This window comes from Micropterus dolomieu, linkage group LG06, assembly GCF_021292245.1.
Source record: "Micropterus dolomieu isolate WLL.071019.BEF.003 ecotype Adirondacks linkage group LG06, ASM2129224v1, whole genome shotgun sequence".
NCBI classification, from domain to species: Eukaryota; Metazoa; Chordata; class Actinopteri; order Centrarchiformes; family Centrarchidae; genus Micropterus; species Micropterus dolomieu.
The window spans coordinates 22,720,962-22,791,635 of NC_060155.1; the positions used below are offsets into that span (position 1 = coordinate 22,720,962).

Genomic DNA, 70,674 nt, shown 5'->3' on the forward strand with positions numbered 1-70,674 from the left:
TCCACACCCATTGAAATAATAGTGAAACAAAACAGTTAAGCTTTGTTTTCCTCAAATCTGACTTGATTTAAAAAATTTTTTTTTTACATAACTGCTTTTATGACTAGATAACTTTTCAGTGTCCGACATTGTCATGGAATTTTAGATCTGCTTAAAGCTGCAATAATCAATGTTTTTATATTAATGAATCACATGACTGCTTGCATATGAAAGTGTGATTTGTAGTTATGAACACAGAATTATCGGCCAACTCTGATTTATCCCTCTACAGAACTTTATGGCATCTTTTTAGTCATTGTTTGCTTGTACCTAAGCTACTGAACTGCTTTTTGTAGATGTTTATAATGAAAAAGCTTTGATAAACCCACTGTACACGACCTACCCAGGATCAAAAGTGAACAAATGGCGCCAGGTACTGTTTGTCTTTCTTTAGACTGTTTCATAGGATCGCTTATAAACTGCTGCCTGCTCTCATCATAAGACGTCATAACTGGTTCCATGATGTCAGCAGAATGCAGTCAAAGGTCAGGCTGCTGACATGAAACAGGAAGCTTAATCGTGTTATCCAACATCATAAACACGCACTTAGTCAGTTGAGCAGACCTAAGTTTGGAAGATCACCCAGTAGCATGTGTGCAAGTGTTGTTTACAAGTGTTTATTTTCATCTTTAGCTACCATTCAGGCAATTCTTTATCAGAGCCGGACAAACAGACGCCAGCAAACAACCAGCAGTGACTCCCATCTCTGCCAAGAGTACTTTTATGACTTCAAACCCACACAACCAGAGGAGTTTCATTGCAATTTAGTGCAGATAACTCATATATGCACACATTATTGGAGGGAGGCTTCCCTTAAGATTTGAAGTTCAACTTCTAATCTGACAAAGAAGATAACCGGCAGTGAAATTTGCAGTTCATAGAATTTCATTACTGACAGTGGAGGACCACAACCACAGAATCCCTACAGTGTATTACTCTGAATATTACTTAAATGATAACCACCAGCCAGAAAATTAAGTATATCGTGAGAGAAATGTGGTCCTCCTTCAATTCAAAAGATAGTTAATCTCATATTTACATCTTTATTGCAGTCATAGTCCATGAGATGCCCAGCAGTGTCTCCTCTGATCTACACAATCAGGGTCCAAAGGCTGCACATAAATTTGTTACAACACTCAGTGTATGACTGTTTAATGTCATTAAATGAATATGCTGTTATTGCTCTAAAATAATCTCAGAAATGTATTTGAACATGACTGACATTGATTATTCATATTAAAAAAAAGAAATGGGATCAACGTGGCCGGGAAGACACCCACTTGATGACGAGACAGATACTCTCTTCTGCCTAAGCGATTGGTTTCCTTTCCTCTTCCTTTCTGTCCAAACAGTTCAAAGTCAAAGTGCCATAAAATCAATCCGTCAGTCGTAGAAGAGACGGATTCAAGAGGGCGTCAAGGCAACCAGCAGCTCTACGACAGGCTGAGAGAGTGTGAATTAATGAAGATCACTGATCAAAGGATTGTTAGGTAGACCTCTTAATTGTTATGTGCATGTAACATTAAATGCTTTGTTATTCTGTTAGCTTTGTACAATGTAACCGTGTCATTGAGCACAACAGTGGGCTTCGTTATGAATAATGTTTAACACAGCCGAGAGAAAAGCTTCTGGTTTAAGTTTTTAACAATGATGAAAGCGTAGCTGATTTGATGCAGTCAATCATTTTCTTTTGAAACTGCAACTCCTCACATGGATTTCTTTGTTCAGGGAGTAGGAAAGCCGCAAACTGGCGATGCTGAGAAAGGTAAGGATGAAGAAATTCAGTCAATACTGACTGTTGAATTATGAGTATGGATTTTATTGTTAAGAATAGAAAGCACTATATAATTCAGTTGTTCCTGGATGTTGTGTCACAATTCCCTGCAGTTATTCATTGCAGGGAAAACTATAAAGTATGGTGCCCCATCATAAATTCTGTATTCTGAAGGACATTTAAACATGTTAGTGTAGTAGTTTATTAACATTCACTGTGCTCTGTTTTCAGGGGGAGTGGGTTTGGGTGGACTCGGCTGGAGGGGTACCCATTGGAGCGAGGGTCAAAGTAACACCATCTGGCCAGCGGTTACTGGTGGACGATGAGGGAAAGGTAAATGCCCTTTGGTGGCTTATATATTGAGCAAGATGAAAATGTTGTGTTGTTCGCATCAAGCAACATAAAACCATACACCTTCAAAGAGTAGTTACATTTCTTACCTTGACCTCTGCCAGGAGCAGAGTCTGTCCCTGGAGCAGGAGGCCTCTCTCAGGATCATGCACCCTACATCAGTGGAGGGTGTGGACGACATGATCAAACTTGGAGACATGAACGAGGCGGGCCTCCTCAGGAACCTGCTGCTCCGACACAAACAAGGCATCATCTATGTAAGGCACATGTGTAACAAAAGCTGTGGTCTGCCTTTTGAAAGTGAACAACCTGCCACTGGGGTGAAGGAATTAGACTTTTGCAAGAGTGACAGGATGCATCATCTCATGCTATTTGTTACACTTGTTCTTCAAGGGCTACATCACACACTTCACAAAAATACATGTTTTTGAACTTGCCTTTGGTGGTAGGTTAGTTTCTTTTGGGTGGGGTGGAGGTCCTGAGGATTTGACTTTGAGATGGCCTCAAAGATTTCTGCAGCCACCCGCAGTACAATAGAAGTGAATGGAATTTTTTTAGGTCAAAATATTAAAAGTTTCTTTGAAAAACTTGATAGTAATGCCCTTCATAGCTCCTCAGGCTAAATCACAATCCTTACTATTACCACAAAATCCTGCACACATCCTGGACTCCTGGAATTTATTTACATGGTTTCTGTCATCAGACTTTAAGTAAAATGTTTAAACTCATAAACACAGCCCAGGGATAAAATAACTAATCAGTGGGTGTGGATTATCCTGTGCACCTGGGATAATTTCTGGAAAGACATGTTGCATATGAATGTGTCACATTTGATATTTTTCAATGCTTTGAGCATCTCTAACAAAATCCCCATCATCATTTACCATTGTATTGGAGTGGCAGCAGAAATCTCAGCAGCTGTTACCTCAAAACCTGGGTAAATAAAAACAAAATGAACTGCATAGAGAAATATGTTTTTTGTGTTATTTGGTTGACCTGACCCTTTTTAAAACCAATACAATTGCTCCACACCAGTAAATGACTTAAATCATTATTTTAACCTGACCATCCTTCTTCTGATTGTAGACCTACACAGGCTCTGTGCTGGTGGCTGTGAATCCGTACCAGGATTTTCCGATATATTCGGGTGACAAGGTGAGACTGGTAGTAACATTCAACATAGTACTACAGTTGCAAATCATTTTCACTTTCCTCTTCATCAAAGGTTACAGTGATGTGTTTCATGTGCGCATCCCGTTGTCCTTCAGGTAAGGTTGTACCATGGACGAAAGCTGGGTGAACTCCCTCCCCACATCTTTGCCATTGCTGAATCCTGCTACAGTAACATGATACGCAACAGCAAGAACCAGTGCTGCATCATCAGGTCAGAATAAATCACACACCCAAAAAGTCATGATGGCTTGTTAATTGTTGCTGACAGGCAGTAGTGGAATAAAAGAAATGATGATCAGTCTTTTTATTTATTCTATTTTGCTCTCAGTGGGGAATCAGGAGCAGGCAAAACAGAGAGCACTAAGCTGATTCTTCAGTACTTGGCAGCAGTCAGTGGTGAGCTCTCTAAACAGCAGATTGAAAAGCAGATCCTGGAGTCTAACCCAATACTAGAAGGTACCACATCGCACATCTATGCATAATTCACATGCAGTCATACTTGACAGACAAGCAACAACTGCCTTTAATAACACACACACAAAGAGAATAGGAAAAATTCATGCTAAGTGTTCAAACGTTACTGTTCTGTCCCGTACAGCATTTGGAAATGCTAAAACAATCCGCAATGACAACTCCAGTCGCTTTGGGAAATATTTGGAGATCTTCTTCAATAAGGATGGAATGATTGAAGGTGCACGTGTGGAGCAGTATCTTCTGGAGAAGTCTCGTGTCTGTCATCAGGTGAGGTGGCTCCGTCCAAACAGACCCTGTTCTTCTTATCTCTCCAGAGGGCAGATCCATACTGCAAACTATAAAATCAAAGTGCAATCTGCATCTGCTGCAGCGCTGGTTAAATAAACATGCTGTTATCATTACAATGGGCAATAAGCTCGCAGCGGCCTGTAGAGGAAACAGACCATTCCATTTTGCCTGCTATCTCCATAGGCCACTGTGCTGAGGAGTAAAACTATCTCATTTGTCTGTGTTCATTTACAGCCCACATGACAGAAAAGTTTATTGGATCTTTTCGTAGCAATAATAGATCATTTTTGCCTCTTCAACCTCAGGCCCTCGAGGAGAGAAACTACCACATATTTTACTGCATGCTGGCTGGGGTCACAGCAGAGGAGAAGAAGACTTTGAATCTTGGAGATGCTAAGGAATACAGATTCCTTGCCAAGGTATTACAATAGCTTTCTGTCGCTCATTCTCTCACTTTAACCAAAAAAAGTACATATCGCCTACCCATAGTAAATAATCTCCCCTCTCATTGGCTGTAGGGTGACTGTATCGTGTGTGAAGGCCGAGATGATGCTAAAGACTACAAGCGCATTTGTTCTGCGATGAAAATACTGACCTTCTCAGAAAGCCAGTGTCAGGAAATCCTCAAGCTCCTGGCAGCCATATTACACCTGGGCAATGTCTGCTTCGAGGGTGAGTGGAGGCAGTTAAAAAACTATCTGAACAGACTTTGAATTTAATAATTATATTTGATGTCATGAATATCTCAACAAAAATGTTGATAAAACAGAGGGGGAGCATACGAGCAACAGGACAACTCAACTATAATCCGAAACTTAATGTATGCTACATTATGGTTCAGTACTGAGCAAATAAACACACAATAAAGAGCTGGCACACATTGTAATTAGCAATAGCAAATTACAATGTAAAAATACTCCAATGCAAGTAAATGTCTTGCAATCAGTACAATGTAAGCATTTATAATGTTAACTGTCAGTGTTATATTACCATCTACATCTTATATTATTGAATCGTCATTAGTGTAGCATTAATATAAATTAACAGCATTTTATGTTGCAGCTTATTGAGGTGAAGCTAATTTAAATTTATATACTGTTGGAAAGATTAACCTAAAGTAATGGACTGTATTTTACAAGCTCACCATAGGTTTTGTATAACATAAGTTAAGCTAATATATGCAGTGCAGTGTACATCTGATATGTAGAGTGGAGTAAAGGTATAAAGTAGCATAAAAACTTACTTAAGTACTGTACCTCAAAATTGTACTTAAGTACTCTACTGAAGTAAATGTACTGAGTTACTTCCACCACTGTCTTTGCAACACAATGAACTACTGTTTCTGTTGTTATATTTGATCTTGTGTTCCCACCAGCCAACACACAAAATAACTTGGAAACCAGTGATGTCAGCAAGTCAAAACACTTCAGCATCGCAGCGTCACTACTGGAGGTGAGCACTTTATGTTCACTTTTTTTGAGACACAATGACAGATCATTATTCTGCAGCATGATATGATGACTGTTTTTGTCTGTTTTCTGCAGGTCCAGAAGACTTCCCTGGCAACGAGTTTGACCCATCGTTCCTTCATGACCAACAGAGAACGGGTGACCAAACCCCTCAGCTCAGAACAGGCCTCTGACTGCAGAGATGCCTTTGTCAAGGTAATAAAGCTGACCCAGTGATGGTAAATCAGAATGGTGTGCATTTCCTTATTGGTTCCAGACCCAGGGAATTTACAAGGAAGTGTCCTCACTCAACAGCATAAAGTGGTGTGTGTGTGTGTGTGTGTGTGTGTGTGTGTGTGTGTGTGTGTGTGTGTGTGTGTGTGTTTCTGCTGGGTGGGAGGGCGGCGGTTTCAAGGGATTTCAACATCAAGTCACAAAAACACTTGCTTAATATTCCTCAATTTATTCAGACTGATTACTCATGATCATAAGATCAAATTTAACTATAATTTGTGTCTGATCTTTCAGGCAATCTATAATAAGCTGTTTATATGGATTGTTGTGAAAATCAACACCGTTATCTATAAGAGGTTGACCAAAAGCCTCAAATCCTCTCACCTGTCTATTGGCCTACTTGATATCTTCGGTTTTGAGAACTTCAACACAAACAGGTCAGGACATTTTTTCACACGTCCTTCAGGCTGAGTGTATCACAACTTTAAGGTTACTAACAAACTGAACAAATGTCACCCTGTTGTTTTGCAGCTTTGAGCAGCTATGCATTAATTTCGCCAATGAGAAGCTGCAACAGTTCTTCGTGGGCCACATCTTCAAGCTGGAGCAGGAGGAGTACCTGAAAGAGGACATTGTCTGGAATAACATCAAATTTAGTGACAATCAGATGATCCTGGACCTGCTGGCTGGGAAACCCTGTAACCTGCTGGCTCTGATTGATGAAGAGAGCCATTTTCCAAAGGTGGCTGCGCTATACTGTGTTGCTTTTTTTAATCCAGTCACAAACATTGTTTAAGAAATGTTGCTTTTACTGTAAAAATGCCACTTCAGTCAAGTATTTTTGCTTGGTTTTAATCTAAAGTATTGTTTGGTGTGTCACAGGGCTCAGACGTCACCCTGCTGAACAAGATGAACCAGCAACACCATGGGAACAAGACCTACATCACCTCCAAAAGCGAATATGACACAGAATTTGGGATTCGCCACTTTGCTGGAACGGTTTGCTACAACTCCAAAGGTACAAAAGCAAAATCACAAGCAGTCCTACTAAAGACTAAATGCCAGCTGTGAGGTGCTCAGTAATGTTCTTTTTTCCCTTAAGGGTTCCTGGAAAAGAACAGAGATGCTGTCAGTTTTGACGTAATAAAGATGATTGACACATCGACCAATAAGCTACTTCGTCAGATATTTGAGTCTGAGCTTTCAACCAATGGAGTGAAGATTGGTAACAACAAGAAGGTCATCATGACACCTAAGAGCTCTGTACGGGTATGTAAGAATAACCTCATCAGCATGTCATGTAGTTTCACATTGCCACATCTGTCTTTCCTTTTCTCTAGTGAAATATCATGCAAATGGGGAGAATTCCTCAAAATGATCTCAGCTCATTTGCAGATATTTCACTTTTATACAGAAAACAATATTTTAGATTATAAGACACTCGTTTTGAAGGACATTTGTTGGTGGTCTACACTGGGACACAGTCGACACTGTGACACCGGTGTGACAGTTGTTACTGAATTGCTGACTTGGCATCATGATTTTAGTCTCTTCTCTGTCATCCGTGCAGGCCCAGACTGACAACCGTAAACAAGTGCCGACGCTGAGCGGCCAGTTCCGTCAGTCTTTGGACTCCCTCATGAAGACTCTGTCGGCCTGCCAGCCTTTCTTCATCCGCTGCTTCAAACCAAACAATGACAAGCAGTCTGAGGTGAATGACACAAGAGCAGCGACCGCAGTATAGATAGCCTCATATAGCACACAATGGTTTCTATGTGTAGTCTTTTTAAACATAACTGTGTCATTGAGCAATTATGTGTGATTAACAAATAAGGTGGGGGAGGAGATGAAGAGAAACTCTATTTTGTGCAAAAGTGGTAGTAGTGTTTGTGCAAGTGTGTACCAACATATAAGATATTTCCCTTAAATCCTGTTGTTTCATGAAATAATGAAGATGTCTACCTCCCCTGTCTGCATTTGTTTCTTTCCTCTTTGGCTTAACTGAAGAGGATAAAATTAAATTTCCCATCTGCCTCTCAGCCCCTCTACCATCTGCCCTTGCACTGGATAAACAACAATCTCTTCCTGCTTTGTGCCATAAAGCAATTGAGCAAATTTCCTGGAAAATATAACCTGCTAACACACATTGCTTTTAACTGGGAAGCCTACCTTTCTCTTGGATGGAATCACCATTTTGTACCAAGATTCATGATCCCCAATGGATGACCCGCCCTTTCACCATCACTTTGGCAATTCTCTTAGTTTTCTTATTGAGCCACTAGCAGGCAAGTTTTCCCTATTCCTGCGAAATATCTCAACATTTGCTTGATGGATTGGCAAAACCTTTTAGACAGACATTCATGGTTCCCAGATGATGAATCCTAATTAATTTGATGATCCACTGACTTTTCCCCATGAGGTTGACATTTGTCTTTTTGAGTGAAATTTTGCAATTATAGGTTGGATTCCTATGAAATGGAACACATTAATGTTCCCCTCAAGAGTTTTAATAACGTGTGAGCTGTTAACTTTTAGTCTTAATCAGAAATACTTTATTGATCCCCGAGGGGAAATTCTTTTGTCACAATTCCACACTTGTCAAAGGTAGATAGATAAAGAGTATATAAATATAAAAGTATAAATATAAAATATAAAGACAAATATAAAGGATTGTGGGTATGTACAATATTTACATTATTAGAGTTATTATGGTGAACCAAAAAGGATTAGTGAATAAATAGCAGCAGAATATTGCACATTAATTATTATTACACAGATAATATTGCAAAAAAATGGATAATACGGTCCAGTTTCTAAGTATCCGTGTGTCAGACACTTAGAGGGAGGAGTTATAAAGTTTGATGGCCACAGGCAGGAATGACTTCCTGTGGCGCTCTGTGGTGCATTTTGGGAGAATGAGTCTTGCACTGAAAGTGCTCCTGTGTTTGAGCAGCATGTCATGGAGTGGGTGGGAGATATTATCCAAGATGACACGTCGTTTGGACAGCATTCTCCTCTCTGACACCACCGACATAGAGTCAAGCTCAACCCCCACAACGTCACTAGCCTTGCAGATAAGTTTGTTGAGTCTGTTAGCGTCCGCTACCCTCAGCCTACTTCCCCAGCATGCAACGGCAAACAGGATAGCACTGGCCACCACAGACTCATAAAACATCCTCAGCATCGTCCTGCAGATGTTGAAGGACCTCAGCCTCCTCAGAAAATAGAGACGACTTTGGCCCTTCCTGTAGAGGCCTTGAGTGTTCTTGGCCCAGTCTAGTTTATTGTCCATGTGCACTCCAAGGTATTTGTAATCCTCCACAATGTCCACAGCGACCCCCTGGATGGAAACAGGGGTCACTGGTGCCTTTGCTCTCCTTAGATACATAACCAGCTCCTTAGGGTTTGTTACGTTGAGCTGCAGATGGTTCTGCTCACACCATGTCACAAAATCCCCCACCACAGCTCTGTAATCAGCCTCGTCACCCTTGCTGATCCATCCAACCACAGCAGAGTCATCAGAAAACTTCTGAAGATGGTAGAACTCTGTGTGGTAGTTGAAGTCCGTGGTGTAGATGGTAAAGAGGAAGGGAGAGAGGACTGTCCCCTGCGGGGCCCCGGTGTTGCTGACCACGCTGTCTGACACAGTGTTGCTGGCGCACATACTGTGGTCTGCCAGTCAGGTAGTCAACAATCCAGGACACAAGGGGGGCATCCACCTGCATCGCTGTCAGCTTCTCACCCAGTAGGGCCGGCCTAATTTGGTCAGTTCTCTGGTTATGACTAAATAACTGCAAAACTAATGACATTTCCATCAGCCCCAGCTGTACTTTGTGTATAGTGCCAATTAGGAAATGTTAGCATGCTAAACTAAGACGGTGAACATGGCAAACATTTTAGAGTTGTCACGATGAACGTGTTAGCATGAAGTAATTTTGCTGTTGCTGTGACATACACAGAATATTCACAACCGCTTTAATCTGCTCTCCTCTAGTTTTTTGACAGAGAGCTGTGTATGCGTCAGCTGAGATACTCTGGCATGATGGACACCATCCGCATCCGGAAGCTGGGATACCCAATTCGCCACACCTTTGAGGAGTTCCTGAAGCGCTACAGGGTGCTCCTGAAGACAACCATCTGTGACCCCAAAAAGGTTAGTCAAAATGTTGCCCTGTTGATGATTACAATGTTGACAGTCGATTTCATAAATTGCTGCTAAATATTACTCATGATAAAACTGTAAGTGCCATTATGATGGCCACAAAGATGGTTTACTTCTTTATTGCCTTTCCCCCTAGAGGAACTTGGGCTGTCATTAGCGTCTCTTCAGCATCAAATCAATTCTTTATTGTCTCTCCAGGAGACAGCTGCTGCCTGTTGTGAAGCCATCTGCAAGACAGTGATTGAAGGAGCAGACGAGTGGAAAATAGGCCGGACCAAGATTTTCCTGAAGGTGAAAAACTTATAATTCAAAACAACTGTTTTTGAGACAGCAGAGTATCACTGCAGATTAACAGTAAACAGTATTAATTTCCACTGGCTAAGTAGTATCAGTATTATGAGCTAGACCAGCATCTAACATCAACTGTGGACATTACATTCTCTCTTAGATGATTTGTGCACTGTTTAATTATTGCAGTAAGCAGTTTGACTTCTGATTGCTAGGATTTTCTGGACAAATGAAAAAGTAGTCTGTGTCTTTATTCACTTTATTTTAGGACGCCCATGACGCTGTCCTGGAACGAATGAGGGAACAGGAACTCAGCAGGATCGCTCTGGTGATCCAGAGGGTCATGATGGGACACAAAGACAGGTGCAGTTTCCAAGAAGAAGAATAAAGTCACATAGAGATTATGAACTCAGAAGTGAATGATGTCATTGGTACCATACATTGTGTTTGTTTACATTATCTGAACAGGTCTGTGTATAAATATGCTACAGATGTAATTTTATTGATATACGTGCTGCCAGATCAAGTAGGGTGTTGTAGAAAAAGACATAAAGAGTGTCAATGATTAATTAAGGAGTATGCTTTACTTTTCTTCTTTTTGTAGAAAGTCTTTTCTGAGGAAGCGGAAGGCAGCTGTACTGTTGCAAAGGAACTGGAGAGCTTACAGACAGGAGAAAATACAAAGAAAGGTCTGATGCTTAATAAACTTTTACAGAACACAGAGTGTGCAGCTGACATAATGCTCTGTCCTTGATGTTATGCTATACAAGGGAAACTTTTCTCATTTCCAGTGACCATGTCCTTTGTGTGCACTCTTGCACCAACCAGGTCCAGAAAGGCTTTGAACGGCTTGCATCAAAGATCCGTGGCAGGAAGCTCCGGTTACATTACCTAAGACAGCAAGCAGCAGCACTCACCATACAAAGCCAGGCATGTACTGTAGATACTGTAAATTAGCTTACAGTGTTGCTTTATTCATATTTCACTGTCACAGGTTGAAAGGTAAGTTAGTTAACTATATGTTTACTATACATACAGATGCATCTCAAAACAATTTAATGTCATGGAAAAATTCATTTTCTTCTGTAATTTATTTCACAAAGTGAAACTTTCATATATTTAAGATTCATTACACTTAAAGTGAAATATTTCTAGCATTTCTATAGCTTATAGCTTATAGCTCATGGAAATCAACACTTCAGTTATGAAGAATTTATGATACAGAAATGTCGACCTGTGAAGAACTCAAATCAGCTTATTAACTCAATGAACTTTTTCACGATATTCAAAGAAGGCATGTAAAAGGCATGTGTTAAGTTTAATAAAAACATTTGCAGGGTTTTTTTTTAGAAATGGAAATCAATTTCAATAGTATTTTTACGTGTTGAAAGTATTCTAAATTGCACAGTATGTATTAAGTATATTCATGTGATTTAATAAAATGATTAATAATCTATGATTAACTGTAGGTACGAGGGTACCGGGCGAGGAAGGACTGGACACAGAAGAGAGAGGCAGTCATTCTGCTACAGGCTCACACCAGGGGACTGCTGGCCAGAAGAATAGCTGAAAAGATGAGGGATGATGTAAGATCTCAAAGTCTTAGAAGTGGTAATAAAAAAATAAATGTATTGTATCGTATTGTATTCTGACACCTTTTCACCCCCTCTTTCCTATCCTCTCTCCACCCAACCCCATAACAGGCCTCCCTTTTACTCCTGGAGCAACAGAACCAAGAGCGAATTGCCTCTGAGCTTCAGCAACGTCTGAAGAAGTTGTCACTGCAATCTGATGAGGAGCCTGAGCCAGTCGTTGAACAGGATACAAAGGAGTACACATACGATCTCCAGCCCACACCTCCAGTGGAAGACGATGAACAGGAAGCATCAGAATCAGATGAATTTGAGGTTTGGCTGACATCTGCTAATGTTACATTGATAGGTGGCTTGCATTTTACCAGATATTATTAACTGACCAACTGAACCTCTGATATTAATTCTATTTTGACTGTTAGATGAAGAGGAGAAGCATGCCAGAGCCAGTGGAGGAAACATCTGTTGAGATTTCAGAACCTGAAATCATCGCTCCATCCTCAATCTCAACAACCCCTACCCCATCACTGGAAGAGGACGATGACGAGTTTGATGACGGCACGGACGATTTTTCATTCTACAAGTTCAGCATCCTTCACTTCCAGGGCAACGCTACCCACGAGCACATCACCCAGAGACTCAGGCAGCCGCTTCTGCCCCACGATGACGAGGGCGACGCACTGGTGAGAGGGCAGAGAGGAAGCAGAAACTGCTTTCTTTCAGTCAGAGATTTCCATCTTTTGCCAGCGCTCATTCCTAGGTTCTCCTCTCATTTCCCTCCAGGCATGCCTGACTGTTTTTTGGATTATACTGCGTTTCATGGAGGACATGCCAGAACCAAAATCTGTGGACACGATGTCTCAAGAGGCCAGCACCATCTCGCGTCATATGCCTCAACGGCAGGGCAGGAGGCTGAGCCACCTGGTGGGACTAGATCAGGTAATATGGTCACGTTGTTACATGTCAAGAGTAAGGATAACGGTACACTTTGCTGCCACTCGTGATTCATGGTGGTTGGAAATAGATGCTATAATAAATAATGAGGGCTTATCGAACATTTGAATTATATATGATAAAATATACTGGCCCAGCTGTATAACAAACAGCTTATTTTCTGCTTCTGTCTAACATAGAAGGTCAGCTAGAATGTCAAACCTTCGTCGTTGGTCTCACCTTTAATTGTCACGTCTTTTCTGAATAGAAAATACTGAGGAAGAACAAGAAAAAGCTTGGAGGCGGAAACAGAAAAGCTTCTGCTATTCCTGAGGAGGTCAGCACTAATGTTGCGACAATATCCATCATTCAATCCTTATTCCTGTGTTGATTCATTAGGTGTGCTAACTGCTCTTTTTGCTGTCATCTTTACCAGCCAGAGGACATGACAGAGGAACAGGACATTTTGATTGGAGAGGGTCCTACACTGGATCGGCCACTCTCATCCCAGGAAAAACTACATATCATCATCGGATATGCTCTATCGAGACGAGACATAAGGTAAAAAAAGATATTTGTTCACATGATAGTGGGATAAACAAATATGTAATGTCTGTATACAGTGAAGATTGTGCAGCTTTGTATCATCAGAATTATATTATTCCAGTGTTTGTCTGTCAGTGTTTTTTTTCCTGCATTAATATTTTAAACACCTTGTGAGCTCCTGAAAGATCTTGTTGCACATTGTTTAGTTCTTCCTATACTGTATCTGTCTTGTTTAACATTATCATCCCTGTTTTTTCCTACCTGTGCAGGGATGAGATATACTGCCAGATCTGTAAGCAGCTGGTGAACAATAAGAACAGGAACTGCCGTATGCGAGGCTGGACCCTTCTTTCCCTCTGTCTTGGGATCTTCCCCCCAACAGACCTCTTCATGAAGGTCAGTCTGCAGCAAGTCATTCAGTAATGCTGCAGCTTGCAATCAAGAGACTCGTTTTCCTGTTTATTGCATTGTGTAATTAAACCTCTGTTAATTACCAGTCTGTCACTGTATTGCTTCTGCTTTTATCACAAATATTTTTTTTAAAATAAACACAGTTACTTCTAGTAGTTCACGCCCACCCACTGTTTTGGTATGATCAAAGTAGTAGAATAACTAAACTAAATAAAAACACTCCGGATAAACATAAAATGTAAAAAAGTGAGTTAAATTACAAACAACCTCTGAATACTGAATCTAATTATTCTAATTATTTTAATAAAAAAAAATAGATGGAAGTCTGTGAATACAGAGGGAATCTTTTCCCCAATCTGAAATGTTAAACTTTGCTATCTATAACTTTACAATATCCAAATACAAAACAGACTAAAGTAATGTTCAGTAGTTGGCTGCATGCTCCTGATTGCTATCAGGAATACAGTCACAGTAAGTGGCTTTTATAACTTGGGCTATGTCAGCATTTTAAATAAATCACGTCAGTTACCAGTTCTTGTGTTGTTATAGCTGAGATACCTGAAACAGTGTTGATTCCAAGGAACCCACAACGCAGTCTGCACTCATTTTATTAAATTTTTATTTTATTTTTCTGTTCATACATGAGATAATTGTGCTGTGTCCATTTCTTCTTATTTGGCAATATATTTTGTTAACCCTGTTCTATTCTACTCCACAGTATTTGGAGAGTTTTGTCCGCAGAGGGCCGAGTGGTTATGGAGTATATTGTACTGAGCGGTTGTGTCGTATAATAGCCAATGGAGAAAGAAAAGAGTTGCCCTGTTGGATAGAGCTACAGGTAGGTCTTGTTGTTATGTTAATGTTTTTTGCCCCTGGTGGTTTCTTCATCGCCGGTTTATTGTTGGAAGCTAAATATTTTCATGAGCAGCACACCTCGGCTGCCGGCTATTAAATTCCAAATTTTTGGATTGTTTTCTTGATTTCAATGCAGTCTCATCTTCCTTCTCCCTACTGACAGGCTGCCAAGTCCATGGAGCCCATAGACGTGTCTGTGACTCTAATGGATGAACGTACTGTCAGTGTACATCTGGACTCAGCCTCCACCTCTGCTGAAGTCTGTCGGGCTGTGGCTGACAAGATCGATCTTCAAGACACATATGGATTCTCCCTGTACATCAGTCTCTTTGAAAAGGTGAGCTGAACTTCCTTGTCTCTTGTCTCCTCATATCCTTTCAGAGCTTCCCTACCTCTATATGAATACAGAAGTGTACATGCTTTAGTTATCCCATATACTGTGAATCCAGTTTCTGAGTGTTGTTGCTAAATTCCAGTAGAAAAGATTGTATAGAGCCGCACTCAACTCAAAGCCTGTTGGTCTTTCGTCTCCAGATGTGGTCTCTGGGCAGCTGTGGGAAACATGTGTTGGATGCAGTGTCTCAGTGTGAGCAGGAGATGAGGAGGCAGGGCAAGCAGGAGAAGGACGCCCCCTGGAGGCTCTCCATCCGCAAGGAACTGTTCACACCCTGGCATGACTGCACACTAGATCCGATCAGCACGGACCTAATCTACAGACAGGTCATCAAGGAAGTCAAGTCGGGAGAGTACACCAGTGAGAAGGTGGGACTTGGGAGTAAAAAGACTGTAATAAGTACACCACATACTCATCATACCTTCTTTCCTAATGTGTAGCTAAAAGAGAAATGTGACAGAAACCAACGTTTGTCTAGGCATGGGGTGTATTTTATTTAAATATTGCAAAAGCATTAAACTGATACTCCTTAGTGTTTCACCATCCTTTCATATGATAATGTTGAAGTTATTTAACAGTCTTTTTCTAACTGCCTCTTGGTGTGATGTCACACTAGGAAAAAATAATGATTTTGAGGTTAGCGTCCCATTAGGTATGGTCTTGTTTCTGGTTGACTATGGTTGGTTAAGGCCAGCAAACCTTTCTGCAAATCTGAGTTGCGGCTCATAAGCATTTTGAAAAATAAACCTGCTTTAATCAATATTTTTCACATTAACAATGAGTCAAATGACTATGTGTAATGTGAGTGTGAGTTGCTTGTAGTGACCAAACTCTGCAGTTCCTCTAAACTCTACAGACCGTTCTTGCACCTTTCAGCTCATTGTTTCTGTTTTATGTCCCACAACTTCACTGTTTTGGTTCACTCTCTCTGACTGCACTGACCCACTTTACGCTACCTTTCCAGCACCAAACTTCAGACAGCCAAAGTTAGCAACTTGCTTGTGAACATAGTGGAGCATTTAGCAGCAAAAGAGCCAAATATTTCTCAGGAGCATGGGAGAGAGCACATCAGAGCTAAAAATAGAGTGAATATTAGACTATTGTCAGGTGGCCTGAAACACACTTCCAAATGCTAATGTTGCTCCCCATCTGCTAGATGTGTAAATAAGCAACTGTTAAGTGTTGTGTTTGTAGCTTGTTTCCACTGTTGCCAAGCAGCTTCAAAATCACTTAATGCAGGTTTAATGAAAAAAGCAAGAATAGAAAATATTGTCCTTATTCTGGACTGTTACATTCACCCTGTCCCCACTATTAACATGTAGCCTATTAGACAGCAACAGTCTGGGATCCACTGTGACTTCCTAATGGTAGACATCAATGTTTTGCTCAAGACCTCTCCTATTGCAGCACATTAAATGATACCAATGTCCGAAATCATAAGCAACAAAAAACTGTAAACCAATCTGTGGAAACCGTAGCCAATAAAAATGTATTGCATCTCTCAGGAGGATGAATATGTCCAGCTGGCAGCAAAGCACTATTACATCGAGTTTGGCACGGTGTACAACAAAGACAACGTCCAGAAGGTGGTTGAGGATTGCATCGCCACTCCACTTATTGAGAACAAATCTATGACAAAGTGGATCCAACTCATCAGCGCAGCTCACTTACAGGTAAAGCGCATGCAGTCAAACAAAAGGAGCATCTGTAACATGACTAACAAACAAACTGGATTTGTGCAGCGTTCTAAATTATAAATGCATTTATAGTTTTATTTATTTTCGGTTTTATTTCTATATCACTTGGGCACAGTAAAGATGAGTCACCTCAGGATAATTCTTACATCCTGGTCATATAGGGTCCTTATGTCAACGGGAAGCAGGGAACAGAAAGCGTAAAAGGAGAGCTGGTCGACGGCGCCCGAGAGAAATGGCCCCTTTACTTCTCCAAGTTTTATGAAGTTACAATGTTGTCAGGTTAGTCAGCTTACATTTTATACACAGTATTCAACATTGAATGTATGTTTTTTTTCCCCCCGAAAGGTCTATGTATATTTCCATTTGTCTTGTCTGTAAAGGGGTGATAAACAACATATCCCTTGTGCTGCTGGACTAATATGAAGTTAATGAAATGTATGTTATGTGAAATGTATATGTGGTGCCACACACTACTATATTCCTGTAAATCAATCATTCATTTGAGAAATGGCAGACCACTTATCCTTGCTTCTGAAACATTTGCATACCCATACCTGTCCACAGGACCTCCTTTGCCCAAAAGCAGGTTTGTTGTGGCTGTAAACTGGAATAGCATCCTCTTCGTGGATGGAAGAGACAAGAAACTCCTTGAGCTTCCTTACCTAGAACTAAAGGAAGTACGCATGATCAGGTATGGATAACTATAATAATTTTTATTTTTAATTTACTCCCTTGCAAAATTTTAATTTGAGTTTTGATAAGTTTCAAACAAATAAAACCATGTTTATAACCTCTCTAGTGACAACCTTTTCAGTGGTCAGACAGTGAGTTTGGCCACAGTTGGAGGAGAGTTTGTGCTGAAGTCTGGGGAAGCTGCGGACATGGCGTCACTTATAGAGAAAAACCTGGAAGGACTGAGACAGCGCTCAGTGTATGCACTGGCTCAGCATGATAACAGTAAACCAGGTAAGGGTCCACAGCATGTACAGTGTAAGATAGTAGGCTCAAAGACACTTACACATACATGCACACAAACAAATGACTTGTCACATATTGTGCCTCTGTGTCTCTCTCGCTCTTTCTACAGATGACCCCATGTTCCTGGTTTGTAAACGAGGGGACCTGCTGGTGGTAGAGAAAGATGAACAGTCTTCTCCTGATAAGAACTGGTTCAGAGCAACCAACCAGCGGACCAGTAGCAGCGGTGCGGTTTATAAAGATGCTGTGCAGTTTCTGCCAACTCTCAACAGGCCCACAGAAGAAATGCTGGTAGAGTTACCTTTATTTGTCATTCCTTTTAATTATTTGCTCAAGAGGGTCACATATATGACGTATCATTTGTCAGATCTATAAATGCAGTGGTGGATCCATGAGCATGATGGTTCACATGAGCCCCCCTTGTGGTGTAACTAACTAAATGCTTCTGCCCCATCAGGAACTGCTCAGTCCAGGCCAGAAAAGACTTTCAACAACACAAAACGCCCCGCATAGAGATGAAACAGTGGCTCCTGTCTCTTTAAAAGAGTTTGCGCTTGAGAACTTCAGGTAATAATATCATGAGTCACTTTATAATTTGGCACTTTTCAAGTATTGAATATGCATCTGCAGTAACCGTAAGTGTGTTATTTGGTTGCGCGGTGGGCACAGCAGTGATGCTGAGCATATTTAAATATATTTAGACATCATACTGTACTTACATGGCTTTAAGTTATTAAATGAGTGGCAGTTTATTTTTAATAAGTGGGATTATTAAATTTTTGAGCCCTCACTGTGTTTCCTCCGTGCCACAGGCCTGTAGGTAAAGATGTCGGTCGACACGGTGCATCCAAAGCGGTCAGCAGGGAGAAGCTGTGGGCTTGTTCCAGAGAACCCCTCAAACAGCCGCTGATGAAGAGCCTGGCTCGCAACTCTGAACTCAGCAACCTGGCCTGCAACGCCTACACTGATATCCTTGAGACTCATGCGTCCCTGTTGCAGATGAGGGCAATTTTGGACACAGATCCACTCACATCCCTGTTTTAATAACAGCTGTAAAATTAGAGAATGGTGAGATGCTTTACTGTTAAAACCCTCAAATTGTGAACCTGGTTCAGGGGATCTTCCAAATTATACCCTGCTGTTTTTTTTCTCCTATAGGACGTTTTTCCTGTTTCACTAATGCAACGTGTAAATTAATGTGGATCAAACTGCTTTAAAGGAAAATATCAGAGAAGAATGTTATTTTTACACATGATATTGTTGATTCCACACAATCAACTCTCTGTAATCTGTACCTTTTTAGAGGAAAGAGCGCCTGTGTAATACTGACCATAGTCTAGTTTCCTTAACCTCATCCAACCTATCCTGAAGTACATGGGCGACTACCCCATCAAACAAGCTCGCAGTCCTATAGAGCTGACAGACCAGATCTTTGGTCCAGCCACCCAGCATGAAGCTCTGCAGGACGAGATCTACTGCCAGATTATGAGACAGATGACCAACAACAACAACAGGTGCTCCCTCAGTGTGTAATTCTGTATTTTTTTTTTAAATCACACAAAATCAAGACTCAACATATTCAACCCTCTGTGCACCCCCACCCCTCAGGTTGAGTATGGACCTTGGGTGGCAGCTGATGTGGCTGTGTACAGGCTTGTTCACGCCCAGTCACAATTTGTTGACACACACTAGGCGCTTCCTGGAGTCGCGCCCCAGAGATGTGCTGGCTGCTGGCTGCCTGAAGAGGCTGCAAGGGATGCTCAGGTCAGGTTACTAGTATTTAGAGGAAAAATGCAGAATGCTCGCTGTGTTAGTCATAATAAGGAATGTAAAACAAAACTCTGCTTTCACCATAATATAGAATAGGAGTGAGCTGTGGTCTGTGTATATTTGTGAATGCACAATAGATTTATCTGAGTGCTTTGTACCCTCAGTAAGGAGCCCAGGAAGTTTCCTCCCCATATGGTAGAAGTGGACGCCATCCAACAGAACAGCACCCAGATCTTTCATAAAGTCCACTTCCCAAATGACACTGACGATGTAAGACACAACGTTCTCCTCTTAAACACTTAGATGAGGTGTCAGTTTGTGTGCAGACTCTCAGCAGTGTTCATTTGACTGGCACTATTTTTCATCTTATTATCATATTATATTTTTTCAACATGAGATTCCAAAATGACTTCCAAATTAAAGTTAATATCGTTACACAGTGCATTTAGATTTCTTCGTGAGTTGCTGTCCTTGCTGTTTTGCAGATATTTGAGGTGACATCGACAACCACAATCAGAGACCTGTGCCGCAGCATTGCCTCTCAGCTCAAACTGACCTCAGCTGACGGATATGGCTTGTACCTGAAAACACCAAACAAGGTAGGGCTGGGTGATTTGTTTGTTGATTCATATTTTTATTATCATTAATTGCATTGTAATGTGACAGAAAAGGTAAAGATGCTATGAGATATATTGCTTTTTATGTAGATTCAGGGCACATTTTGGGGTTTAGTTTGCACTGACAATATGACTCATTATGATGAAAACTAAAAGCTGAGACAATGAGGTCATGTATTTTAATCTGTCCTACACTGGTGAACTTAAAATCTTCTTCTATCCAAGGCCATGCTCCTACCCTGTTTACCATACTGATGTTAACTCTGTTTTTAATTCTTAGGTCATGAGCATGGATGAGCAGAAATATTTCTTTGACAGTTTAAGGCAGACTTCAGACTCCCCTAAGAAAGCAAAGAAAGTTAAAGAAGGTAATGCATCATACTGACTCCTTCGGTTTTTATATGTCAGTGCTTCTCTGTATTTATAATTCAAATCTTGCTTCCTAGCCAACCAGGCCAATGTGCCCTACCTGGTGATCTGTAAGAGAAAGCTCTGGTTCAATGTGAGCCCGGGGAAAGACCTGGTTGCAGACCTTACTTTCCATTTCCCACAGGTATTCAACCAAACCCTCTCTTCTGCTGGCTTTTACTCTTATTCGACACGCAGGATTGTCATGATACATGAACTCCATTTTACCTGCATATAGGAGCTGCCAAAGTACCTACGGGGATACCACAATTGCACCAAAGAGGACATGACCAACCTGGGTGGGCTGCTCTTCAGAGCCGAAGTAGATTCTGACAGGTCGCAATTCGTCATGATTCCCAGAATGCTGAGGGAACTGGTTCCTGCTGACAAGATAAAAATCATGTCCCCTGAAGAATGGAAGAAGGTAAAGGAAGAGATGTGCAGAAGCACACATTTAGTGTCCAGTGTAATAGGTGCCCACTGAAAAAAAACTTTGTCTTCCACTTGCAGCACATTATCTCCTCCTACAACAAGCAGAGTGGCATCACGGTGCAAGAGGCCAAAATTGCCTTCCTCAGAGCCATTTCAAGTTGGCCAACCTTTGGTTGTACCTTCTTTGAAGTTAAAGTGAGTCATCAGGATGAAGTGACTGCAAAGTTGGCTGATAACAATTTGAGGAAACTGTTATGTCATATTGTGTTCTCATTTGCATTTGACTTTGCAGCAAACGTGTGAATCTAGCTACCCAAATACAGTTTTGATTGCCATCAGCAAGCAAGGTATCAGCTTAATAGACCCAAAGACAAAGGTATGCCCAATAATAATCATTATATATGTATTCTATGTATATAATGTATATTAATATATCATGGTGTGTGGTAATAGTAAGTATATAATTTCTGTTATTCAAGTCTAGTCTGTCATATTTCATCTCAGTTTGTGATACTTTTATGCTCTCTTATTTGGGGTTTATTTTCATTGGTAACAAACCATTACATGTGAATTAATCATACTGTGAACCTTTTAGGAGCTGCTGGTCATGCACCCGTTCAGGCGCATCACAGAGTACCACAGTAGTGGCAGCTACTTCCAGATGACCATCGGCACCCTGGTGAGGGGTAACAACTTTGTCTGTGAGACCTCTCAGGTGATTTGGCTGTCTTTCAAATTCAATTTTACAATGCCCAAATGTTACAGTACTCATTATTCCGTACATCAGTCTGTCCATTCGTGATGATGAACCCATTTCCCGTTTTCAGGCCAACACAATGGAGGACCTTCTGAGATCATACATCAGCATGTACGAGGAACAGAGGAGGGCCTTTCAACCAAGGAATCGCATGTTTCATGAGTCTGCAAGGGCAAAAGAATAGACTGAACTGCTGTGATTTACTAGATGCACTCTTGATCAATATCTTTCCCTGAATGTATTTGTATACTTTAAATGACAAATTGGTCCCTACAGATTATATTATATTATATAAAATATGACAGTGATATTTGAAATTAGAAGTATTATATTGTCATTTTTCCTTAATTGTGCCATTGTGAGAGTGAGAGTGTCTAGAACATGAATTGAGATTCACGTAAATGTAATGATATTAAACTTTAACTATCCAAGATGGAGTAATTTATCTTAAGATATTGCAGTGATTTAAAAATGATAATTCAGTATGTTGCAGTCACAGAGGAGTGAATACATTTCCCTGCTCCTTTATTATGTTGTCATTTAGCTACAGCAGATTAAGCCACTGTTTTGCCTTAATTTGATGTTTTCATATTTTTTAATGTATTGAATGACCTCTGATTTCATTAATACTGGGCTTTTTTATACATTTCAAGTTTCATCACTCTGAAAATGAAAATATCAGCGTTTTAATTCAAGAAAACAGAGTATTCGTTTTCTTTTCACCATTAGTCCCATATTGCCCTTTACATTGTAATCTTTTCTATCTTCATTTTTCTTCTTTTTTATGGCAGCACAATGCAGCCTCCTATTTTAGAGACATAAAATGCATGTTAACAAACTTTGTTGTTTAATGGGCTTACACACCATACACAACAAGTCAGAAAAACAATGGACAATTATGAAAAGACTATGGTCTAAAAGATGCCAAATTTGTGTTGAAGAAAAACAAACTCAAACTGATAAAATAGAGGATTCTACCTGGAAGAGAAATCCTGCATGACATTTTCAGTCATTAGTTATAAGAAAAATCTTCATCCAGCTCCACAACCCCTCCAGCAAACTGTTCAGGAAAACGGAGCAGCCAACAAAGAAATGAGACAGGTCTAAGTCATTTTCACACCAGATATCTGACACATTATCCTCGCTGTCAAAGACTAGAATCAAGCTGACTGGTCTGTGTGAGTATGAAATTATGAAGGTGTGTGGCGCTGCATAGAGGATAAACACTGCAGGTAAATACCACTCCATTGTGTTTTTCAATTTACTAAATACTGGTCCACCCTAAAGGCTGCACACCCAAACACAAGAAAACCAATCTACTGTATGATGTCCAATGCAGTGAGGAATGCCAACGATAGTCATTCTGACTTTGCCTCGGGTGGCTCCAACGACCATAACAACTGTCATTACAACATCCAGGAGCACTAACGAACTAGTGACGTCAATCTTCTTTGACAATGACCAACAGAGGTTAAATAGCTGATTTTCCCTACCATTCTGTCAGAACTGAAGAAGTCTCTTGGATGAGTGATGAAACATCTTCGAGTATCTTCAAGTCCAGTAGCGCCTTGATTTTAATCTCCTTTAGACAACTATGACCTGGATGACTGAGAACCTTCACAGACATCTTACACACTGCGTGTGTGTGTGTGACATTTTGACCCAAACACAGACTTTTTGTGAGCTGCTGTACAACTATATGTTTAGACTGGTTGCACTGTACAGAATGTGAGATGTGCTGCGGCTGTATGTGTTTCCCTTTTCCTCAACTGTCTAGTTCTGCCCAGGTGTGCAACTTCAGATTGCTGAGGTGCCCGCACCAGATTAGAGAGCCTTCAGTTGTGGGACTGCTGGTCTTGCTGCCTCTCAGTCTGGGGTGGACAGTAACGAAGTACATTTACTCAAGTAGCCTCCTTTTTTTGAGTATCTGTCCTTTACTTGAGTATTATTTTTTGGAAACTAATTATTTTTATTCCACTGCATTTGAAAGACAAATATTGTACTTCTGACTCCCCTACATTTCTATGAAGGTTCCCGAAACTCATTACTTTGAAGCATAGCTTTGAAGTCAGTGAATGAATTTTCTTTTCTCTTCTAAAATGCAACAGGTGATGTGTTCACAGGAGAGACCCCAATCAAAGTAAACCTCATGTCAGTCAAAACCAAAGTTCTTGCTGCATTGTTTGAACAGTCCAGTCTGAACTTGACCATGGTAACGATGGCTACGGCAGATAAAGACGAAGATTCCTCACCAGAGCACAGATGGTCATATTTATCCATGTTTTGAAATGAAGAAAGATTCATATAATTTTAAATGTTGTTATGTTGCTGTTGTCCAACCTGAGAAAGCATATTGAGGTATGTAAACATTTGTTTAAGTCACATTTTCAGCAAAGCTGTCCATGCTTAGTTGCAGTGTTTATGCCATGGTTGGTCACATTACCTTTTTATGGATTTATGGATGGCCCTCTACTGTGTGAATCCACTGCCAAAATGCTGCGTTAATGCTACTGTCAAATAAACTATCGGTACTATCGGTAACTTACAGATGGGTATTAAACTTTAAATTATATAATTATAAACTTTAAATTATTAAAGAACGTAGTATTGGTACATTATCAGTATTCTTTTTTACATTTTGGTGTAAACATTATCAGGTTCTTAGAAATGCATTTTGAATACTCAGGTATTTTTAAATGCATGTACTCCAGTACTTTAATTTAAAAAAATTTTTTACTTCACTTGTATTGGATTCATATTTGACCAGGAGGAGTATTGTATGCTGATAACTCACCCGGCCAGGACATGTATGAAGAACGGCACGCCTGAAGATAGGCAAGTGGAGTTGCAGAGGGCCAATGATTCTGTGAAACAATATAAACCAGAATCTGGGACTATAGTGAGGTGTGTATGCTATACCCCCACATGCTGACCAGACTGGCTCTTCTGTGCAAGATCTGCACAGAGAGTTTGGGCAGTGTTGAAGAGCTCCAACACCAGTGATGATGCTGGTTCCAGAGACCCAAAATGGCAAGAGTAAATTCATCCCCTCGCATGCATCAGTTCTATCGGTAATCTTTGACTGTGAACAAACTACCTTCAGCTCATTTTCTCGGCCTGTGTTTTTCAGTGAGACAGCCCAATACCAACTGTAAGGGTCAACATTCAGAACATGGGACGCTACCAAAAGTTCACAGCTGATGCTGCAATGCTGAATGGGTTCAATGACTTCTTGATACTCTGCAAGTCCCAAACTGCCAGCAGAAAGGGAGATTCTAGGCAGCACAGAGTGTACTCTGCTCTTAATACTTAATATCTATATTAGTACAACACACTCATTAACACACAGAAACTGCAGCTATGTGTCTTTTTACTTAGCTCTTTTAGATTATTTAGGTGCATGTAGAAAAAAAGAACTGAACTGAACCTTATATATAGTGTGTGACTAGCCTACAGGCCTCTGCTTTTCTTCTCATTGCATCATCATTTCACACTTCTTTTCATCTTTTATCACAGGTAGACATGTCTCCAGAAAGGCGAGGTTAAACCATAGACTGTGAAAAAGAAGTGGACATAGCCACAGTGACGTCACCCATTGTTTTTCAGACTACTGTTTTCAAGCCTCGAGTTTGGAATTTTGGCCTTTGCCATCTAGGTTTTTTGGAACCAGACGTCACCATATTTGGATGAGTGAGGGAAGCTAATTAGCCTGGTTAGTGAAGTGCATCCATCATTCTTGTTAACTGTGATATTAATTGGGATGCTAATTTTGGCTAGGGAAATACAGGCTTAAAACAAAATGTACTTACTGGGGAAGAATGAACAGCCACCTCCTTAGAGTGTGTAAAATGTTACAATTAACTTTCATGACCTGAAAACACACTGTGAAAGCCTCGAAGTTCTTAGACAACACACCCAACACAAACAGCACCCGAAAAACAGGTACACGGCTGGTTAAATGTACATAGTGCAGTGGATACAATTCATTCACCTCTATCCTGATTGACATGTAGCTATGGTAAGCGACTTGTCAGTCACAAGGGTAGTCACACCCTAAAGCATACTCTGCTTTATTGTCTATTTTCCCCTAAATGGGACCATAATTTACAAAATGAACATCATGCTGTTTCAAAGAAGACTTAAAACTAGCAGTTGAGAAAACAAAGTCATTAGGAAAATATTTACTGAGGTAATAAATCAAGTTAGAAGTAGGGTAATTTTGTCATTAGGTCCAATGCAATCTGACTTCTCTGTGCAACCCGTGAAGTCGCCCCTGCTGGCCATCAGAAACAATGCATGTTTAAGGCACTTCCTGCATCGGCTTCACTTTTCCGACCCGGAGGTTGCCTCTAGGGTACATGAAGTGGGAATGAGGTCAGTATGGACTTTCTAGTACAGAGAACAGAAACACAGGACTTATTTTCAAATTGCTACGTTTACCCTTGAGTATGTGGCAGCAGTAAGTAATCTAACAGGCTGACATGGCTCAAAACGATGTTTGTCAGTGTTTTATTTAAATGTTCTCTCTTGACAGCAAAATGTTGAAACCGTGCAAATTCTGTTCAGAAGGTGGCAAAGGTGAAGGTGGCATCGCTAAGTAGCGTTGGACTGCTGGTCATCCTGCCCAGAGGACAAAATGCTCTTTTCATTTCTCTAATTTGTGCCTCCTCCGTCCTCCTGCCTGTGACCCAGAAATCAATCACAGCGTGACATCAGTGCCTCACTTCCTAAAATGATTCTTGAGGAGAGAGAAGGAGCTATGAGCAAGGATGCACCCCAGTGTATACTTTGTGGAAATCTTTTTGGCACCTGTGACATATAAAAGAGGTGTGACACAGCTGGAATATACAAGCCATGGCAGGAGCAGGACATTACAGTGTCTTTGTATTCTTGTGTTGCAACAAGATCAAATTCTGCCCTTAACCATTTGTGTAGCGCTGTTCTTTACGTCATTTCGCCTTGGTATTGCGTTTTTATCATTGAATATTGGCTAAGCCCAATTCAACTGCAATAATTGTGACATGTTCAAACAGCTGCTTATGCCAAATTATTATTTTAACAAGAACATTCTTTTCATTCGGCACTAATGGCTGGATTGTCATGTTGTCATTAAATCAATCATGTAGAGTCTTGTGACAACAGTTAGTGTCTTAAGAAAAAAGAGGAAACAGTAACAACTGCATGTAAATCTCTGAATTAAATAGATTATATTAAAGGGCATAACAATGTCCTAATTTTTGAGGACAATGAGGTGGAGTGACAGGCAGGCCTTCCACATCTGAGGATATCCGGCACTGTCCTGCAAAATGGCATAATACACAACTTGCTGTGTGTGTGTGAGCAATAAGGTGGACACACTAGTGGGGTCTGGTCACCGCTTCCCATGCTGCTTTGGTCTGGCAGCTCTGGTCTAAAACTCCAAAATAAATACTCTGGTAAATGTGATTGGACTCTACTTCAGCAGACAGCAAACAATAGGTGAAGAGTAAATTCCCTGCCTCCAAGAATATTTTTAATTTGAAAAGTGTAAGCATTCAACACTTGCTCATTGGCCATAATTCTTACTGTAAGACTTAAGGCACTCAAATACAGGCATGTTGTCAATAAGAAAAAATAAAAACAAATCAGTAATGCTTCGTAACACTCCTGTTTTTCCTGATCTGCTGCTTGTGGTCCTGCACTGGGCAGACACAACAGACTGACTAAAATGCACACACATGCATATTGTAGCAGGGTGGTCTTTTAAGGGAGGACATTGTTACATCTAAAAATCATCCTTCCACCACACGTAGGTAGGCTATTAGTGGCTAAATGTAATGTAATGTTTGTGGAATTAGTAAAGCGTAAAAAGGTTATACCAGTTGTGTTCAGCTCATTAAACACTTTTGTAAAGAGTTCAGCGAGGGCATAGGTCTTTATTTCTGTTAAGATGTTGACTAGGATGCTCAGGTGGTTTATGTGTCTTATATTTTACAATATTGTGGATGTTTTGTGAATAAATTACAAATCGCCAAGCAAATTTGGCATACTGTGAAAGCTGAATGGACAAATAATGACAGAATACAAGTGGTAGCGTATAACTATTGTAACATGCTGTGTTTGCTGAATAAAGTGCAACAAAACATTAGATCCTTGTCAGTTTGTGTGTTTGTTTTTTTAATGAAGCACTTTATTCACTGTGATTACCATGAAGAACATTTCAAAGTTAGTGAATTTTAAGGGAATACTTTTATATAAAAAATAAAGGACTAATTATTTCAACAAAATATGTTTTTAACTAGCTATTCCTGCCTTCTATGTGCCATCAATAGTGAAAATATTTATTGGCCTAGAGGCTTATCTCTTTTAAAGACCTTTAAGTGTACATTACAAGTAGACACATCAGGGGTAAGACCATATTAACAAAAGAAAGAAAGACAAAATAGAGCACTTTGTTTCAAAATGTAAAGACACAATCTAACGTTACTAACGCCAATGGAACCAAAAGCGATAACTGAATTTCAGGAATTTCATTATGCAGGATATAGACTAGTTGAAAACTATGTCAAAGTATGAGTTAAGGAATCGCAGACTGATATACTTTGGTTTCTTATTTTACAGTTAATGTTACTAATTGTCTAATGTCCATAGAATAAAAATAGTTTCAGTTAACATTTTGAGATCCATAAAATCATGTTTTAATGCGTTATGTATATGTATGTCTTAGTATATTAATTGTTCTTGAAATATGCTAATTGCCCTTTTCCTTATAAAAACAAATATTGTTACGCCGCTTTCGCTCATTCATACTGAACAAAATATTGTGGCATAATCCCACAACCGTGTTTGCTTTCACATTGTGATTTGGCTCTCCAGGTTAGACTGTTTAAAAAAAAGACTGTGTCTTGTAACACAACAGCGTTGAAACGCCACACCTGTTCCATGGCTTTTCACACAGACATCATTCTGGTTCTGTTACTACCAACTCTGTATCAGTTGATCAAATCTGACCCCCCTTTCCGGCTCTGGAATATACTGGAATATAAGTCAGTGTGAAAGCGTCTATATGATAACATCATTATGACAACAACCTTAATAAGATATGCATGGACACTCTTGACACTAATCACCTTCCATACTAGTTGGCCAATGCACGGACCAGCAGCACAAACTCAGGATCATAATATGATTTCACTCAGCACAGCTGAGGGCCCTCTTGAGGAGACGTCTTTCTCCTCAAGAGGGCACCAGTTCTTCCTCTAGGCAAACTACTCAAAGACTTTGGTAAAGAAGTCATGTAACTGCTGAATCAGCTGTCTTTCGAAAGACAGCATGGCCAATGCGTTGAGTTACGGCAAAGAACAAAAAGAAAGAAAGATGTAGAAAGGCACAGGATGGTCTCCCTTGAAGCCAGAGGTGCAGCCGTGCTTATCTGCTCAAACGCGGCAGTGTCTGTGGCTATTCAATCCCCGGCTCCTCAAGGCTGCATGTCGAAGTGTCCTTTGGCAAGATACTGAATGGTAGTTGGCAGTAATATTACAGCGTCCATTGTGATGACTTTCGCCGGCCGAGAAGGCTAACTTCCGGTTTAGCCCTCCGCTAATGTGAATGGGGGTAAAATTGTATATTTGCGGCTGGTGTTGCCTTTTCAAACATTTTCGACCGAAGGGATCACATTCTGTGAAACGAGTCATTTCACTCGGGTTGTGACGGTCAAATATATTGATCCACCGTGTTACAGACGCTGTTTTGGCCGAAGTTACTTCAAAGCACGGGGCACTTCCTGTTGGCTTGGAGGCATTGCAAAGCTACCCAGCCGACCAATCACAGTTGTTACGGCCACCAATTTTTTTAGGGGGGCCGTGGTCCCGCCTGACCCACCCCCGACAGCGCCACTGGCTATAGCTTCTTGAGGTGTGGGAAGAAGCTCAAGCTGAGGCCAGAAAATTGTTGAACTAGATTAAGTGCTGTCTTAAAAGGGAATTCATTATACTGTATAATGTTATACTAATTAAAATCCCTATCACTAGACAACTGCTACAGTAACTTGGTTATAAATTGTTCGGTTACAAACAATAATTTAACAGGCCTAACCTTTGGGAAAATGTCAGTCCTAGCAATCCTAATAACTGATGTGTCCAAAATCCTTGGGAGGAAGTGTAAGGTAATTAAAACCAAACATCTTCCATTGAGTAATGCAATTAAATTATACTCAGTTATTAATAGCTGATTTATTCAAACAAAAGTGAGTAAAATATAATTAATACATTTGTTGAATTCAGCTCAACATTATTCCAAACTGCACCTATTATGACAGTATAGGCCTAAAGGTTACTGTTATTTATTTACTAAATATTAATTAACCCCAATCTCAGTGTTTACAGTATAAAGAGAACTTGCTGACTGAGCTGCATTAACTGAGGGAGATTTGGCTAAATTTTAGGTTTCTTTCTTTCTTTTTATGTCCACACATTAGCCTCTATTATGCATATAAAGTAAATTTAGAGAAACAATAAATGTTCATAGTAATTAATCTGTGTGAAAAGGTTGCAATTGCCATTAAATCATGAACTGAGCTACAATCTAATGAATTTCACTGTAGTTTGTATGAATCAGATTCTTCATAGCAAATCAAGGTGCAACGAAAAGATATGTGGATGACTAACTGGAGCATCCTCAGTGTGTATTCTACCCATGGCTTATATCTGAGTGTACATTGGTCTGGCAGTTGAAAAATCTACTCCTGCCAATTCCCTAATCAGCATAGCATTTTCTGTTTTACTCCATAATGGCCTTAATTTTCTAATGTAATCACCTAATAACTTAATTCATGTATTTTTTTAACTTTTTACCTTCATATTGTCATGCTTTATCACACTACTTTGGTAGTCTATATCTATACATACTGTCCTTTTACAGTAAATGAGAAAATCAATTATTATTTGATTATCACCTAGGCCTAAATCTTATTAATCAGAATACTTTCTTGATCCCAGAGGGGAAATTTTGTTACAGATACTTGCTTGTACATTGGGGGCATAAAGGAATAGAAATAATAGTAGAAGTTGGTAAGATTAGAATATAAAAAGCTTAAAAATTGAAGAATATAATAAATGTGGATATGTACAGTATTATACAGTTCTCATTCATCCATATAGGCCTACCCTTCACAATTGGCATATGAGGGAATAGGTGCTATTATAGATCTGTACAGCCTATAGCATGCATAAATGTTAAGAAAAGCAAAATGTTCACCTTTAAAATCTAGAACTGCTGACTTAAGTGCACCGTATCAAAAATTACACCTGCAGAATATAGTTGAAAGAATTCAAACGGAAAACAGTTTATGTATTTCATCTCTGAGACTTGGAGAGATGGAGTGCCCTTAGATTAATGCTAATATAATATTTAACATTACAAAAAGCCATTTTCAGACAGTTATGAAATATAATACCTTGTGTAAATGTATAGCTACTTTTTACCTCTTTACTTTCTTTGTATTTTCAGACTTATTATTATTCCTAGGGGCATTCTTGTGGTAGGCCACAGTTGTGTGTCGCCTATACACAAACTGGAGACGCTCCCAGTTTTCCATCAGACATTTGATGCTCCTGGAATGTCGCGACTGCTGCTTGAATATCAGTCACCCGTCACCCTTTTCCTCACAACACAACTCCAATTTCATACCTGAAATGACATCACAAACTCTGTGTGTGTGCTGTAGTGTGTAAAGTGTGTAGTAGTGTGTAGAAGTTTAATATAGTAGACTGCTTATACAACCCTCCCCATTGCCTGTCAGGACTATTGCTCTGTTACCATGGATACCATGTGACCAAAAAAATCAGGTTACCATGGGCAGGTGCATATGAGGTGCAGTATGATCGTTTGTGTCTTCGTCTGTTTCCTGATGCAATCTGACTGCAAGGGGAGCAGGGGTTCGACAAACAAACAACCCTTTTACTACTATTACTTTGAAGGTGTATACAGTGAAATTACATTAGAATTTACTTCTCAAATATTAGAGGTGTTATACATCTTTTCTGTCAGGACAGACACACATTTGCTGACTCTGATCTCACAGTTTTGGTAACATTATTTTCATGCAACAATTAGAAAGGAATGTAGGAAAAAAATGTAGGCCAAACAGTTGAATGTTAAAGATCCCGTGTGTGTGTGTGTGTGTGTGTGTGTGTGTGTGTGTGTGTGTGTGTGTGTGTGCATGCTGCCCTACAAGAAGGCAAAGGCATTTTGATGCACTGCACCAAATTTGGAACAAAAAAGACCTTATAGCCCAGACCACATCACTATCCTCCCACCTGCACCCCCTCCCCGCTCCCCCCCACAACTTGTATTTCAAGACTGAAAAAACACCACAGGTCCATATAAACACACACACACAACACAAACTGTAAACTACTGTACATGCATACTGTACATAATATATAAATTGTACATGTATACTATGCATAATATATACTATATGTATATATGTAGGCCTGTGCTTATATATGTACGTGTGAATATGTGTGCATACATATGTGTAAGTTATATGTATAGGCTTCTGTATAGACACATATATACTTATGTGTGTATACATATTCATGTAGTGGTGCATGTGCGCACGCGCGCGCATGTTTGCATATGTGTGTTTTGTCTTTTCCGTCGTTCTCCTCAAGCAGACAAGAACTTTCGGCCATTTTTTTCGGGGTGTTTGTTGTTTTCACCCAAACAAGAGGCTGTTCTCAGGTCGACACTGAGTTCTGCCTTCCAGCCAACCTAAGGCTAGATAGGAGGAGGGTAAAATGATCCCAGATCAGTGTCTGTTTCGGTGTCACGCTCATGCCATCCCCCATCGCGCTGCTAGGTGCGCGCCAGCCTCGCGATAGCCTCGCCTACTAGAATCAGAGCTCCTCTCGCGAAGTGGATGCTGACAGGCGCGCGGTGCGGTCATCATGCAAAGGTTACATTGGATCCGTTTCAGCGAGTGTCTAAGGAAGCCGCTCCTCCGCAGGACCCTTACGGGTCACAAAATGCGAGACGTCTAGGAACACAAATCCGCTGTAACTCACGTTTACTGGCCTGTTTGGTTACAGCAGGTGTCAAACGATGGACGCAAGTTTGGGATTTCCGCGAACGACAGTGTGTACGCTGGCTCCTCTCGGCGGTAAAGTGGCTTCATGAGTGTCCAAAGTAACAGTGGAAGTGGTGGTGGAAGTTTGGAGGCGACGCCATCTTGGTCGCAGCTCTCCTCGTCCCCAACGTTTTCTCAACAACATATAACGGCGACCGCAAAGAGCAAGGAAGGTATATTAGCTCGCCAAGTGCACGACCGACTCTTATTCTCCTTTAAGTGTGTCCTTTGCAGGAAAAGTGGATTATTTTGGCCGTGTCGAGCTAACGTTTGTTGAAGTAAAAATGGATGTCAAGTTCACTGATGCCGTGAATTGGAAGCCAAACGTCAGCTGTCAGTTCAGTTGATGGCCAGTCTAAGTAGCAGCAAGCTATCATGTTTGCACAAAGGCAGCGCTAGCTTGTTGTTTTGTTTGTATGACTGTCAGCTTACATGGTTTCTAGCTACTCGTAGCTGTGCGATAACAGTGTTTTGTAGCAGTTTGTAACATTCGCCAGCTATCAACAGCATCTAGTTGGATATTAAAACAACGTAGCTATGCATGCATCCATTAATGCATTGCAGTGCATGCCCCTACTGCTATAAACTTGAGATTAGGCCCTGCATTTTACCTTTCTGTCCAGTTCGGATTCATCTGTGTTTGCATATTGTTTTTGACATGTTGTCGAGACTTTATTTACTCCGATATTGCTGAGTTGCTGGATGTGACAAAACAGTGATCATAAGTGGGAGCAATTTGTTATAATCGTCCAGCTAAGTAACGTTATAACGTTAGTAGTTATAGGACATTATAGGACATGAAAATTAAGGCTGTGATAATAAGACGGTAAGAACGAAAAGCTGTTTGCAATTACAGTACCGAGGATATCGTTTAAGAATTAATTTTCAACCCAAGACTCTTAACACTAATGTACTATGATATAAAATAAAGCTATAAAATAAAGCTCTAACTATATATATAAATTAGGCTAAATCGATCTCTCCCTGTCCTTAGATAACCTCACACAGGCCTTGTAGTGTGGTCCCTGTTTCACTGCTCAAGGGTTTCATAATGTCCATTATGCCTTTTAGGGCTTGCCCCTGTGCCAGGAGCTGTGTAAAGATGACAGCCAGGAAATGTCCAATAAGGAAACAAACACTTGCAGCAGTAGTCAGCAGGGAGCAGAGGACCTGTTTGTGTGTGTGTGTGTGTGTGTGTGTGTGTGTGTGTGTGTGTGTTTCTCCCTGGAAACTGGTAGTCATAGAGCAAGGCCCAGTCAGGCACCTATATGTTTAGCCTACTGCTTGTGGGTGTGTGAGTCATTTTATGAACAATGTGGCTCAGATTTACAGAGGTAAGGTTTACCACTTGGACATCTGCAAATCTGGCTATATGTACTGACAACATTTAAATGTAAAACTAAGGTTTTGCAAAGCCTGAATGGCCTGCAAAACCAAAAGCTGTGGCCTGTTTCACCAGCACAATACACGCGTGTAGCATTTGAATTAGCCACATAACTTCTGAAAGACCCACATCTATTCCTCAGCGACTGTGACTTCTTTTCCAAGTGTGACACAGAAAAGATGTGGCTTTCTTTGGCATAAAACTTTAAATGTCCTTGTCTCAGCTGGTATTGTGCTCTATCTGCAAGGCATCCAATGTATTGAGATCCCTAAATATCACCGACTAGTGCCACTGTGCAATGAGGCCATTGTGACAGTGTAACTAATGAGGTAATAGAAGGGCTAAGTTAAGTTTGTGTTGACATACTAGGAGACTCCGCCCGGCCTAGTCTCTTCTCCCTCCTGACTTCCGAGTGGTAGAATGACCTTCCTGTTTAAGTTAGGAATGCAGCGTCACTCATCTACATTATCTTCCATTATAGCATGAAAGTGGATCTTTAAAAGAGCTACCCACTGCCCAGTTGAATCAAATCCATTTTTCTATTTTTATCCTCAAATCACTCTTAATTTTCTCTAATCCTCCCCACAGATACCGTCCTCTGCTCCTTCTCTTAGTGCTCATTGTAATTCCTCTCTAGGAATTAAGGAAATCATTTTGTCACAGAAAAATGTCCAGCTCTCTCGGCTCTGCTTCCGTGTACTTGTCACCATTGTTTGCTAGTAATGACAATAATGTAAGCTTCTCACCTTTCTCTTGTTGATGCCCTCATGTCAGGCCCCATGGAGGAGCTGCACAGCCTGGACCCCAGGAGACAGGAGCTGCTGGAGGCCAGGTTCACAGGAGCTGTCAGTGGCAACACAGTAGGCAGCACTGGGAGCACCAGCGGAGGGGCTAAGGTTACTACAACACACAAAAACACTAATTCCTTATTTTTCAGATACGCCACACACAATTTGTGTTCACAAGACAATACTTTTTTTAACTGCTTAAGTCCTGCATTGTGTGGATGTCAATAACAAGTTCACTCCAGTGACTAACTAATCAGAAAGTACTATCTCAGCAACAAGAGCTTTTTGGCTGCAGGAAATAAAAACCAGGTTCCCATAGTGGAAAAGCAGGTTAAATGTTCTGTTTTCCTAAAAAGGATGCAGGGTTCCTGGCAATGTACATGTGATGGAAAAGAGCCAAGTGACACGCCTAATGAAAACTGAAGATCTGGATTCCTATCAGAGGCCTGCCCTCCAGGCTTTGTTTCACTTTTTATACACATTTCATAGGGTTACTGGACTTGAACGGCAGCACACACCTGTGGAGACTGTGTGTGTTTGTTAACTTATTTGTTTCAATTCTCACTGTTTGTAGGGTCTGGCCAATGAGTCCTCTAACCACAGCTATGGCAGTCTGGGTTCCTCTAGTGACAAGGAGTCAGAGGTAAACAGAACACACACACATAAACATTTTTGCAGTGGGCATGGATGACAGTTAATTATTTTGAGAAGACAGAACAAAAGCTGAAACAAAAGATTACACATTCTATTACACAGATACCAACATTGAAGCCTGGTTAGATACAGTTGCATGTTGTCAGTACTCAGGGTTTTTTTTTTTTGTTTGGCCCACTCGTCTTTCTGTCACTCCCACTACCTCCACCTCTCCTTCTCTTCCTCTTCCTAGAACTCTGATTTGAAAAGAGGGAGCTCCCCTGCCTACTCAGTATGTACTCTTTCTTCCCGCTGCTGAACACCACCACTCGAACTAGCTTTGTTAGGTAAAACGCAGGGGATTTAAACTTTTTTTTCCTCTCTCTCTTATTTCATATCGATTCACAGACCCCGGAGAAGAAGCACTCTGAATCGTCAAGAGGGAGGAAAAGAAAAGCTGACACCTATTCAGAGAGTAGTCAAGGTATGACTGACACCTGCAAGCAGTATAATGTAGGCATCTATGTGTTATTGATAGCTTGCATTAAAAATCTAATTTCTATGCAGGGAAGACCTCCACACGTGGGCCCAAGATCAGCGACTACTTTGATGTGAGCATTAGAGCAACTTCTGTCATTATAATATTATTAATATGTTAAGATTGATCAGTTTGGACCAGATTTTTAAGTTCACCCTTTCTCTGCAAAGTTCCAGGGTGGAAATGGTTCCAGTCCAGTCAGAGGCCTTCCATCAGCACGGCGCTCTCCACAGAACTCGCACTCTGCCCCGGGCTTAATCGTGAGTATTTCACAAAGACTAGAATGCCTGAACACACGGTTTTCTGATGAGTTATTTGCACATGAGGTGAATGTGGGTCTCTGTGTTACAAGGTTTAACAATACCTCTTTGTTTGTAGATCCGGCAGAATAGCTCCTCTCCTACGGGTCTGTGTTTTGGGGAACACAACCCCAAAGCATCCTCCAGCAAGTTTGTCCAGGTAATATGACGCACACATGAAACACTCACTTGATCTTATACATTGTGCATTTATTAATACACCTCTGACCGTACCTCTCTGTCTGGCTCTCTTAGACGGAGTTAACAGGCCTGAAACTTGCTGCTCTGGAGAGCAACAAGAGTCTGGACCTGGAAAAAAAAGAGGGGCGAATAGATGACCTGCTCAGGGTGAGTTCAGTTTCCATAACCTGAGTTTTGATGAAGAGCATGTAAGAGGACAACAGTTTAATGTACTGTAGGTTATCATGTCAGGTTTGTATTATGTTTATAACTATACAACAAATTGAATTTAGCTCTTGCTGTCTTTTCCTTAACAGGCTAACTGTGACCTGCGGAGACAGATAGACGAACAGCAAAAACTCCTGGAGAAATACAAGGAGAGGCTCAATAAGTGCATCACCATGAGCAAGAAGCTGCTTATAGAGAAGGTGTCTGTCTTTGTATGAGTGCACTCTTTTTGTCTATTCACTATACATTTGATTTAAAGAACGGCTACATAAAATGGTTTTTGATCACATGTGGGCAGAAAGAAACACAAACTGACAGAGACTCAGCCTACTGTATATAAGCCTAACAGAGAGACTTATTATCTTATCATGTTCTTACAGCCACCATATAGAAGATCTGAAATGTACTGCTTGCAAAGATAGCAAAAAAGTACCTACATTCAACAGAAATAGAGCAACATTTTTCACATAATAAGTCCAGTTTTCTCTCCTGTTTTTAGCTCTGTTTTGATCCACAACTCCTGAGGGGAAAAATTCTGTCTTTTTGGGTCGGTAGATGTTTGAATCTCTTAACCGGCCACCGTTTTTTTTTTTTTAATTATTATTTATTTTCTTGTTGCCACCATTTTGGGCATAGAGCTGCACAGTGGTGAGGGTATTTGGTGCTCAAGCAACCCTTTCACAATATACTGTGAATATTTGATTCAGCAATATTAAAATATTCCTAAATGGAGCTTAAATATGTCCAGAGAGTTCAGTTTTTCTCATTTTAAAAATAAAGCTATGTACCACACCTTTATCCTGGGTGGAGATGTGACAGAATATTTTGTGTGTCTCTCCTCTCTTCTGTTGCTATCGACACACCTTCAGCAACACTGCTCATTATTTCTCATGTCTGCCTCTTTTTGTGAACAGAGCACCCAGGAGAAGCAGTCGTGTCGGGAGAAGAGCATGCAGGACCGTCTCCGTCTCGGTCACTTCACCACTGTCAGACATGGAGCGTCCTACACAGAACAGTGGACCGACGGATACGCATTCCAGAACCTGATCAAGTAAGACACTGCAAACGCATGCATAGTTTTCCATTCAGTTTAATTTAGAAGTTTAGGTTTTGCATTTTAAACAGAAGGGTCAGAAATAAAGTGGCACAAGAGGTTTTTGTGTGCATGCTTCATTTCACAGCCAGGAGCAAAAACATTGCCAAAGGCTGTTTATTGTCTGCTAAAGCATTTTCTTCACATGACCCATTTCCTACACCTCTGCATCCTCTTCTCTGTGCAGGCAGCAGGAGGGCATCAACCAGCAGAGGGAGGACATAGAGCGACAGAGGAAGCTGCTGGCCAAGAGGAAGCCTCCAAACCCTGCATCGCCCTCCGTCTCGGTGGCCTCCACCTCTGAACCCAAGCAGCGCAAAACCAAGGTGGTCAACGGCAACGACTCTGACCCCTTCCTCAAGCCCTCCCTGCCCCAGCTGTGAGTACCCTGCAATATACACATACTGTCAGTGTAAAAGTGGAGGATACTGGACCACAAAGAATTAGTGGGATGATTGCCCTCTGTTTTATATTGTTTTGACTGTAGAACTTTTTTTGAGATTCTTGAGCTTCTGACTTTTCCATATTTTGGCAGACTGACACTTGCTGAGTACCATGAGCAGGAAGAGATCTTCAAGCTTCGCCTTGGGCATCTGAAGAAGGTCTATAGCAACACACTAAACCAATCAGTCAGTCAATAAGAACATGTTGTGACTATACAATATTTTTATCCAGTGAAATAACCAGAATGTACACAGAAGCACTTGAAATGCATTTAGAACAATGCTTAGATGATCATGCATTCAGTATTAAATGGCAGCTACAGTCCAAAATTGCTTGATGGGTTTTAAAATGTACAATTCTCCATCTCATATGGTGTTTTAATGCAGGAAGAAGCTGAGATCCAAGCAGAGCTGGAGCGGCTGGAGAGAGTGAGGAACCTCCATATCAGAGAGCTGAAGAGGATAAACAACGAGGACAGCTCAGCGTAAGTCCATTCTACACATAGGACATTAACCTGTTAAGTATGTCATCTTAGCAAAGTACTTTACCGGACCTGCCCGGTCGATTTTTTTTTTTGCTGTTCTAGCTATTTTCCGTTCAAAAACAACGGCCCTTTGTGTCAACAGACCGTCTGGCGGGCCGCCATCTTGGTGAGGTCGGCTTAGCCAATAAGTTTCGTTTCTGTGGTCAGATTGAAGTACAGAAGAAGAGTTTGCTTTTGCAGAGGCGGTCTTTATCGACCTCTGCTGGCGACCCGTAGCAGCTACACAGACATGTAGGATATCAATCGATTCGTCTCTTCAATACAAAGAGAAAGAGCCCACTTACTGTAGGATGTTCTGTTCTCAAGCTGTGGCCTGTAAAGCATGGGAGTGCTTTTGGTCATAGATATTGACTGTTTTTATCAATATTTCAATGTTTTGGAAGCTTTGTTATTTGGAATGTGGTTGTATGAAGAGAAATAATGTTTTGAAGATAACTCCCAATAAAAGTGAACATATAAACAGTAAATATGTCCAAAACATGGACATTCGCCTGGTATATTTTTGAAAGATTGTGAAGAAACTGTTGTATATCAGTTTCTTTTCATCAAATTTACAGTTACAGTTGTATTCCAGGTTACCATCTTATGATGGGTTTTGATCGTTTATTGGATTAAAATATAGCCTTTTTTTTACCAGGAGAGGATGAAAATATCATATTTTTTCTGTATTGCATCTCCATGTAGTCTGTAATTGTAAAATAAATATGTTAATGTACAATGGATTTATGATATAATGTGGTTAAAAGGTGGCACGAGCCGGGTACAAGCAATGAGCTTAAAAAAAATGTCTGTGTGCCTTCTCACACAGGTTTAAAGACCATCCAACCCTGAATGAGAGGTACCTGCTGCTGCACTTGCTGGGCAGAGGCGGCTTCAGTGAAGTCTATAAGGTAATGTCTGTATGGTTGGACTAGCTTTTTCCCCTATCCCCTCTGTATGTAAAGTCTGTAAAAAGACGTGTGTGTGTGTGTGTGTGTTTTCTTATCACACACAGGCTTTTGACCTGTTTGAGCAGCGCTACGCAGCTGTTAAAATCCACCAGCTCAACAAGAACTGGAGAGAGGAGAAGAAGGAGAACTACCACAAGTAGGTCTCATATACACACACACAAATGCACACAAGTTCAGAGACGCAAAGACAAAATGTTTCTCTCGCAACACACACACTATGTTGACATTTATTTCCTTCCAGGCATGCATGCAGGGAGTACCGGATACACAAGCAGCTGGACCATCCCAGAATAGTCAAACTGTATGACTATTTTTCGCTGGATACTGACACGTGAGTCACCTCTGACCTCTGCCAGCTGCACCCCTGCTGGGTTGACATATCCTCAGGTTGTTGATCACACAGCACTGTGAGCTTATAACAACACGGTGCACATCAGTAAGATTCAGACCTCCATAAAGGCCCTACCCAGCAAATATTCAAATAATGAGTGGTTTGTATTTTGCCTGAAGGCTCTACGTCAGTGGGTGCTACAAGTAAGAGCAAACATCATGCAGGTGTTATGAGATTGCGAAAGAATAAATAGTAAAAACAGTTCACAGAAAAATGTATGATTCAGTATCAACATGCCCTGACAATAAACCTATATCTTTGGGTGTTAACTAAGCATGTGGCGTGGTCACCCAAAAGAGAGTTAAAGAAAACTGGTAGCCAGGGTTACTTACCCAGGCTGACAATGCTGTATATTTGTCCAGACAACCAAATGAAACCCTTTCTGTGTTGAATACAAAGGTTGAGTGTTGACCCAGCTCACATTGTACCATGTTAGCAAAGCTTTGCTTTGAGAAGTGATAGGGGTGATTCAGAGGGCTGCAGTGTGATGATAAAATGATTGCTGGTGCAAAGGGCTGCACGATTATGGACAAAATGATAATCACGATTATATTGATCTATACTGAGATCATGATTATTTATCACGATTATTCATTGATTTTAGGGACAACGTATTTTTATTGCACTTGCAAATTGAAATAAACCGACAACTGTTCAAATGTTCAAATCCATGATGTGCTGCATTTCTGCATGTACAAATCTTTGCATCGAAATAAGCCTGGTCCTTAAAGTGCATCATCTCCTAGAAGCAAAATATAAATAACATTTTACCTGGGAAGTCCACTGATTCCAGCTACTGCTGCGCCACGGTTTTGTCCCATCCTCTGCGCAGTGTTAACTTCCAATGGAAGCGTCTCAGACACATTTCAGGAGCTGAGCACATTGTTGGCTTGTTGTTATATTGCTTTTTGTGCTTCTACCTATGGTTTCTACTCTGCTTACCAGCAATGGCTCTCTGCGATCCGGTTTTGTTCGGTTGTCCGCATAGCTGCATATCCCACAGGAAGCATTTCAGAATCGTAGGGTTTTTGCCTGCCTGATTTTGCTGACATGTTGACATTTAGTTGATTTGGTAATCAGTGCTTGATTTTTGTGCTGCTTCTATGATTAAGTAGGCTATGTAGATACATGGTTCTTTTTTGTCTGTTTTAACTGTGTTGATTTATGATCAGGACAGGTTGCACAGAGTGTTTTATTTTGAAAATTGACAGCGGACACATGCAGACTTTGCTGTCCACTGTGGACTGTAGCAGCAGGAGGGTGCGCAGACAGCCAAATCGCCCCCTTGGCTTTAAGTTTAGGAAGCGCTTCATTTGATATGCAGCAGTTTCCACGAGAGGAGCATGCATTTTAAACGGCGATATCGCCATCGATCATGTTCATGTAATTGTGGGAAGCTAAAATCATAATCTTGATCAATATTCGATTCATTGTGCAGCCATACTGGTGAATCTTTTTTTTCCTGCACAAAATTTATGGATAATTACCAAGCATTTCATTTGCACATTAAAATTCAAAAGAAACATCTCCTCATTAGATTAACAGAACTAGTTTGCATCCCTAATTTGCCTTACTAACATCAGCTCCTCCACACTCACCAGGGTCCGTTCTTTAACAACCAGTTTCCAGTCTCCTCTGAAAACTGACATATAATTTGTGTACACAATGTACAGTATGTTTAGGGGACAGAGTTGTACACTAGTTTAGTCTATGCACGTACCTGAAGTTCTTAGCAAAATATAGCAAGTGTTACTTAGCTGCCAAAAATGTACTATACAGGGGAGATGTTTGCTAGTACTAACCGCCTCCACTTTTAACAGTTGGGGAAACAACAGGCACACTGTAACCTACTCTGTACATTTACTGCCAGACTGACAACTTACTGCTAATCTTTTCCTCTGTTCACTTTTACCTTTACTTTTGCCTCTCGCTCATTCACTCCCCCACACATTCGCTGCACACGCACATTATGCACTGCCCTATTCCTTAAAAGACTTAACTTACGCTGCTCTTATAGCAGCACCGGTCGTGTAGATGTCCTTTGAAGAATGAGGACAGGAAGCTAGCCAAGCGATGAGTGTTACCATGCTAGCATAGTGTGCAAGTGAAAATCATTAGTTGCGCAAGTAAAACTTCTCCCCTTTGCCTTCAGTCTTTCCAGCTTCCTTTCTAATGAGGGGTCAATAAATGAATGACAGTACTGTTACATTCTTGATATAAGAGTAAGCACAAATAAATTACCTTGATTTGTTCACCGTCAGTTGTTGAACTTCATCTTTTTCTCCTGTATGTAACCATGTGTGTCCCCTGCTCGCCCAGGTTCTGTACCGTTCTGGAGTTCTGTGAAGGCAACGACCTGGACTTCTACCTGAAGCAAAACAAGCTGATGTCAGAGAAGGAGGCCCGCTCCATTGTCATGCAGATTGTCAGCGCCTTGCGCTACCTCAATGAAATCAAACCCCCCATCATCCACTATGACCTCAAACCTGGTGGGTCACATCTTCATACATGGAATTAAATGTAGATAACTGATGAAAACAAGTATACTGCTTTGTTTGCAGTGCTTTTGACTTCTAAGAAGAAGCTAGAGTCAGTTATGGTCCTTTCACTCTTCAAATCTTAACTGATTTCAAAAACGTGGGATACCGTAGACATAACAGATTTAACAGATTTTTATATTTAAATCGTAAGAACTAAATATCAAACATGATTGATATTCTTGATTTGAAATCAGGGAGACTCCCATCTAGTCCTTAACCTTAAGATTATATCTGTAAACCACACTACAGGATGATTTGGGCAGATAATCTATTCAACTTCAAATCGGGAACACCCCTGCACTTGTCGGGAGGGGCAAATCGGACCCAGAATCTGCCCAATTATCCCCTAGTGTGGGGCGAACATTAAGTGTTTTCCTTCTCAACATGGGGTGAAAAATGGGTTTGGCTGGGCGGTGCAGATGGTGATACTGCTGTAGTTGAAACCAATCCTTCCAAGATCAGGTTCACACACTCTGTACTCAAGTCTCACTGTCTGTGTGGTGTGCAGGTAACATCTTATTGGTGGATGGTACTGCGTGCGGAGAAATCAAAATCACAGACTTCGGCCTGTCTAAGATAATGGATGATGATAACTATGGCGTGGATGGGATGGACCTCACATCACAGGGAGCAGGCACCTACTGGTAACACACACCTACCCCTCTCAGACTGACATTGTAACGTGGGTTACACCTCTTTATTGTCAAGGAATTACCTTTAATTCCTACCACTTGAAGCAGTGTAACTGAACTGAACTCTCAGTTACATGTTTGTTATTGTGTGTGTGTGTGTGTGTGTGTGTGTGTGTTTCTCAGGTACCTTCCTCCAGAGTGTTTTGTGGTGGGGAAGGAGCCACCTAAAATCTCCAACAAGGTGGACGTCTGGTCTGTGGGAGTGATCTTCTTCCAGTGCCTCTACGGACGCAAGGTACAACACTAAACACCACCTTTCGTTGTACAAATTTTGAACAATGCAAAGGACCTCGGAGAAGATCATGTACTCCTCCGGTATATCGTTCCACGTGGATTCATTGTCAACATTGGGCCACTCAGGTCAATTCTAAGAGGCAGTGCTTTGGGGAAAATAGATTTGGACGTCGGAGAAGTCTCTTTAATTAATTTTTCACATTCCAGTTACTATAGTTGAAGCAATGTGAAGACATTGGATTGGACATGAGTTTCTATGTGTTCTTGTCATTCCAGCCGTTTGGTCACAACCAATCACAGCAGGATATTCTCCAGGAAAACACCATCCTCAAAGCCACAGAGGTCCAATTCCCTACTAAACCACAGGCTAGCACAGAAGCCAAGGTAACACACGCACATGTCATTGACATAGTGTAGCCTTAACCGTCACAACTACACGCCTAACCTTTAAAGTGCAATTTATACTTATGCGTCAAATCGACGGCGTAGGCTACGGGGCTATGCAGAGGCTACACTGTCGCACCTCCTCAAAAATGTAACTACACGTCTAGTCGACGTGGACCATAAGCTCTGTGATTGGTTGGCTGGGTAGCCTCGCAATGCCTCCAAGCCGACCGGAAGTACCCCGCGCTTTGAAGTAACATTTACTAGTGGCCAAAACGGCGGCTGTAACACAGTGAATCAATATATTTGACTGACGCAACCCGAGCGAAATGACTCGTTTCGCTATCAGAATGTGATCCATTCAGTCGGTAACATTTGAAAAGGCTACACCAGCCGCACGTTTACAATTTTATCCCCATTTACGTTAGCGGAGCGCTAAACCGGAAGTTATCCTGCTCGGCTGGCAAAAGTCAACACAGTGGACGCTGTAGCGCTACTGCCGACTAGCGTTTGGGGTTGTAATTGCAGATTGATGCACGCACGCACACACAAATACAGTACACATTCACACATGGGTCTAGTCTATTTTGTATGTAATGTGTATTGTCTTATCTTTTGTGTTGTGTCTGGAGCTGCTATAACAAGTGAATTTCCCGAGAGTAGGATCAATAAAGTCCTATCTTATAATATGTTCTACTCTGCTCTGCAGGCATTTATCCGGCGCTGTCTGGCCTACCGCAAGGAGGACAGGTTCGACGTTCACCAGCTGTGCTCGGACTCCTACCTCCTCCCTCACATGAGACGCTCAAACTCCTCCGGCTCCCTGCAGCCCTCCGGCTCATCTCTCCCTACCTACTGACTGGCTCTCTCACATGACTGACTGGACCCTCTGGCCAATCTCACGGCAGGATTGTCAGAAAGGAAGGACAGTGGATGTGGATCGGGTTTTTTTTGTTTTTTTTTTTTTTTTACTTGAGCTGTTCCCAAATGGATACATTAGCAACAGAGCAGAATTAAATGGAAAACGTGAGATGGAAAAGTGTGAAGTGGAAGGGGGACACTCCCTATGCATGTGTTGTACAGAGTTGTGCTTGAACTCAAATGTTTGAGATGGGGGGGGGGGGTAAAGAACAAAACTGGAAAATAGAAGGAAAGTGGAAAGGGAGAGGGAGGAGAATTACAAGAGTCTTTGTGTTGTTTGGAGAAGAAAAGAAAATGATGAAGCTAGTAGATCTCTTTATGGACTTTATGGAATCCCTTAGGAGACATTTCCACAGCTATAGGGGCTCCTAGATGCCCGGTCCAAGGCCACCTGTTTTAGTTCTACACCATAATACACCTTACAAGATGGCTTAGAATTTACTCAACTTAAAACCGCTGTTATAGATGTTCTCCTGCTGCTTATTTGAGGGTGGCGTTGACTAGTTGGGGAACAGAAGAAAAGGGTGAACAGGTGTGCGTTGCAGAGAAGGTATCTGTACATTAAAGATGGACTACCTGTTCAAGTCAACTCTGCAATCCATTGTTATAAGGCACAAAACGATGGTTACATCTCATTGAACTGACCCTTGTAGTCCCCTCTGCACACGACAAGGGTTAACGTAAAAGTAATATTTGATGGGACTCTACTAAAAAAAAAAAAAGCGCCAGATTAAATTTCTGGGGTCGATTTGCACTTCCGGTCCAGATCTGGTCCTGATCTGGACTCACACATTTGGCATGAAGTACTACAGCGAGGGCTAGTTCTGGACTCAGCAGCCAAGTCCTCGGGTTCACACTTTTTGTTTCATCGCAAAGCGATTCAGTTCTACTGCTGAGTTTACAGGAAGTGGATCTGTGAATCTGTCTTAATCCATTTTCGTTGTTCAGATGAGAGTCACCGTGTTTCAAACAGTAGAGTATTACAGCACCACGTTGTCATAGATGTCCTCATCAAGCTGCCTGAAGTTGGACTGAACTGAGGGGGGCTGGATCAGCTGTTACTGTACTGCAAAAGACTAAGACAGAATTTAGTGTACATTTCACCTGCAGGAGACCTTACCCACTAGCCAATACATAATAATGAGGCTTATCCTTGCTTCCCAGTGTCTCACTTTGCTCAGTTTCTTTGAGTTTCCCTTCTGAAAGCTGTTCTCAGTTTGCTGCTATAAATGTTGCTTTTAGTTTGTAACGTGTGAATGGTTTTCGCCTTGCATATGTGCATACTTGAACTGTGTTAAGAGGAACACTCTCCAGAGCCCCTTTTCTGAAACGGACACCCGCTGTGCTGTTTGGGGAGGGGGGGATGCAACACGTTCCTCTGCCACCAACATCAATGTCCACACGGGTTTTTGTTTACTTTCATGTAAAAGTCCAACAGACATTATATGGAGCAAAGTCCCAGTATACTGTGTAGTTAGGGATGGCCTGTTCATGCCATTAGAAGTGGGCGCGCTCCAGGTTGGCTGTGCTGCAGCATGATGTACTGCAGCTAGAAATCAAGTGGATATATCCAAATGTTGTCGTCCTGTAAATAAAACACTTACCTGTACGTTGTTGTGGCATTTTAAAACCCTCTCAAATGCAGGCAACCTGGACTCTGCCCCAAGCACGCCCGTGACAGGAAAGAGAAATATTCCTGGGCGAGAATTCAGATGAAAGACAAGCTGAAGCAGTTAAAGAGCAAGTTGTGGGTTTCTATGCGCTCTCTCGCCTGCTGTAAAAAGAATTACTTTTCTACTTGTGAGCCATTAGATGAACAAAAGAACCCGAACACAGATGTAATTTCAGTAACATGACGGACCAATTAAACTGCGGGAAATATCTGCTCACGGCGTGCTGCTCCCAAATGAAAGTCTGTGCCCACTTCGATACATTATAATCTTATCTATCGGGTGCAGTAAGGCATTAAACTAACATGTCTCCCTCCTGTCTAGTTTTATTTCTCCTCTCTCTTCTACTTGACAAAGGAAAATGGGTGCTAGCACCAAGTGCGTAAACCACATGATTAATGACAGCCATGTGTAGACAGATGTGAGTTCTGCCATTAGTAGTGTCAGATCCATAGACTATATAAAAAGGTCGGATCACATTAGCGGTGGGGAGTGCAGCGCTAAGCTGTGTCATTCATATGCAATAAAAATTTCCTTAAAAGTCTTAATTCCTGCGGTGAGACCTACATTTCCTCAGGATGGTTATACAACATCACTAGAAGTGTTTTGTAACAAGATGGAGTAGAGGTGATGAAACGTCCGTGTTAATGAGCAGTAATGTTCCTTAATAGGAAGTCTAGCAGTTTGTCACAATATTTAGCAGCATTACAGAGCTGGATTTGCGGAAAATGTTATTTAAACTATTTCAACTATAATTCTTGGCCATCGTTCATTCAGCAGGCATTTTTTTTTTTGTTGAGTTGCTGATTCGATAATCTAATGGCATAGGCATACTCGCAACATCTATAACATCGACTGATTTTCCCCACCTGAATTGTTCTTTTTTTTTGAAGTGCATTTGTATTTTCCAGCTGTTTCATATGGCTGACCCATTTTTACTGCCATTTTTCGTAAAACCTGCGATTTCAATTTGTGCTTTTGGTCATTACCCCTACTTATTTTGATTTATAAGTTTTACGCGTGTAATTTGGAGGTGGTCGGTGTGACCTGCACCTGCCATTTTCACCGGTCTGTGTTGGGGACGGATGCTCGAGCATGTGAATGACCCTTTTGGCTTTCCTTAGAGCCAAGCTTTATTGCGCTGCGGTACTCCTATTCCATTCCCAGCTTTATGTTCTTGTGTAAGAGACTGTAAAAGAGTAGCAACAACACTGCAGACCATAGAAAGACACACAGGCATCATGTAAAATTCATTTGGCTTTATTGCTCGCTCTGTGCACAGTGTGGATGTTTTCAGAAAGTGACACCGTGTGGCTGTACTGCATCACTGCCTATCAATTTGCTTCAGCCCTGCCAGGGGGAGACCTATATATTTAATAACCCCGCACTCATGTTGTACTCCTGCCAACTGATCCCCAGCAGCAAGCACATACACTCCATTCAGTAGCTCATAACTGTCAAACCTCTGTCCCCTCTGGCAAGACCTTCCGGCTGTTAATCTCTGTGTGGTAGAGACAGGTACTGTAGTTATGGATATACATGGAGACATACAGGGACAGAATAATAATTTCAAAAATACAAAGGTGGTGCAAAATAATGCATATTCATTCATTGGGTGAACATACTCCTACAGGAATTTCAACAAAAATTAATACATGTCAATCAAATGAATCTATTTGTCAGGGGGTCTATTAACTAATAAAAAGTTTACACATGCTGGGCTGGATGATAAGACCAAAAAACTATGATGACTTCATATTTACCTTTATTTATGGTTTAATACAGCAGCGTGTAATATTTCTTCCCTCTTGTAGGCCCAATCTGCTATCTTTGTCCCGACCCCTGGGCTGGACTGTGAGCTGACTGGTTGTCTGAAATTCTACTTAGATGTCATTAGTTGTAACTATTGCAGTTTATATATAAAGGAGAATTGTGATGTAGGTAGTAATCAAGTAATTTCAATTTATCATCCAGCCCCATTAACATACACTGTTTAGATATATAAAAAAAACAAACAAAAAAAAACAAAAAAAAAAAACACAAACACTATGTGAAAGAGGATTGCCAGATCAGAAAGGGGGGGGGGGTGGTCCTAAGATAGTACTTTGCCTTGTAACTGCAGAAGTGCGAAGACAAACTACAAAGCGAAGAGTAGACCTCGCCCTCCACATACAGCAGCTTAGGCAAGCTCCATGACAATCAGGTAATAAAGACATGTTGGTAAAGTCAGTCTACATCCGTCCTCCATTCTTCATATCCATTCATCCTTCATCGCTCCACACAAGTTTCTTTACCAATAAACTGAGCATGCACACCTGTGTCTGAACTAATGCAGCTGTCTGCCTGTCCCTCTTGGCCAAATAAATAGAAAAACACAGAGAAAGACAGACGGGGTAAGAGAGAAACCAGGTGTGTGTTTTGGTTTGATTGCAAGCGGGATCTTTCTTCCCAGGTTAAGACAACGTTAGTGTCGTTTCCGTGGGTTGCGGCGATTCCGTAGCGTTCGTAGAGGCGGCTTCCGTGTGGGCTGTGAGATCGACTGCGGCCTCTGTCGCTGGTGCTGCTGCCGTGACTGTGACTGAGGCTGCAGGAGTGGTGGTGGTGGAAATGGGCAGGACGGGGGCCACTGCCTGAGGGAGGAGAGGAGGCAGCTGGGAGGGCAGCATGGTCGGTAGAGGGGGTAAGGGGGCCAGACCTGGGAGGTTGAGGGGCGGGAAAGAGGCCAGCGGTGGGCATGCTGGAGAGAGGAGGAAAAAGAATGAACAACAAGAGATGTGTTGATGCCATTTTTAGGATTTATATTTAAAATGAACCTCACAACCACATCTCAAACTGAAAGCAATAGTATGACATCTTGGGGAATACGCTTTCTCGCTGAGAAAAAGATGGATGGATACCTCTCTCATATCTGTCCGGTGAAAACACGGCTACAGCCAGCAGCCGCTTAGCATAAAGTCTGGAAACAGTCTGACTATTTTTTAGCTAGGAGTGGTAACTTCAAATACTTCAGGAAGTCACTGCTCTTGGATATAACCACTCAATCTCTATAAACATATCAGCATATGAATGCAGAATCTGTAGGCAAGGGACAGGATTTTGGTATCGATATTAGCAGTCTCCATCACAATCACACTCATTAGCAACAGTGTACATTTACACATAGTCAAACAATGTCTACTTGTTTCACTGGTTGCATATGTTTACCACTGTGACCAGTTCAACCAAAGACTGACTTTTCCCCTTGTTTTAGTGTTCTGTTTTTACTTACTTTCTGATCCTGTTAATAATCTCTAGATCTAATTTGTGACCCCTTGTGGGGTCCTGCCCAGCACCTTTGGGAGCCAGTTGTATAGAGTATGAATATTTAGAGTGTGAAACTGGTACATAAAGTAAGATTGTTTATTTACCTGAGGTTCCTAATGGCGGTGGTAAGGTTCTGGTGCCTGCTAGTGACATGGCACTGAGGTCTGGAAGCGGCAGGTTGAGGTTGGGCAAGTTAGGGAGTGGAGGTAAGCCACCTGGGAGTGGCATCAGACCTACAACCACATACATACACAATGTCATTTGAGGGTGTGCTATCATTATTCATTTTTTTCCCCTAACGATCAGTGCCTTAATTACAATAAACTCATGCCACTTTACAGCAGTGAAGTGTGTGTACTGTGTGAACAAACTAAGACTGGATATTGGTTGATGCAGACCTCTCTTCTTTCCTAACCACCATATAAAGGAGCTGCCATGAATGGGCTTTTCCCAGTGCTTGGTGTTGAAAGCTCACTGACTCAGCAGATCGAGGGTGTGTGTTTTGAATGTGAATGTTTGAGAAATCACCCACCTGGTAGCGTGGTGGCGGGGTTGAAGCTAGTTGAGGCAGGATTCAGTGGAGTGAGGGGGCTGAGGGTGGGGCTGGTGGAGGAGGGGAGCAGAGGCACTGTGGGCAAACCTGAAGGGAAGGGTGACACAAGCACACCAGATAAAAACATATGGAGCAAATACACAATGTTTGAGAGAGCATGACACCGTTTTTCCAAATCACAAATATCACATATGAGCTTAAAGTGGTCATTTTATGCTTTATAGTGTTAAATATCTTTTTTGTGCATGTAATAGGTTTGCAAATTCCACACCAAAGGGATTACCATCTCCCACTCCTGAACTGCTTGAAAACAGCCCGAAAGTAGTCCAGGATTTACTTCCATTACCTATCTGCGTCCCTCAAACACTGGTGAAGAAACGCACTGAGCTGCAGCACACGCAGTGACAAGATGTCTGCCCGCTGCCTCCCCTTCTGAAGCGGCTTAGATTTGGATCACATTAACTTGCTTGTCAGGACCCGTCCTACTCTGCTTCTGATTGGCTACTAGTCCTTACCTAGGTAATGCACATGGGCAACTCCCAAAAAAGATCAAATAGAAGTGAGATGCTTCCTTCGACACACAGGGGGAAAAGAGGTGCAGCAGCATTGTTTGACAAAAATATGGTATTTTTGGAAAATTAAACCATGTAAACCTGTTCTGGTCCAACCTCTAAATAAAATTAGGAACCTGAAAATGAGCATAATGTAACCATTTCAATGTGCTGGACTAAAGGCCAATTTATACATCAGCATCAAATCTACGCCATAGGTACACCGCACCCTCACCAAAAATGTAACTACAGGTTGCGGCAACACAGACCGCAAGAACTGTGATTGATCGGCTTGGTATCATTGCATTTCCTCCAAGCCCCAAGAAAATGCTTTCAAGCCAATTCTACCAGTGGCCAAACCAGACACTTTCCATACATTGAGAGAAAAGTGACTGAAAAAGGTTAAATACACAACCCCTGCAAAATGACATGTTCCACTATCAGAATTTGATCCATTTGTTGTTACGATAACATCTGGAAGGTCTAGAAGAGCTGCATGATCATCATTTCACCCCCATTCAAGTTAGCCGAGGACTAAAAAGGAAGTCCAGACAATCAAACATAGAAACTCCACCGCCAACTAGTGTTTTGGGAGTGTAATTGCAGAGCAACACAGACACCAACGCACAAGTATAAATGGCGTGGCTACGTGTGTAGTGTACGGCGAAAACTTGACGCATAACTAAACTCGTCTCAGGTGGATGTGTGTGAAAGAATACCTGTCTGCAGCTCGCTGGGCATGGTGGGCGGGGCTGTGCTGATTGACAGGCCTGACAGTGAATCTTCAAGGCCAGAGGAGACAACAGGTGCAGTAGGAGTAGGGGTCACTGCTGAAAGCTGAACCTGAAGGTGTTGAGAGAGAACATGAAGGAGTTAGAGAAAAAGATGCTGCTGTCCAACACATATGTTCACATTCAATTGCAATTAACTGTAAAACCTTGTTCTCTGTCCCTCTGCCTGCTTGGTTGCATTCATAATGAAACACTTTGCACCGATAGCTTTCAGGGATACACAGTGAACACTGAGTGTAACAGTAGGTAAAATTTTAGGGCAATACACAATGTAATTACATAAGGACTGATTCCAGTTGTGATTTCTTAGTAATCACATTCAAATTCAAGAGTTCATTTCATACATCTCCAATCTGAACTGGAGTAAATGGTATGATCAAATCTGTGTCCTGACCTCCGTGAAGCCATCCTTCAGCGGACTGACGGGCTCGCTGGGAGAGTTCCCAGGGAAGCTGATCTTCTTCCCTTCCTCAAAAGGCTTGGTGGGAATCCTGTGGAGGTATCCATAGCCAATCCCACATCCAAGGCTGGAAAAGGGAGGGAAAAAAAAGTAAGGAATCCAACTAACAAACCTGATGATTTTCATTAAAACACATCTGAGATTAGCCTGTTTTTCAGTTATTCACATAGGCCTGGTGGTGTACATTGTTGTACATACTGATTTCTCCCAACCGGGTTAGCAAATCAGAGCTTTGTGGGCACGATTAAAAATGGGCTGAAACTCATTATAAAGCTCTGTAATGCCGCAGCTACAGATAATTCTTTTATGGTTCATCACTATGAGCGACCCCCTTTCACATTGTACAATGTTTTTACATTGCAATTTTATTATTATAAATATAATTATAGGCTTTCAAATCAGCATATTTAGTCAATCGTCATGAAAAAAGGTAACCTCCTCGTCCAAAAACAGAAAATGTCAATTCTGTCTGATTATCTGGCCAACTTCAGACGTAATAAAGTGAAAACCATTCTGTTTATTTATTTTGAAAGTAAAACGTGTTAAATAAAGTCTGTTACCTGCCCTCTCCTCCCCAGGCACTGTTAGGTGTGATGATCACCTCTCTGCAGTTATCGGTGTCTGTGTTGTACACGTACAGCTTCAGGCCTTTCCCCTCATGGCTCTCTATCAGAGAGAAAAGGTCCTCTGACTGCAGAGAGAAAGTCACAGAGAGGCAGACAGAAACCAGGAGACACACAATCATTATCATTATCAGGTGGAGAATGTGCAGGAGTGACAGTTTCAAGGACCTGAAGCGCTGATAAACTACCTCATTCATAACAGTATCAGCTCCAATGATGTAGTCAGTGTGCGGCCGCAAACCAGCGAGGGCTGCTGGGGAATTAGGCTCCACTTCCTGTTAAAGAGAATTAATGAGAATAATAACCAAACAAAGTACCGCTGGACTACATAAAAACACAAAACGCAGGCTTTACTTACCAGCACATGCCAGACATTCTCATTGGCTCCCTCAAAGCTGCAGAAACGGATTGAGACACCAAGCAAGCCCTGCCCCCCCCACACGTTGCTGGGGGTGACTGTCGACTCCCGCAACTCCAGGGTCTTTGAGGAGTAAACCAGCATCTTAACTGGTTTCTCCACGCTGGCTTTCAGCAAGTCTTTCAAGGTGTCGTTGTCCTTGTTCTGCAGAGAAGGGGAGGGGCAGCCATTAAACATGCAGCCCCAGCTCACTTGCATTAGGCCCGGCTAGATACATTTGCTGACTTTTCTTACCAGTCTAGTGTTGTTGATGGAGACGATAAAGTCAAAGAAAGGCTCCAGTCCTGCACGGTGTCCAGGGGAGTTCTCCTGGACCTGGGTACAAATTGAGAGACAACTTGATTTCATTGAATGGCTTGTAAATAAAGAGCATCAGAGATGATCTGTATGTACAGCATGAACATGATAGACCTGAGCTGACCAACACACAAGAGAGCAGGGCCTGCTGTGGTTTTAGAATGAGAAAGTTTAGGGAAACAAACGTGTCAGAATGCGATTTGGTTACGATTCATACCAAGTATCACTGTAGTAACTTCAACACTGTACATGCACCCAAAGCGAAGTTGATTTTTTCCCCCCGGCTGGTTCAGGATGGACCCCCCTATGGTCTACAACTGTACTGTTGACAACTGCTCAGCTTGTTACTAGAGCTGCCTTAGTCAAATGTTTGCAAAACAAGGGGTAAGGTATATTGTGTCACATACATGCAGTGGGCAGCCACTGTGTCACTGAGAGAACCCTAACATGTTTTTTGATTGTGGGGGAAAGCCACGCAGACTACACAGAGATTACATGCGTACTCCACACAGAAAGGCCGGGACGAGCGGGGTTCGAACACAGGACCTTCTTGCTGTGAGGCCATAGAGGCCACTGGGCCACCATGCCGCCAAGAAGCACTGTTCACAGGGACGTGTCCGATAATGGATACAAACCCAGCCTGGCAGCTGTCATTCAGCGCAGCTACGTAGGTCTATCTAGCTAGTGTTTAGCTTCTATGTGGGATATTTAACCAGTTAACATGCAGGTATAAATAAATAAAAACATAACGAAAAAGCTGTATGTGGCTGTAATACAACTCGAAAGCACATAACACTTTTCTGGCACGGTTACTGTTAGTGTTTTCTAGACGGAGGCCCCAGCAGTCTCCCCGGCCTCTCGTCAACACACAGAGCAGAAGATCCTCCGCCGAGGACCAGATGCTAAGCTAACAGCTAACAGCAGCCTACAGAGGCGTAAAACTCACTCGGAGGACGTGGTAGCCCTCGGAGCCTCCTCCCGGTATCTCCACACTCTGCGATCCTCCCATGGTTTCACTCCTTTAAGGTTTTGGGGTTTAATGGCAGCTTGTTATCCAGCAGAGGGGAGACACCTGAACACTTTCCACACACCGGGTACACGTAGCCAAATGATTAGCTGAGTGATGCGCATGCGCCGTTACGTGGCAGGAAATGACGCCTCCTCAAAATTTGCAATTCAATTTTTAAATTCATATTGTGTTTGTTGTTGCACACATCAATAATGCGATAACGCTGCAAAGCACTCCCAATATTCATCTGTTTTGTATTAAATTTCAATATCTCTCCGACTCTGTCTCTAAATAATTGTCAAACAAAACACCTCTCTAATAATTGGCAAATTACCCAGTAAAAAAAGACCATTAAATTGTAGGATACATATTAATTTATATCTCCCTCATTCAATGTGTTTTCTGCTCCTTTTGTTTTGTTGTTTTGTATTTTCATATTATTTGTCCTGTATTGTTCTTGTGGGCCCTGTTAATCTGAATGTGTTCCATTAAAAGGCATAAAAAAGTCATTACACAAAACGCTAAAACCAACACCTCTCAAAATACAAGGATTGTATTTACTATTCATTTCAGACAAGTTGTAAATACTTTTATAATGTAACAATCTTTTATGGACACTGCAGTTCTCCTATCAACCTTCACCCCATTTAATCTATCATGAACCACTTCAATTTTTAAATTTATATCACCAATGAAAGTTTAAACTAATCTTCTGCCACATTACAGGAACAGACAAACCTGCAAACTGTCAGTCACTTGTACTTTATTTAATTAAGCCGCTTTCATTAGTCCATGCAATTGTGTGCCAGAGCTTTGTTGAAGTTTGCCTTTATTCTTAGAAGAAATCTGTCCTCGTTTAACACAGACTGCTCTAATTTAGCTCTCTTAAAAACTTCATTGTAGCAATTCCCATGCTCTGTTGGTTCAGTAGCATTAACACTGCATCAGAAAAACCTACAATTTAAAACTCACTTTCCTTTCTTTTACCCTAATCCTCATTCACCTTTATGTAAACTCTGTTCCAATTGTTGTTGGAACTATCGCACTATATCTCTCCATGTAGTTCACTGTATAGTGTGATATTGTGTAAATTACTGTTGCACTGTATTGTTGAAGAAAATCTAGTCCCATGCATAGGTGTCATTTACACTGGGGTCACTGGGGACCTGTCCCAATCACTTTTTGAAATGGCTGATTTTGTCCCCATCATGTTGTTTGTCCCCAAATGTTCTGAAAATAGTGTTTAATGCTCAAAATCGTCTGGAGGAGGACCCACAGACCCTCCAATCATATTTTTCAGCATTGAATATTTCTTCAAAATAGTGTTAAAACATTTTGTTGTCTTGTACTTATGACCCCAATATTATTCATCGTCATGTATCGTGGGCTACTATATCGTCACACCCCTAATAACTCATGATGAGCCCAGCACTTTGCAAAACAAAGTGACTCCCTTGGTCCCATGTCAGCTCATCTCATACTCTCAACTACATGGCCCACATATGTACAGTGCATACATGCTAACGTTTATACAAAATAGATAAACATAACGATAGTTATTAAACAATGTGCATTCAATGTTAAATGTAAAATTAAAAATGAGTTTGAAATATAAGTATTCTGAACCTTAAATGTGTCTGAAGGGTCAGGTTAACAGGCTTTCCTGGGATAACGTCTGGCAGGTTTATTTATCTAAAATGTTCAGTAGGTGCACCCACTCTCTTGGTGTATTACGAGAAACAAATGAGACCATGAGAGAAACTAGTGTGTTATTAGCACACATTTTACTCAAAATTACAACACCACATTCCACAAAGACCTTTCACTTCCTGTCCCAGAGATTACCTTGTTTCTTGTCTCATACTCTCTGAAGAATAAACATGTTGGCTGTTTTTTCTTCCATAACCGTTTCACTTTCATCTACTACTCCATGGTGAAACCTTTACCTTTATTTCTAGCAGGATGATGTTCTGTCTTTTTTTGTGCTATCTCTTCTTCTGTATGTGTTTTCATGATTATCAAAATGTTTATAGATTTGAAAACCCCTTATGTGGCACATCTTAATTATTATTTTTATTTGTAGCAGCCTTGTAGTATGCCTAGTAGTAGTAGTATTAGCAGTAGTTGTAGTAGTGGTAGTTGTAATTATTGCTTTGGATGATTGTGCAAACAGACAGTAACCACCAGGGGGCATTGCTAGTACATCATATCCTCCTTGCTGATCTCGATGATGCCGATCTTAAGTCTCACTCCACTACCATCCTTCTGTTTGGTATGTTTTAGGCTCTCCACCTAAAGGTTATGAAACACTGTAACCAATGCATCTGCTTCTCTTAGAAATGATTTGCTTAGTGAGGCTGAATCACATTATATGTATAGGTGAGAGACTGAGGGTGAAATTAGGTAAAAGAGAGAAATGTGAGAGGAGCAAATGTGAGGGAAGAAAAGAGTAAATGAGTAAGGAAGAAGAGGGGAAAGGGATGAGAGAGGAGAAATGGAGAGGAGGGTTTCAAGCTGGAAAACAGCCAATCTGACACACAGCTGGGGGCCAAACAAAGCCTTCTCCAGGATGATTAGGCAGGGAGGCAATAATGTACGTGTGTGTGTGTGTGTGTGTGTGTGTGTGTGTGTGTGTGTGTGTGTGTGTGTGTGTGTGTGTCTGTGTGTAGCTACTGATACAGACAGTTAAGAGGCAGAGTGGGATTATAGACAAAAATAAAATGTCTGTCTTTCTGAAGAGTGCATTTTGTGGAGCCACAGAGGAAAATGGTTGTGTGGTGTGTGTGTGTGTGTGTGTGTGTGTGTGTGTGTGTGCATGTGTGTTTAAATAAGTTAGACTAATGTTTCCCTTTAATAGACTTTATTAAATATCTTTTTGGAGATGGTATGATTCTGTTGAAGTGCCTACTGAAAACCTCCCGGGAAACATTGCCTTACAGCTGGCTTAATCAAAAAACAAAACAAAAAACAGACTGGCCACATAAAGTCAACAGATAACCTTAAATAGGATTTATGCAATTGTGCCATTCACGTATGGTCCCTAGATACCATAAAATACTTTGTTAACGTAAGTCTTATATAATACTGCCATAGTACACATCCATTTACAATGGAAGAAAGAAAGGTGAACATTGTGCAAAGACACAAACAGGAACTCTTTTAACAAGATATTCCATTGAGCTCCCATAACACTGAGAATACAGGTAATATGTATTACAATTAATATATTATATTACAGTAAATGCATTAGGATTAAGACAGATACAACAACCCTTCCTTCTCATTCTCTAGAGGAGAGTACATTCTCACATACTTGTGCTTCTCTCAAATAAAAGACTGGCGCGACAGCCAGAGGATTATATAGACATCATTCTTAATCTCATCAGAGGGCCAGTCAGTCATCTCAAAACATTCAGTCAAAAAGACTCACAATCACGGAAAGAAACACCATAGAAATTGCATCGCAGTCGAGGGTCAATAGGTAACATTTTACAAACACCTACAATCTATAAGAAGTTGAATAAGCAGGACAATGGATTGCTCTGTTCCCGATTCTCTTTCTTTGGCTGACAAATCACTATAAATAAACTTCTTACAAATGTATTACCGTGTAATACACATAAAGATACATTTACAATAAAATACCTGAATCTGCAAACAGTGGAAATGAAATAAATATTTTTTTTCTTATTTAATTAAATATTCATATTTTAACAATATTATAAACACATATGGGTATCGCATGAAACAAACAACGAGCCAGCGTTTTACATGTTTAAAGTTGTCACAGACTTGACATAGCTGTAGACATTTTAAATCTTAATCTTAAACCTCTACGAGCAAAAATATGGCAGACTGTAGATCAGTTGCTAAGGGTTATCTAACACCCCTCAGCTTAACACACTTGGTACCTACGGTGTGCACATAAGGTAATAATAAGCTTATTTTTAACATAGTGCTAGCCTAAAATACATGACAGGATACACTCATTGTGCCACATGCACACCTGCACACACACTGCTGCAAGGGCTTGGACATCGGTTTAGGACAAATAGGTCAGTGCACTGAGATTAAATATAATGTACAGCTGAAAGCACCAATGATTCAATTTTGTGTAGCAAATGTATGATACAGCAAAATAATGTTATGATAGTTTGTTATATTTTGATCTGTGCTTTTCTCCCTTTCTGTGGTTGACCACACACAGACACACGCGCGCGCACACACACACACACACACACACACACACACACACACACACACAGACATTAAAAGACAAACTACATTGGATGAGAAACTAGCTTACACGCACACACATTACAAGATTCCACAGTACACACATACATTAGTTTAGCAGATGTTTGTTGTACCTGGAGCCTTCAGATACTTAGTACTTACATATTTTGTCTAGAGGAGGAACTATGTGGGACGAGCAAGTAAGAAAGTCTCTCATTATGAGTTTCTCTTCCGTTAGAGAAACAGTCAAAATGCTTCAGGCTAAGATAGACCGGATAGAAAGAACCTAAAATACGTCCTATCACTATTCAGTCTGCAGCACTGTGAATGTTTCACCTCGTAGCATTTGTCTTGGAAATACACCGAGGCAGTGATGGCTGAGAGGTCTACAGGTCTTGAGCCATCCTCTCAATCTCATCAATGAGGAAGTCGATGTCAGACTGGGTGACCGCAGGGTTGGAGACGACCATACGGAAGAAGTTGACTTTATTCCCTTGAGGCTGGTAGCCCACCATGGTTGTCCCTGACTCCATCATCATGGCCTTGATCTTTGGCGCCACCTGGTGGAGTCAAAAAATTACAACGTACAACTGCATTACTGAAATAAAAAGTGTACATGAAAATATTGCTCTTTGGTTGTATGAATAAAAAGAAAGGGTAAACATGAAAGCTGAAGGTGATGAAATATCTGGACGTGATTCTTTTTCTACAGTTTCTTTTAATGTCTATTTAACAGAGACAATGGAGGATACAGTAATTGCACCATTTAAAGATTAAACCTCATTTCTATCTGTGCACAGGCCACCTGTGATGCGCAGGTTGACAAAGTAAAAAATAACATAGTCATTGACAGGTGTCTTACCCTGTGGAGTTTTTCTCGCCGCTCATCACCATCGGGCATGCCTCTCATGCTGGGTGGAATATACCAGAAGCAAACATTGGTGTGCTGGGGCTGTCGACAGGAATAAACACAGTTAATACGCACACACTTCTTTACACCACTCAAAAATGAAGAAACATGGAGTTAGAGGAAAGAGAGTAAGACAGCAATTAACATATTTATTTCTTGGTTAAACCCCCAAAATGGTTCCTGTCATGTCAGTATATGTTATTAATATATTGAATATTGAATTTTCCCCAGTGATTGAAAATAACATTGATAGAACAAAAAGAGACGCTCACCACTCCATCAAACACCATCTCATATCCCTCCCTGTTCTTGATCTTGTTGTACAGGTACTGAGACAGTTCCAAGCACTTGTCAATGTGCTGCTCAAACCCTATGGTACCCTGGAGGGAAAGAAAGTCAGTCAGTCAATAAACATTTAACAACAAAAAGAAGAGTATAAAGCTATAGCATCTGCTATAATAACACAATTCCTATTGGCTTGAAGACATTTGTGTATGTTGGTAAAAGAACAATTTACAAGTTATCAGGTATTTCTGTATGCGTCTTTCTTCCTTCATCTCACCTTGGCCTTCCACATGAGCCAGAACTTAAAGATGTCGACGTGTCGGCCACACTGGATTGCTTTGTCCCCTGTGTCGTAGGTGACGTCGTACTGTTTGTCTGGTTGGAACAGGTAGCCAGCACACATGGAATTGCAGCCTGCCAGGATTCCCTACAGACGCACACAGAGTACATACACTGTTGACCCTTTTTTCCACAACTGTAATGCCCATAGCAGGCTAGGACTATGTGGAACTTGGATCTACTACTAGTGATATGAAAGGTTACATTCATATGAACTTGTAATGTATAGCGGGTATTGTGCTCATTCTTAAAAAGAACGGCCTGTCATAACAATAATCCAGGAACAATGCACATTATTTAAATAAAACCTTCAAAATACAGTGTTTAAAAGGGTTTAAAATCTTCCTGAAATGTTGAGGTGTGTGTGTTTACTGTACCTTCTCTCTGACCAGGATTGCAGAGCACTGCAGAGGCACACCCATCATCTTGTGAGGGTTCCATGTGACAGAGTTGGCCCTGCCAAGTTTAATATATGTATAAATTTACTAAAGTAGTCTTAATGAAGATTTGCTTTAAATAGCAATACAGAGCAACCCATCATTTCACATGTACCTACCTCTCAACTCCATTAAGCTTATGGCGATGCTTCCTGGACATCAGTAGTCCACCACCCCACGCTCCCTGAGGAGACAGCACTTTTACTGAGGGGTACGCAAGCAAGGACATAGTACTCTTTCTACCAATATCAAAATAGTGCAGCATCCACTCCGATGTCAGATACTCACATCAACATGGAGCCACAAGTTGTACTTCTCGCAGATGTCAGCAATCTCATTGATGGGATCAAATGCACCGTAGACAGTCGACCCAGCCGTGGCATTCACAAACAATGGCACATAACCCTGCAGAATCGACACACAAGATCAAGTAAAAGAGCAAGAACAAATAAAGACATTAAATGAAAGGTAAAGGAGCAATGACACTGACCTTCTGTTTAGCATCAATAATCTTGGCCTCCAGATCTGCAGGAATGACTCTCCCCCTGAAAGAGCATCATATTAGCATCAAATACATGTCATACAAGAATCATCTCCTCTCTTCATGACATTGTTCACAAACAGTATTTTACGCTTTTACTGTTGTGGCTTTACATTTCTAAGATGAATTCCCCACCTCTCATCTGTGCTCAGCAGGATCACATTCTCAGTACCAAAGCCAAGAGCAGCTCCAGCCTTCTTTATGGAGTAGTGGCTCTGTAGGGACATTAGGTATATAATTCATATATCATTGAAATAATAGCTAAGTTTCCAGGAGAGTGAAGATGTTGTGATTTTTGCTAATTGAGCTTTGGCTTGTTTTCTGTCATGTTCTCAACTGTGCAATTCTTTACAGACAAAAGCAGATGCGATGAAATCAAAAGGAATCCATTAAACTAGCCATTGCCTTGATTCAAATAGACCTACTGATTATTACCGGACTTCTTCAATGGCCTCAATCTACAGCCGATGAAGCATAGCGCCTACTTTATTAGAATACCTAAAATGGACAGTGTGTGTATGTGTGTGTGTTCATGGTCACATACGTGTTCAGATGTGAAGAGGACAAGACGTGGAGCAGCAGACATGCCCTTGGTCTTGACCTCGGGGAAGTACTTGTAACGTGCGATCATCACGCTGTACATGTTGGAAATAGCGCCCCCTGTTGAGGAGAGACAGACACATTAACACCTTGCAAACCCGCATTAACACAACAACTGCAGTGCATGCTGGTAACAACAATATTATTACAGAAATTAAAATAGCAACTCATTAGACTTTCTGCTTATAGTTTTACCATCCAACACAAAATAACACACCCTCATCGTGTATATGGAAACTGTTATTTAAAGACTAACCCGGTGAAAAAATTCCGTCTCCCTCTCCATTGGGCCAACCAATCATCTCTCTCATTTTCTTCAGAGTCAGCTGCTCCATCAACACAAACACTGGAGCAATCTCATAGGTGAACCTGTCAATCATATCACAGAATGTATGAATATATCACGTCATTCAACATCACCGTAACGGCTGAGTCATTAACAACTACTCTGTGAGCAAGAGGAATAAAAGAGGATTCTTATGCACGCAGACACTTGCAGATTAGAAAGCCCAAATACAGACACACCAACACACACAAGCATTGGTTTTTCATTAGCTTCACTATAATTCCATCCACATAGCACAAACTGGGGTTGTGCTGATAGAGCTAATTAAAAAGTGTCTGATAGGATTCGGGAAGCAAACATTCATATTCAAATTCTTTCTAAAATCACTCAGTAGTTTCATTAAAGCCCACAAAGCTCTGATGGCTATCTGTCAATCCTGCCAATCTTAGTGAGTCTGAATGGGGCTGATTTGATGGCTGAGAGGACATGAACGTGTATTTTTAGCACATGTGTGCATGAGAAAGAAAGGCAGGCATGCAGAGAGAGTGTGTGTGTTTTAAAGAGATAACAGCCTCTGTGGACCCCAAAATTCAGATATAGAGGAAGACACCGTAATTTTTAATTGTCATTATTTCATTAAAAGAAAGAAAAAGAGAGAGAGAAGATTAAAAGACAAAAACAATATTTACAGGGAGATGAGAGGGAATAAAAACGATAGATATGTGTCTGTGTGGCTGGTAGCTCATTGAACAACAAAAGAGCAAAACTCCTGGAGAAGCTAAAGTAGATTACATGTGTCACAGAAAACCAACTCCCACAGTGAGGCCTGAGCTTTTGCTCTCTTCACTAACTGACGGGCCATCTCACCGCCTCCCACACACACCCTTAGGACTGATCCCTGTTTACCTTTACTTTTAATGAGGCCAGTTATACAACACTCCTCCACTCCCATCAACACCAGTACCATCTAAAACGACAATAACATTATCTCGTCTCTTTTGTCTTCACAAGTAGGTCTCTACACGAGGACTGAAACATTTTGGAAGCTTGGGTACAGAGGAGGAGAAATAAAGGCTGAGGGGAGACGAGAGCTGTTGGGAAACAATGCACTGAATGAAACTGTGACAGAGGACAACAAAGGAAGAGGAGGGGATGATATGGAGGCAGAGCAAGGAAAGCATACCGAAAAGAAATAGGACAACAAGGCGAAAGGCAGTGGCTGAAAATAGGAGACGAGAAAAGCTGTGGTTGAGGATGGATAGAAAATGAATTAAAAAAGGATGAAGAAATAGAGAAGAGAAAGACATTTGTGTGTGTAAACATCCCTGCTGAGGGGTTCGCCCACGGGATGGATTTGATTGGAACATTAGTTTCTGGTCAATACACCAGATCAGATTGTGACAGCTGGGTTTTGACTATGAATGGCGAAAACAAAGGATAAAATCAGAAAGAAGCCTCTCGGAGATCTAATTTCAGGAATATGGTGTTCTTTGATAGACTGGAATTATAGTTCATATAAGGAACACAAAAATGCCTAATATCTTGGATGTATCACTTTAATTTCTTCTTCAAATGAATCTCAACCGTAGCAGAAAAGGGACAAAACCAGTGCACCTTTTTCAAAGTCCCTTTTTTCTCTGTGAGTCATTTCACGCTGCAATGACAATAATGGTGATCATTATCACAATCAGAGCCAATCATTGGTCTTTTCAGGGTGAAAATTACCCCTCAGTCACCTGCCTTTCTCCAGGGACAGCCCCTAAATGCCCTTATTATCATCATCAAGGGCACTCAATGTGTGTGAGTCTGTGTTTGAATGTGTGTGTGCGTGTCTCTATGTGACTAACCCTGTGACCCCCAAACACACTCTGCTCTCTCAAACCCTCAAAGGAGCACTGAGTCAGTCGGTATCCACAGGGACAATAGAGGCGGAATGAGCACTCCGCAGGGAGCTGCAGCAGCCAGTTGCCACAGTGTGACTGGGTTTTCTGTGCAGCCGGAGGACATTGTGTGTCAGTGTGGGGCCCAGCTGGCCTATCTGCTAAGACCAGCTCACAATGAGCCTGCAGTCAATGGACTGGAAACCCTAGCTGCTGTATCTGGGACAGCCAGAGCTGGTGTGTGTGTGTGTCATTATGAAAGAGTGCGCGAGTGTGTGAATTCAATGGCCCTGTCTCTTTGGGCATTCTTCCAACCGGGAGATGAGATGGGAAAGTTTTTCCTAAGAGGGGGAAAGGGGGTAGTTTCCTAAGCTAATGTTTTGAGAAATTGGATAAACTAAGTGTCTCAATGTTCCTTTCGTTTTGGTTACATTGATCTTTTCTTTAGCAGCCAGTCTAGGGGAAAATGTAGAGGCCACAATATTAAGAGAATATTGAATGCTCAATTTGTGTATGTGAGTGGTGTATACTGTCCTCAGTCCACCACTTATATCTTGGTTGGTGTTTTTGCACTGTGAAGGTCATGCTGTCTTTGTAGCTAGTATATCTCACTTTGTACCATGAACTCCAAGTGTCTCAACATTGTATCACCAAGTTTTAGATATTTGTTGTACTAATTTATTGATATTTAAGGAACTGATTCTGCTTTAAAATCTCTTTTTAAATGCTGTTAGAATTCTGTCAGTTTTCTTGCCTTCTGTCTGGAGCTCAGTAATTGTCAGGGCATATGTAGTTTTTGTTGATTTTTCTCTTTCATACATAAGGGTAGACCTGAAACAATAAGTCGGTCGATCGACTAATTGTTGATTTTTTTTCAAGCAAAATTGCCAAACGATCTCTAACTCCAGCTTTTAAATTCTGAGAATTTGCTGCTTTTCTTCATTTTACGTAATAGCAAATCGAATATTTTTAGGTTTTGGACTGTTGGTCAGACAAAACAGGACATTTAATCATGTCATCGTAGGCTTTTGGGAAAGTGTACTGTAGACATTTTGTTTGTGTCTTTGACATTTTAGAGACCAAATGACGAATCAATTTAAGCTGTGGTAGGCATCTTGGAGAAATCAGTAAGAGACAGCTAGGCAGCCGAAACAGTCGCCCCGCAGAAACCAGAAACAGAAACAGAAGAAGTATCACTCAAGGACAATTTTCACTCTGAAATCTAGTTGCGGTCAGTGGAAACGTGAGTCAGAGTTGGAGAGAGGAGTTTGTTGTGTTGGAGTAACTTTCGGAAAGAAAGTCTTGCTAACAGTTCCTCTATGCTACACATCTCCTCTCCGCTACAATATGTTGCAGCCACTGTAGCCGTTGACGACTGAAGCCACCTACTGCACGTATTTCAAAAGTTTTTGTACTTGCATTTTTAAACCCCAAAATATGTGAAAATAGGGCCAAGGTATGAAAATACAGAAATTATCCTTTATGACACAGATACTGGATTTTTTTTGTGTGTTAGAGCATTTAATGTATTGATTGTTGGATATAAAGAGAATTCCAACAAATATAACAAAAAGATGCTTCTGAAATGAAATGCCCAGCTTGAACTGAGACATTAACCGGCAGATTAAATGATCATTAGATCAGATGAAAATAATCATTAGTTGCAGCCCTCTATAAGAGTGCTGTACATTTTCACATGTTCTTCTCTGGGCATCCCTTTAAGGCAGTCTTAATACTGTAAATATTGCTATGAATAAGCATCAAATATTTTAAATATTTTGTAGATTGTCTCATTTTTGAGGAGTTCATGTTTATTCCAGTGAGGAAATCAACTGACAGATTTATTCATTTCTCCACTGAGAATAAATTAAAAGAGCTGTAAATATTCAGCTGGCAAGATGTGCATTGCTTTGTGTGTAACAATGAGCGTGTGTCTGTTATTCAATATTCTGATATTGTACAGCAGTATTACGACAATGTTCCTTCTTCTTTTCCAGTGATCATAACACAAGGTTACAGCTTATTTGCAGCCTGTGTGTGTGAGAGAGTTTGTGTGTGTGTAGCTGTGTTCAGAGTGTGCAATGTTGATGTGGTTCGTGCCCTCTTTCAGACTGGGCCACCATGTAACTGTGACCTGAGATCAATATACAATCTAACCACCCCTGGGGCTAGGCTGCCTCGGATATACAGTACAGCACAGTGGCAACCTGCCATCTGTCAATACACAATCTCAACAGGACAAACCAAACACTTTATATAACGGTGACCAATTGTGGCGTGAGCTGAGGGGAACACCATGAGCACCTTCACCATGACTTTATATGATAATGACTCTGGGTTATTACCAGTAGCCTACAAACAAGAAATCTCTGTTGTCCTGTCCTAACATTTAGAGGTCTTTCCCCTGTATGGATAAGAATTGTGTTTGGGCACATACTGTATGACTCACATGTTGGTGTTAGCAGTGGAGGTGAGCCACTCTCCAGCCAAGCCGATGATGTCCAGGCCAGAAGACAACTGGTTGAAGAATCGCGGGTGACCTGAACATAAAAATATATACATAATGACATTCCTATTAACATGGCTTTAATGCCTCTATGAGGGAATCATGTTTTATTTAAAGAGAAAGCAATAAGAAAGACAGCCACTGATATGTTTGCCTTGTCCTGGGTACATAAAAAACCTTTATGAAGGTATATAATGACTATGGATTTCATTTTATATTCTCCTGGTCAGCCATGAAACCTAAGGGATCTGACATTGCACTGTTCATTGTACCATAATTACATTGGTAACAAGGCTATGTGACAGCCATTTAGACTCTAAGGTGCTTGAACACACAGTCCCCGTCAACAGGCCGGGAGCCTAAATGCAGTCACGGATACAAGCACCTTGTGAAGGCAGTGCTGCGTGGCTCACATAATAAATATGTCTGTCATATTAAGTTACTTATGAATAAAAATATCAAATATATGGAAAATAAATATAATTTTGTGTGTATGTTAAATAAGCTGACTGTGCTGCTTAACAGCGAGAGGAAAGAAAGATCAGATTTACATTCCAGCACCGCGGACAGCTCCTCCAGTCGCACATCACACAATTCAGCCTCAAACATGTTCTGAGAGGCACTAAAAAGCACCATGCCACTGAAAAGAAAAGTGGTGCTGAGGCATGGACACAGTACACCCTGTGTGATATATAAAACCCGAGGGACAGTTTGAGGGTGGTCATTTTTAACAGCTTGAAACAGCCCGTGTTAGGATGCCCTCAGGCGACACTTGGTTTAATAACTCGAGGGGAAAGAAAAGGGGGATGTCAACTGAATTACCAGGGGGACAATAAAGAAGGCAGTCATCATAACAGGCTGTATACTGTCTGGCCAGCAACTTCTTCTCTAATGGTTTGTGTTGAATTCAGTACAATAGTCAGTATTAACTTACATGAAAGTTATTAAATGGACGCATGTTTCTGAGAATATATATCATCATATTATAGGAATATCATCTGAGATACCATCAAAGATACTTTTATTAACTTGAACTCTCATAGAATGTTTTGTATAATATTGTAAATAACGATATGTGTGTCTGCAGGGCCTTTTCACATTTTAACAGTGTCTTTTTGCTAAATCACATACACCACCATATGAATTATTCAAAATCCCCAAGCTTTGAAATCATATTCCCAACTCATACTAGGTGACCCCCCTTTTATCTTAGATACAGCTATAGTTTAACCTTGAAGGTGTCCTACCTGTCCGGACGCCATATTTCAGCGTGTCCCTGCAGTCCACCAGGATCTGCTCCAGGGATTCAGGCTGGTCGGACAGCTCCAGGTTGAAGCCCTCCATGCCCTCAAGGAGCTGGTGAGGGTGGTGGAAGTCCAGCACCTTGGTGGAGCGGTCGAAAGTCTTCTTGACGTAGTTGGTGAGGATGTCGACCATCTCCAACAAAAACTGTATGGTAGGCTCCTCTCCATTTTTGGCTGGCAGCAGGTCTAAGAGGTGAGGAGTGACAGTGGAAACTTAGCCTGGGTCTTTTGCCGATGCTGTGGCTGTAACTTAGCCTTTAGAAAGTCCAAATCTGACTTTGTATTTCTTAAAATGTTTCTGTTGGTGACGTATGTCTAATAATGAATTATTCTGGTCGAATAAAGTAACGTTTAGTAGGCTAATATAGGGTAATACTAGGCTAGCCTACTGTCATTAGTAACTCCTCCATTTATTGCCATACATTTTGGCTTCCTGGCTTTAAACTGAGAAATGCATCGTTCTTAACAGGAAATAGCAACATTAGGTTCGTTTTCTATATTGTCCAAATATATTATTAGGTTATGCCTCTAACTTTGGTCGTTGTCCAAAGTCGATTTTTGAGTTATTATCACAGTGTAAGTAGGCCAACAACATTGTGGCTTCTAAGAGATAACATAAGAAAATGCATAGGCTTATTCAACAGATAAGAAACTGAAGATTTGCACAAAGGCGCAAACGGTCATTTAATTTGAATTAATGAGCGTGCGCTCGTAAATTGTTCCAGAAATGAACAATCTTTTACGTTGATGTGTCTGGCTGGAATAGTGTAGTTCTCACCTCTGGCGAACAGGTTGGAGAAGTCGGTCTCGGTGAGGCGGTAGCGCGCGTCCCTGTCACTGTTGTCGCACGACAGCAGGTTCTTCTGGCCCGCGAGCCTCCCCTTCTCGTCGAGACTGTTGTTCTTCTGCAGGAACCCTAGGGTGTTACACGGTGGAGGGCAGGAGTTATCACCAAACATCTCCATTCCACAAAAAAAACTAAATTATGGGCCAAAAAAATACAAGAAAGAGAAATTAATCTCAAAATTCCGGCGTTATTTAGTCAAATATATATGAATATGAAAGTGGCAGCGTTTGATAACTAGGGCCTCTCTTTGTCAGTCAGCTCCTAATGCTTAATTCTTTAATCGGAAATGCGGAGGCCAAACTTATATAGGCCTAGGCCATGTAGGTAAGGAAGAGGGACCACCAGTTTAAATCTGTGTGTGTGTGTGTGTGTGTGTGTGTGAGCGCGTGCGCGTGTGGGTGCCCTCCCCACCCTGTGACATCACCACCACACCCCAGTCAGGATGTCCCCAGTCCACAGACTGATCGGCTCAGTGGGCAGCCCGTGGCGATGACTCAGCCAATAACTACACATCCTGGGGTTAATGCAGGAAGGTTGCACAGAGCCCTAAACCAGTCTGCCCCTGCAAAGCATATGGCCTATGTTTTGAACTCCATGATTGATCAGATTTCTGCAGGCTATAGGCCCTCTTTATCTGTAGGAAAGTGTGGGAAAGTGTGGTAAAGTGTGGGCCTAATTGTGCGCAAAGCACATGGAAATATTGTCTCATATTTTTCAATGGAAAGTCTATAATGCATTGCTCATTAAATACCCAATGACATATTCAAAATCAATGTGCGAGACCATCTATACTACCATAGCCTCCATTTAGAACTATCCCCACTCAATTTCCATTCCAGCCCATTAAAATGTAATTTAGACCAATCAAAATCCACTGGTCAATTTCTCATTCTCAGAAATGGCAACTTCAAACGTATTCGATCTTTTTGGTCTTAACTAATTTCTGCAATAGCAAACAGGCCAATAATATTCGGTTTCAATGGACCATATCTATGACATTCATATACCTTTGCATAGCTGCAAGAAAAACACATCATCCATACGTTTTAATTTTTGATTCACTGAAAGAAACAAATTCCTTTAAAGGATGGAGAAATAAACTCGCCTTCCCTGCAACGTCACACCCGCTATTCTCCACTGTAATATAGACTGTGTGAGATTGAAAGCAGATCAAAGAACAGATGTAGAAAAAAAACTGGATTTTTTGTTTTAGAAGAAATATTTGAATGGGAAATGAAAATACTAATTTATTTGCATGTTATGATAAGGACCATTCTGGGCTATATAGCATATATTCACAGGCCTGTCTCGTGGATGTTTCTCTTGGTGGTGAAATGGGAAAGACATGGGGGTTTCATGGGCGGTCACGAGTGGTGATCCTGGGCTCTCATCATCAGACCTACAGGCTAATGTCCACTGACCTTTAGAAGATGGAAACACATAGTGACAGTCGTGGATGGCCCTGCTCTAACAGCCTTTATAATGGCCTATTTCAGGCCTCGCTTTTATTTATTAGAAAAATAAGAGAGAATAAAAGCCACCCTATGGTTAAAATGTTAAAGAAATAGAGGCAAGAAATGCATATCACAAGAGGCCTATTATGGAGACATGTTAACATACATCCCTAAATACGTCCTTCCCAAATGGCATATTTTCTAATATGTCAAAAATGTGACTATAAAAATATTGCATGTTGAAAGAAGTGGAGCATTTTATGTGCCCTGGAAACTTACCACAAATCTTCATCCCCAGCTTCCGTGTGCATCCGTGCATCCACGCATATTCGTAGGCTAAAACAGAATGAACGTTTGAGTTTCTGAAGAGGCAGGCCGCCGAGACAACGTGGATGAGCGG

At 41.2% G+C, this 70,674-nt stretch overlaps 4 protein-coding genes across 9 annotated transcripts in view; 2 read left to right on the forward strand and 2 right to left on the reverse strand.

Annotated features, from left to right (window-relative positions):
• The first annotated feature begins 1,792 nt into the window (after positions 1-1,792).
• On the forward strand, positions 1,793-22,234 carry LOC123972520 (unconventional myosin-VIIa-like). Its single transcript, XM_046052046.1, has 49 exons — positions 1,793-1,804; positions 2,045-2,146; positions 2,269-2,421; positions 3,251-3,319; positions 3,433-3,548; positions 3,666-3,793; positions 3,936-4,078; positions 4,405-4,518; positions 4,618-4,771; positions 5,475-5,551; positions 5,644-5,763; positions 6,076-6,218; positions 6,313-6,523; positions 6,664-6,799; positions 6,884-7,050; positions 7,352-7,492; positions 9,776-9,934; positions 10,142-10,234; positions 10,500-10,594; positions 10,836-10,920; positions 11,060-11,161; positions 11,701-11,817; positions 11,935-12,138; positions 12,246-12,506; positions 12,607-12,762; positions 13,025-13,093; positions 13,193-13,317; positions 13,572-13,698; positions 14,432-14,551; positions 14,732-14,905; positions 15,103-15,330; positions 16,468-16,635; positions 16,821-16,938; positions 17,224-17,350; positions 17,459-17,625; positions 17,747-17,928; positions 18,095-18,204; positions 18,450-18,604; positions 18,998-19,151; positions 19,246-19,401; positions 19,572-19,677; positions 19,893-20,006; positions 20,305-20,392; positions 20,471-20,577; positions 20,671-20,856; positions 20,943-21,059; positions 21,157-21,240; positions 21,460-21,579; positions 21,692-22,234. Exons 1-49 carry the CDS (start codon positions 1,793-1,795, stop codon positions 21,803-21,805), a joined length of 6,474 nt encoding a protein of 2,157 aa, XP_045908002.1. The 3' UTR covers positions 21,806-22,234.
• A 10,205-nt stretch (positions 22,235-32,439) lies between these two features.
• LOC123971927 (serine/threonine-protein kinase tousled-like 1-B) lies at positions 32,440-46,583 on the forward strand. 6 transcript variants are annotated; one of them, XM_046051010.1, is made up of 23 exons: positions 32,440-32,904; positions 34,890-35,011; positions 35,478-35,546; positions 35,790-35,828; positions 35,945-36,020; positions 36,104-36,147; positions 36,251-36,334; positions 36,453-36,533; positions 36,629-36,721; positions 36,871-36,981; positions 37,281-37,328; positions 37,696-37,832; positions 38,062-38,253; positions 38,410-38,476; positions 38,705-38,802; positions 39,671-39,752; positions 39,857-39,948; positions 40,054-40,143; positions 42,523-42,692; positions 43,252-43,387; positions 43,559-43,670; positions 43,946-44,053; positions 44,763-46,583. In XM_046051010.1, exons 1-23 carry the CDS (start codon positions 32,778-32,780, stop codon positions 44,910-44,912), a joined length of 2,328 nt encoding a protein of 775 aa, XP_045906966.1. In that variant the 5' UTR covers positions 32,440-32,777; the 3' UTR covers positions 44,913-46,583. The 6 variants fall into 6 exon arrangements, with proteins under 6 accessions (XP_045906966.1, XP_045906967.1, XP_045906968.1 ...); XM_046051009.1 differs by having other exon boundaries at positions 32,441-32,904; positions 36,245-36,334; XM_046051011.1 differs by lacking the exon at positions 35,790-35,828 and having other exon boundaries at positions 36,245-36,334.
• Positions 46,584-47,888: 1,305 nt separating this feature from the next.
• On the reverse strand, positions 47,889-54,750 carry gorasp2 (golgi reassembly stacking protein 2). Its single transcript, XM_046051016.1, has 10 exons — positions 54,587-54,750; positions 53,578-53,658; positions 53,284-53,487; positions 53,114-53,200; positions 52,863-52,993; positions 52,237-52,369; positions 51,771-51,894; positions 50,480-50,587; positions 50,052-50,180; positions 47,889-49,381 (listed from the first exon to the last, which is right to left on the reverse strand). The coding sequence occupies exons 1-10, from the start codon at positions 54,647-54,649 to the stop codon at positions 49,098-49,100; spliced, it is 1,344 nt and encodes a 447-aa protein (XP_045906972.1). The 5' UTR covers positions 54,650-54,750; the 3' UTR covers positions 47,889-49,097.
• Positions 54,751-58,396: 3,646 nt separating this feature from the next.
• LOC123972232 (glutamate decarboxylase 1-like) overlaps positions 58,397-70,674 on the reverse strand; it is a 15,415-nt gene continuing 3,137 nt past the window's right edge. The window contains exons 3-17 of the mRNA XM_046051571.1: positions 70,554-70,610; positions 68,752-68,889; positions 67,917-68,159; positions 66,613-66,703; positions 62,254-62,366; positions 61,942-62,057; positions 61,533-61,612; positions 61,347-61,401; positions 61,145-61,261; positions 60,976-61,040; positions 60,797-60,875; positions 60,358-60,507; positions 60,068-60,175; positions 59,748-59,837; positions 58,397-59,445 (exon numbers count right to left, since the gene is read on the reverse strand). Coding sequence (XP_045907527.1) covers positions 59,272-59,445; positions 59,748-59,837; positions 60,068-60,175; positions 60,358-60,507; positions 60,797-60,875; positions 60,976-61,040; positions 61,145-61,261; positions 61,347-61,401; positions 61,533-61,612; positions 61,942-62,057; positions 62,254-62,366; positions 66,613-66,703; positions 67,917-68,159; positions 68,752-68,889; positions 70,554-70,610 — 1,676 coding nt within the window. The 3' untranslated portion in view covers positions 58,397-59,271. The remainder of the gene's footprint in view (positions 59,446-59,747; positions 59,838-60,067; positions 60,176-60,357; positions 60,508-60,796; positions 60,876-60,975; positions 61,041-61,144; positions 61,262-61,346; positions 61,402-61,532; positions 61,613-61,941; positions 62,058-62,253; positions 62,367-66,612; positions 66,704-67,916; positions 68,160-68,751; positions 68,890-70,553; positions 70,611-70,674) is intronic.

Coding starts and splice junctions, on each gene's coding strand:
- LOC123972520 (XM_046052046.1), top strand. Junction 3,794..3,935: donor GTCTAACCCAATACTAGAAG/GTACCACATCGC, acceptor TGTCCCGTACAG/CATTTGGAAATGCTAAAACA. Junction 19,402..19,571: donor AGGCTGCAAGGGATGCTCAG/GTCAGGTTACTA, acceptor TTGTACCCTCAG/TAAGGAGCCCAGGAAGTTTC.
- LOC123971927 (XM_046051009.1), top strand. CDS start 32,778: ATGAGTGTCCAAAGTAACAGTGGAAGTGGTGGTGGAAGTTTGGAGGCG. Junction 40,144..42,522: donor TTTTCGCTGGATACTGACAC/GTGAGTCACCTC, acceptor CTGCTCGCCCAG/GTTCTGTACCGTTCTGGAGT. Junction 43,671..43,945: donor AGTGCCTCTACGGACGCAAG/GTACAACACTAA, acceptor TTGTCATTCCAG/CCGTTTGGTCACAACCAATC.
- gorasp2 (XM_046051016.1), bottom strand. CDS start 54,649: ATGGGAGGATCGCAGAGTGTGGAGATACCGGGAGGAGGCTCCGAGGGC. Junction 52,370..52,862: donor GCCTGGGGAGGAGAGGGCAG/GTAACAGACTTT, acceptor TCCCTTTTCCAG/CCTTGGATGTGGGATTGGCT. Junction 51,895..52,236: donor TGAAGGATGGCTTCACGGAG/GTCAGGACACAG, acceptor CAACACCTTCAG/GTTCAGCTTTCAGCAGTGAC.